Below are 71,236 nucleotides of genomic sequence, written 5' to 3'. Positions count from 1 at the left end.
ATGCCTACCTCAGGCCATGCCCATATTTAGTGGACCTCTGCACACAAACCCAGAGCCAGCAGTCACCCTGACCCATGGCCTTAACTCATCCGTCAGAACACTCCCAAAAGCACCTTTAGATCAGCCCTTCCATACCTCTAAGCCCTAATCCTAACCCTTGGTTGGGTTCTGAGTAGTCCATCCCCAGTGGCCGTGCCCCAAAGGGCAGGAGTTCAAGACACCTGGGCAATAGCAGAGGACTCAGCTTGCCTCTTTGAAGGAAATTTTGGCTCTTGGAACTCTGGAAAAGATTCAGTGCTGGAGAAATCTGCATGGCCATCTGAGGCCACCACCCCACGTTCAGCGGTCCTCTAGACACAAAGCTGGAGTCTGACACCCTGACATTCTGTGTCAGCTCACCCCCAAAGCAGAGAGAGAAACAACCTGGAAAGTTCATGCCCAACATGCCCCTAGGCCCTAATCTTAACTGTAGGCTGGGTTTTCAGGGATTTGTCCCCAGAGTCCTGGGATGTATGCCCCACATGTTGGGGAGACATGAACAATACCAGAGGACTGTGCCTGTCACCCAGAAGGAACCCGTGCCAATTGGAAATCTGCATGCCCACCCGAGGCCACGTCCACATTTAGTTCATGCCTGGACACAGATCCAGATCCTGACACTCATCCTGACCCACGCCCTCATCTCAGCCCCCAGAAGCTCCCTGATGCACCTTCAGTTTGGTCCTGCCGTGCCCTAGGCCCTAACACTTACACTAGGTTGTGTTCTGAGAGGTCCATCCCCAAGGGTCTGCCTCTAATGCCCCAGGGAGTGTGGGCAGCTGAGCAATACCTGAGGACTAAGGCTCTAACACAGAAGAAAATGCTGCCATTTGGAAAACTGGAAAGGTTTCAGGGCAGGAGAAATCTGAAGGCAAAGCTGGGCCCATCCCAGCAATCCCTCACTTTCATCAACCCCCTGAACACAAAGTCTGAACCTCACCTTATCCCTAAACTAACCCCAATCCTAAATCCTAAACAGTAACTATAACTCCTAATCTCTAATGCCTAACCCTCACCCTAACCAGAAGAAGAAGCCTGGAAAATGGTAAAAGACATTTCAGACAGGCAGGCAGGTGGACACAGTTGAAATGGGCCTGTGGTCTTTTTTAGAAGGTGGAATCTGTAACGATCTCCTCCTTTCAGGTTACATGGTGGTTCCTCGGGACAGTGTCCCTCTGTGGGGTAAATGCACTGAATTAGTCCATATGAAGTGGCAAACATGGTAAGAAATGACAGCTGGGGAGTTTGAGTGTGGAGAGGAAGTGTATTTGTGCAGCTGTGATAAGTTAATGCAAATTTGAAGTCACCGCAGAATAAATGAATCTTCCAAACATCCACGTTAGCACAATGTCACAGAAGCAGAGAGGACGTCTGACTTTGGGGTGGAGGCCAAGCCCTCCCAGATCCAGTTCACCCACCGTAGGTGAACTGCTCACCCTTGTAGGAGGCCACATGTTAGCAGGAGACTCGTGGGAGGATTAAATCAGGCCCCCCCATGTTTCCAGGAAAGTAGAAGCAGTGGGATTTGGAATTCCAGTTCTCCACAACGTTCCACCACAAGCTGGTTAGAGCTGTGCAAAAGCAGGAAGGGAAGCCTCACTAAGTGGACTTGGGACCCCAGACAGGAAGGCTGGAAGGGGGCCCCAGGCACTCAGTGCCCATTGCAGACCCCACATTACAGTCCCCCACAAGAGAGACTAATCCATTCCAGGCCCTGCAGGGGAAGCGGGAAGGTTCATCTCCTACAAGAAATCACCATCCCTACAGCTCAACCTGTGAGAATCCTCCATCACCTTGAACCCCTGCCTTTCTCCAGGGAACTTTCCTTCCAAGCAACCGTCCCAACTTCTTCCTCCTCCTCCATGAAATAATGGTCCTCTCCTTTGCTTCTTGCACTTGCCTGTGATGTGACCGTAGCTTGCTCAGCCCAGATTGCCATTCTCTGCTCTTCCCAAATAAACCCATTTTACTGGTCAAATAACTGGCCGTTTGAGTTTAAAGTGAACAGAACTAAAAAACTCAAGAAACTTGCAAGAAACAAAATCAATATACACAAATCAATTGCATTTGTGTGTGCTCGGAAGGAACCATCAGAGCGAGGCTATGGAGAACAATCTCATTTACAATTGCATCCGAAGGAACAAGACACCTAGGAGTCCCCTGAACCAAGGAGGGGACCGATCTGTCCACTGACAGCCGTGACACACCGATGACAGACATGGAGGGAGACCCATGGAAACAGGAAGACACTGTGCTCAGGGAAGAACCAACACTGGGAAAATACCTCCTCTCCCCAAAGTTGTCTACAGAGTCTGTGTTGTTGCTCTCGAACTTACAGACACCGGAACAACCTTGAAACAGGTGTGGATGTGGGAAGGACACTGCAGGGCCGAGGCGGGGGGAGGATGAGCACTGAGCCAGGTGGCCACTCCCTGACTGCAGACTGAGGAGCCCCAGGAACCAAATCTGTGTCCGCACAAACACAGACGTGGGACCCAGAGCACGCATCCAAGCCCGGAAAGAGGAAACCCCACAGCCCCACACACTGCATCATGGGTGGCCACGTCACCACACACAAAATGATGGAAACCGCAGTGTATACGCAGCGCGCCCTTCCTCCATGGGTTCCTGAGAACACACACCCCCTCGCCAGTTCCCATTCAGGCAACTTCTCCTCACCTCCAGAGGCCGGTCCTAAGGGGGCTGGAGGGCTGTCAGTGTGGATGCGGCCCCACGTTCTCCACAACAGGTCCTGTCAGTGTGGATGTGGACCCACATCCTCCCCAGCTTGACCTGTCAGGGTGGGAGTGGCCCCACATCCTCCAGAAGTCTCCACCGCAGATCCTGAGGAAGCTGGGCTCCTGTCCCAGCTGCAGCTGCACAGGCCAGGCTAAGGGTGGGAGCTGGGGTCCTGCGCCTTATGCAGGCAATGGAGGCAAGTGCAGGACAAGGGGAGCTCACCCTTCGGTGGAAGCACCTGCTCCCTCCCATGGTCCAGCTGAAGCCATTTCATTCTGGAAACTCAAGCTGCATGGAGCCCAATATTCCCCAACTTTTCCAAAATTACCTAAGGAACAGTGAATTGGAAACAAAATGGAATGAAAACAGTCCCTGCACCAAACAGTGGCAACAAACATGACCCTGGTCCTGACACTCACACTGACCTCACGTTGCTTTCAAGCTTGGCCCTGAACCTAACCCTAGCACCCAGCCCAAACAGTGTTCACAAGAATCAAAAGGTAGAAACTGCAGATATCCATCAGTGGTGAATGCATAAGCAAAGTGTGGTAAAGGGTTTGGATTTGGATTCAGGTTCAGGTTTCAATCAGGGTTCTGGATCAGGCTTTGGGTTTAGGGTAAGGGTAAGGATTTGCAGTGGAGGGACAAGGGAACAGATTTTAGGGCTTTAGGTTTATGATTTAGGGTTTAAGACTCGGGACTTCTGTGATAAAGTTCAAGGTCAAATTTGGGGTTTGGGTTCATGACTCAGAGTTCTGGTTTAGGGTTTGGATTCAGAGTTCAGGGCATGGATCCAGGGCTCATGTTCAGAGTCCAAGTTTCAGGTTCAATTTCAGGTTTGGGATTCAGGGTTCCAGTTTGGGCTTTAAGGTCAGTAGTTAGGTTGGAGCATTCAAGTTAGGGATTAAGGTTAGGTTTAGGGATGACACATTTTCTTCCGTTGTCATCATGGACACACAGTTTCATCTGAACTTTCTAAATCTGAAATGTATTTCATCTGGGCATCAGGAGCTTGTTTAGAATTTAAGATCTCGGGCGCCTGGGTGGCTCAGTGGGTTAAAGTCTCTGCCTTCGGCTCAGGTCATGATCTCAGGGTCCTGGAATCGAGCCCCACATCGGGCTCTCTGCTCAGCGGGGAGCCTGCTTCCCTTCCTCTCTCTCTGCCTGCCTCTCTGCCTACTTGTGATCTCTGTTAAATAAATAAAAATCTTAAAAAAAAAAAAAAAGAATTTAAGATCTCAGTAACTCCCTATCGATTCTGACCCTAGAGTCTCTCACTAACCCACAGTTCATTTTGTCTTGGCTCAAACAAACCCTTGGCATAGAAGGGGAAGCTGCTGTCAAAGTTGGGATGACTTGACAATGGTAGAGGTGTGAAACCAAATACTGCGGAACTCTTCATGGAAAATGAAACAGGAGACAAATAACTGGTCAACTCCTGATTCTTCCACAATAACAAAGACCAAGTTTCCAATAGAATCTGATAATGTTCCCTAGGAAGGTCTATGGTACTCTTTACCAGTACCAAAGGAGGGCCTTCTACCCTGGCTTAAACTAAGAATCCAAGCAGGATACTTTTTACTTTGTATCAAAAATAAAATTTTATTATTTGGTTATTCCAGCGTACAATTTGTGGAAGCACTGACAACATTTTCTTTTCTCAAATCCTCATCAACGCAGGGGTAAGATGCAAGCAATGTTGTAATGCACTGCTCATTGGAATACCAAGTACAAGGAGGGCTATTAGAGGTAACAAAAAAATATTTAATATGAAACTCAGAAAAAGCACCCTTTGTGGGCACTTAATGAGGATCCCTAACCATAAGATCTAACTCTCATCCTATGGAATTCACCCATAAAAATCATCAATAGCAATAGCCTGCTGACCACTGTAACCACCTCACCATTGATCTCTAGGCTTGTAATACACACTCCAAGCGCTAGCAACACACTTGTCAGCAGCAGAACAGGACTTGCCCACTCCTGGTGGACCAACTCTTACAGTGAAGCCAAAAATCCCACTCCTTGGAAATCCCAGCCATTAAGACACAATCACAGAAACCACACCCAGAACAATAAAGGACAGACATCTCACGAAGCGGTTGCTGCAGATCGCCCCCACTCCCATAACGTAGCTGTACAGCGGCCTCCGGAGCTGTCCTCTTCCCAGGATTGCACAGGGCACCACATTCTCACAATGGTCCATCCTCAGAAGAGAACCGTGACTGTCCCTGTCAGTACTGTGTGCAGGCTCACTGTGAGCCCTGCGAAAGCCAGACACCTTCTTGAGTGCACTCAGCCTCTCACGCCTATCCTAGCAGATGGAGGGTGCTGCTCTCCCCAACTTCCATATCAACTAGAGTACACTTGAAATGAGTCTTGCCATACTCCATGCAAAAGGCATATTCTTTATCTGCAAAATGATGGACGCTGTAATACCATGGATTCCCCATACCTTCTTGAAGCTAGGTAAGTTGGAGCTACAGCTGGCCAGAGCTATTATCCCCAATTCCCTACACACACACACACACACCCTTCCCTTGTGCACTGCAGACCAGTTTCCATCCACCTTGCTCATTCTCAGCCATTGTCTCTGCAGAGCAGTACAGTAGTACCGAGGTGCTGAGACTGAGGTGCTAGGTGCTAAGCAAGCACCTTGGACCCACTTACTACCAGAAATTAATATTTGTTTTATTAACAGATGCATCCCAGAAGATCTTGCCACCACAGACATTAGGAAAGTCATTACAACAGAGGGCCTAACAACCTGTGTCAGTCTCCATGACTTCACTCCCTAGCTCCAGGGATTGGCTCATCCATGGGCATGTGACCTGGTCCCAGCCAATGAGGTGGCAGGAACCTTGGGTCCCAGCCTGCAGAGCCAAGCATGGGGTGGACCACCCAGGCCAGGGGCTTTTCCATCATGACTGCAGAAGTGGCTTGGCCAGGACTGTGCCAGTGCCACAGAGGGCCCATGAAGCCAGGTGCTCCAGAACACTGCTGACGGCTGAACTGGACTCATCCTAAAGCCTGCACTTGGTAGATCCTCTGCTAACTCATGAGAACCCTACATGTGCTCATGGCCTTGGCCTGAACAAGATACACCCACCAGGCAATGGGGACATACTCAGCCAAACAATACCTACATGGAATTCAACCACAGACAACCTGTTGTGGGAAGCTCAAGGCCTACAGAGAAAGGCAGGGGAATTCCTGAGGCCTTAACTGTTGGCCAATCTCACTATCATCTTTTTTTTTTTTTTTTTTTTTTTCCCTTTCAGGTGGAGAGGCCAGGGTCAGGCAGGATAGATCCCAGTGTGCTCCCACTCTGCCACTGGAAAAGAAGAGCCCTCTCCCCCATCACCCCTCATGTTGCACATCTGGGGTGTGGGAAACTTGCACCCATGGGCCAAATGGGACCGCCCCCTGTCTTCTGTCAATCAAGTGTGGCTGGAACATTAGTTATGGACGGTTTGTGGCTGCTTTCAAGCCACAGTGCAAGAGTGGAGACCTGGTCAGAGAGACCACATGGACTGCAACACCTAACAGAAAATCTTTACAGAAAGCTTTACAGAAAAGTCTGTGCCGATCCTTGGTCTCAAAGATCCTAGGGTCATGTCATTTCTTTGAGTAGGACATAGTGTCTTCTGGATCAAATCTAATTTCTTCACCCCCAGAGGCAAGCACTTCCAAAGCCAGAACTCCCATCTCCATTCTCTTCTACTGACACTGTGAATGGCACGTCTACGTGTCTGCAGCCCAACGGGAATTCACTGTTGTTTACAGGGTAGTGAAGCTCAGAGACGGAGGTGTAAGTGTGAACTTGTGAGGGTGAGTGTGTGTTTCCTCTTTGTTAGCCACAGTGTGCAAGGAGAATACAGTACAGTACTATGCTTTCTGTCCCACAGGAACGTCCACACAGTGTGGTTCCATAATGATCTCAGAAGGAAGCCCCCTTCATAGAACAGACTTCATAGAACAACATCAGGGAGGACTCCCAAATCGCTTGTCCTGGGTACTAGGTTCCAGGGAGGCTAGGGGGACACAGAGGGACAGAGACTCCCCTGCCCATCAGACTTTTGAAGGATGCCTGCTTGTCCAGGACAAAAGATCCCCAAACCATTCATCCACCTGTCATCCAGCCAGGCATCTGTGAGAGAGATCTACTCCAAGCAGAAAGGAGGATTGAGAGGCAACAATTGAAAGCCTTGTGTGACAAGTGCCATGACAGGGGACACTCAGGAGGACTGGGGATATGTAGAGTTGGCCAGACCGGGAGGCAGGGGGACCAGGGGTGCTCCAGGAGGATGTCACAGTTCTGCCCTTCTGTGGCTACATGTGTACGTGTGACCGGGCATTGGCCAGAAATGACAGGACAGGCAAGGGGCAGTGTCCCTAAGCTCTCTTCCAAAAGGCAAAAGTTCAGTAACGAGATTTCTTTCAGTACAATTTCATTTCACATGTATCTATGAGTCCCTAAAGCTGATTGTTTAGAACATGAAGTACGTAGTTTGCCATTGCTTTCAAGCCTGAGGTGCTGGGGGCAGAGCACACTTGATATTTCTTTTTGTTGCTTTCAGAGTATGATGACTTTTCCCACCTTCATCTCCAATCCAACGACAGGGAACAAAGGCAACACGGATCTATGCTTTGAAATGTCAACAGAAATCTGCAAACCCAAGTTCTCACAGGAGCTAAAGTTTCAGGACCAGGATGACAGAAAAGGGAGGCAGATAGCAAGGAATCAAAAGAACACGTCAGGTGCATGTGAGCTGGCCCACTTCTCTACCTGTTGGAAGAAGCCATGCCTGACCGGAGGGAGTCCCACCTGCACCAGTCCATCTGTTTGCTGCCCTTGAGTAGAGCAGAGGATGTGCAGAGCTGGGTGTGGGTGTCGGGGGGAGATGGGCAGCTGGCCACAGATGCTACCTGCCAAGGAGGTAGCTCCAAGGACCAGCTCCTGGTCCTCAGCTACAATGAAACAATAATTATGTTTAGTTACCTATTTCCCAGGATAGGTAATGTGCTCAATGCTTTGGTGACTATATCCTCTCCCATTTTATTTTTTAAAAACACTTTAGGCAGGTAAGATGGACATACAAAAAGCTGTTCATAGTTAATGTATGCAGCTTGACCCTGACCCTAACCCCAATATCTAGTTAAGATATACTCGATTTAGAATCTCGCTCATAAAGTAGAGGATGGTTTTTAGGAGCTAAGGAATTCAGGGACCAACCTTTTGTCTTATTCTCCCTTGAATCTAAGTTTAAACACATTCGGCAATGTGCTATCTGGAGAGTGGCCACACGGGGGTAACAGTGAGTAAATGCTGGTGCAAACCCCACTATAAAGCCATTTTTTTGGGGGGGGTGTAGGAATTTCTTTTTTTTAATTTTTTTAATTTTTTTTATCTTTCAGCGTAACAGTATTCATTATTTTTGCACCACACCCAGTGCTCCATGTAATCCGTGCCCTCTCCAATACCCACCACCTGGATCCCCCAACCTCCCACCCCCCCCGCCCCTTCAAAACCCTCAGATTGTTTTTCAGAGTCCATAGTCTCTCATGGTTCACCTCCCCTTCCAATTTCCCCCAACTCCCTTCTCCTCTCCATCTCCCCTTGTCCTCCATGCTATTTGTTATACTCCACAAATAAGTGAAACCATATGATAATTGACTTTCTCTGCTTGACTTATTTCACTCAGCATAATCTCTTCCAGTCCTGTCCATGTTGCTACAAAAGTTGGGTATTCATCCTTTCTGATGGAGGCATAATACTCCATAGTGTATATGGACCACATCTTCCTTATCCATTCGTCCGTTGAAGGGCATCTTGGTTCTTTCCACAGTTTGGCGACCGTGGCCATTGCTCCTATAAACAGATGGCCCTTCTTTTCACTACATCTGTATCTTTGGGGTAAATACCCAGTAGTACAATTGCAGGGTCATAGGGAAGCTCTATTTTTAATTTCTTGAGGAATCTCCACACTGTTCTCCAAAGTGGCTGCACCAACTTGCATTCCCACCAACAGTGTAAGAGGGTTCCCCTTTCTCCACAACCTCTCCAACACACGTTGTTTCCTGTCTTGCTTTAAAAAAAAAAAAAGCCAATTCTTCCATCATCCTGTCAAATCTTGTTCTTTCACTGTTTACAAATCATTTTACAGATTATGAAAATTGTGAATTGGATGAACTTTTTATTTAAAAAAAAATTATTATTTATTTGGCATACAGAGATCGCAAGCAGGCAGAGAGGCAGGCAGGCAGAGAGGGGGAAGCAAGCTCCCTGCTGAGCAGAGAGCCCAACGTGGGGCTCTATCCCAGGACCCCAGGATCATGACCTGAGCTGAAGGCAGAGTCTTTAACCCAATGAGCCACCCAGGTGCCCCTTGTTGAACTTTTTAAAAGCCAAAGTCATTCTTTCAACCTGTTAAAATAGATGTTTTCAAAAATCTTGGAGTTGGTGAGCAGATGAAGGCCCAGGGGCCTGGGAAAAGGCTATTACTATTGACTCTATTCAGGTCTACTCAGGAAACAAGGGTGACTTCTATTCCACTTCTTTTCAGGAAGAATTTGTGTCAACTAACAGCCCTGGATCCACAAAAAATAGTGTAGCTCAGAGGAAACAAAAGGTGAAACAACAGCTTCCAGAAGGAGGGAAGGAGTCACACCCAGGAACCGAGAAGACAGACCATGGAGGCTCTGCTCAGGCCAATTTGTAGTCCATAGATCCTCTGGAGCTAGAATGCCCCGATGCCCCTGGGGGTCTTGGGTCAGGCAGAGAGCACACCCTGATGCTGCACTGTTGGAACCCATGACAAGCCTCCTGGTCTCTTCCTCCACGAAACACCCCCTTCCCCCAGACTACTCCAACCTGCTTCTCGGAACTCCCATTCCCTTTTCTGACCCCATTGTTCTCGTTTCCTGTCACTGCCATAGTACAAAGTACGTTTAACTATGTGCTATTCTGTCATTTAAATGGTTTTTGGTCATGTTTACTGTGAAACTACCTTGCACCATCTAGTGTGATGTAGAGTCACTTGAACCCACATGGCAACTTTCTGTTAGAGAAGGCCACCCCTGCATCCCTGCATCTCCTGCAAAATGTTTCTAACAAAGTACAAGTCCATCAGGACTACAGTGTGAATGGTGGTACACAGCCTACATGGTAGGAGTCAGTAATTCTAACAATGGTTGATCACCACCACCCCACCCCACCCCCCAGTCTCACAAAACCTTCTTCTGTCCCCATGGAAGTCATGGTCTGCCCTCAGAAAATACCCCAAGAAAAACTTTAAACTGAATGCTCCCTTCATACTCTGGTTCAAATCTTGTCCAACCACAATAGTATGAAAGTAGAAATCAGTCACAAGAAGACTATGGGACAGTCAAAAATATGTGGAAATTTAACAACATGCTAGTTAACAACCAATGGTCAGAGAAGAAATCAAAAGAAAATTTAAAAGTACCTGGAGAGAAATGAAAAAGATAACCTATTAAAAGTTATGCAGCAAAAGTAGCTCTAAGGAGGAAGTTCATCAGTCCACCTGAAAATTTTACAATAACCAACCTAATTTTAATGGGAAAGAAGTGGAAATTTTTAAAAAGCCACAAATCAGATATAAGGAAATAACAAAATGGAATGTGGAAATAAATGCAATGGAGACTACAAAGAGAAAAGATCAATGAAAATGCAAGCTGCCTTTTTTTGGAAAGATACACAAAACTGACAAACTTTTGGCTAGACTCACCAAGATAGAGAGAGGGCTCAAATACAATCAGGAAGGAAGGATAATTGATTCCTGTCTCACATCAGATTCCTAGAGGAGAACACAGGCAACAACCTCTTCATCCTTGGGCACTGCAACTTCTTGCAAGACATGTCTCTAAAGCAGAGAAACAAAAGCAAAAATGAACTATTGGGACTCCATCAAAGTAAAAATCTTCTGCACAGCAAAGGAATCAATTAACAAAACTAAAAGGCAACCTACAGAATGGGAGAAGATATTTGCCAATGGCATTACAGATAAAGGTCTGGTATCCAAGATCTACAAAGACCTTCTCAAACTCAACACCCAGGAAACAAAGAATCCACTCAGGAAATGGGCAGAAGACAGGAAGAGACACTTCTCCAAAGAAAACACACAAATGGCCAACAGACCATAAAAAAATGCTTCACATCACTTGTTATCAGTGAATTCAAAACCATAATTTGATACCACCTTCCAGCTGTTAGAATGGCTAAAATTAACAAGACAGGGGAAGGAGTCAAAATGGCAGAGGAATAGCAGGCTGAGATGATATCAGTTCGCGGGAGTTCAGTTAGATAGTTACCAAACCATTCTGAACACTTACAAATCCAACAGGAGATTGAAGAGAAGAGCAGCAATTCTAGAAACAGAAAATAACCGCTTTCTGAAAGATAGTATGTTCGGAGAACTGAATCCGAAGTGACAGGAAGATAGACCACGGGGGGAGGGCCTGGCTCCTGGCAAGCAGCAGAGCAACGGAGCACAGAATCAGAACTTTTAAAAGTCTGCTCTACTGAGGGACATCACTCCAGAGGCTAAGTGGGGGTGGAGTGTGCACGGGGACAGCGTGGTCTCAGGTCCCACGAGGTCACAGGGATCAGGGGTATCTGAGTGTAGCAGAGCTCACAGGTATTAGAGAGGTGAAGCTGTCTGCAGAGACAGAGTGGAGGAGTGAGCGCTCAACTCGGGGTTACCTTAAATTGTGATCCGTGACATAGGCATCTGCTTTTTGAGCAGGGACTCCCCACCCCGCCCCGGAAGGGCAGAGCAGCAGGAATCTGCTGAGTTTAGATACTCCAAATGGGGCTGTGCGCCAGAGATAGAAACGCTCGGTCACAGGCCAGGTGAGCTCGGAGCACGGCCAGAGACCAGGGAGACGGGAGTGATTGTTTTTCTCTGAGGGCGCACTGAGGAGTGGGGCCCCGAGCTCTCAGCTCCTCTGGGCCAGAGATTGGGAGGCCGCCATCTTCATTCCCGTCCTCCAGAGCTCTATGGAAAGCGCTCAGGGAACAAAAGCTCCTGAGAGCAAAACCAAGCAGATTACTTAGCCCGGCCCCTGGCAAGGGCAGTGCAATTCCACCTCAGGCAAAGACACTTGAGAATCACTACAACAGGCCCCTCCCCCAGAAGACCAGCAAGAACATCCAGCCAAGACCAAGCTCACTGGTCGAGGAGAACAGCGGAATTCCAGAGGAGGGGAAAGAAAAGCATGGAATTCATGGCTTTCTCCCCATGGTTCTTTAATCTTGCTAAGTTAATTAAATTTTTTAATTTTATTTTTTTCTTATTCTAATTTTTAAAACTTTTGCTATTTCCTCTTTTAACGTTTTTTAACTAGTTTATCTTAACAATACCTTTCCTGCCCTAAAAATCTTTATTATAGTCATATTTTATCCTTCATTGTACCTAACTATATTTTTTGTATACATATAGGGTTTTTTCTTCTAAAAAATTTTGGGATACAACTTCTTCTAATAGATCAAAATACACCCTAAGTCTAGCACAGGGCTTTTTTCTAGTCTCCATCCTGAACAAGTTTTCTCCACTTTCTTTTTCTTTCTTTTCCCAATCAACTTATCTTATCAACTCCTTTTTTAGAATTTTTTAAAAATTTTCATATTTCAGTCATATTCCATCCCTTCTTCGTGTTTACCCTTATTTTTGTATTTTTGTTTACCCTTATCTTGTATTTTAAATTTTTGGAAGGTAGTTTCTTCTAAGAGGCCAAAATACACCCAAAATCAAGTTGGTGGCTCTGTTCTATTCACCAGTCTAAAATATATATATATATATATATGTGTAATATATATATATATATATAAAAACACATGAATAGAACTGGTGAATAAAAAAAAATTTTAACTTCGTTATACCCTCTTTCTTCTCTCCACAATTTGGGGTCTCTTCTGATTAGATTAACACACGTTTTTTCTGGTATCTTTGCCACCCTTTTAGTATTTTATTCTCTTGTTCATATATTCTTATCTGGATAAAATGACAAGGTGGAGAAACTCACCACAAAAAGAACAAGAGGCAGTACCAAAGGCTAGGGACTAATCAATACAGACATGGGTAATATGTCAGATCTAGGGTTCAGAATGACGATGTTCAGGTGCTAGCTGGGCTTGAAAAGGCTTGGAACATATTAGAGAAACCCTGTCTGGAGAAATAAAAGCCCTTTCTGGAGAAATAAAAGAACTAAAATCTAACAAAGCTGAAATCAAAAAAGCTATTAATGAGGTGCAATAAAAAATGGAGGCTCTTACTGCTAGGATAAATGAAGCAGGAGAGAAAATTAGTGATATAGAAGACCAAATGACAGAGAATAAAGAAGCTGAGCAAGAGAGAGACAAACAACTACTGGACCATGAGGGGAGAATTCAAGAGATAAGTGATACCATAAGACAAAACAATATTAGAATAATTGGGATTCCAGAAGGAGGAGAGAGAGGGGACAGAAGGTATATTGGAGAGAAGTATTGTAGAGAATTTCCCTAATATGGCAAAGGGAACAAGCATCAAAACCCAGGAGGTGCAGAGAACCACCCTCAAAATCAGTAAGAATAGGTCCACAACCTGTCATCTAATGGTAAAACTTAAAGGTCTTAGTGACAAAGAGAAAATCATGAAAGCAGCCCAGGACAAAAAGTCTGTAATATACAGTGGTAAAAATATTAGATAGGCAGCAGACTTATCCACAGAGACCTGGCAGGCCAGAAAGAACTGGCATGATATAGTCAGAGGACTAAATGAGAAAGACATGCAGCCAAGAATGCTATATCCAGCTAGGCTATCCTTGAAAATAGAAGGAGAGATAAAAAGCTTCCAGGACAAACAAAAACTAAAAGAATTTGTAAACACCAAGCCAGCTCTACAGGAAATATTGAAAGGGGTCCTCTAAGCAAAGAGAGAGCCTAAAAGTAGTAGACCAGAAAGGAACAGAGACAATATACATTAACAGTCACCTTACAGGCAATACAATGGCACTAAATTCCTCTCTCTCAATAGTTACCCTGAATGTAAATGGACTAAATGCCCCAATCAAAAGACACAGGGTATCAGAATGGATTTTAAAAAAGCAAAACCCATCAATATGCTGTCTACAAGAAACTCATTTTAGACCCAAAGACACCTCCAGATATAAAGTGAGGGGGTGGAAAACAATTTACCATGCTAATCGACATCCAAAGAACGCTGGCGTGGCAATCCTTGTATCAGATCAATTAGATTTTAAGCCAAAGACTATAATAAGAGATGAGGAAGGACACTGTATCATATTCAAATGGTCTTGTTGGGGCCAAATCCACGTTAAAACCTGCTAAACCCCTAGGGCCTGCCTGGGCCTGCTTAGCCAGAGTGACTCCATGTTGCCTAGGTAGCCATTTTGTTGTTGCCATGTTGCCTAGGTAGCCATTTTGTTGTTTAATAAACACCTCAGTAGTTAGTGATATCAGTTCCAGGTAACCGTTGCTAAAACATACACCTAAAATAAGGCCAGACAGGTAAAATACATCCAAACAGCCAAAGCCACATATGTAGAGGTCTGCAGTTGTGCCCTATAAAAACTAGCCTGTAAGACCAAGGGGGGTCGCTCTCTTCAGAGGCGGCCCTGGCCAGTCACTCTGACTTCTAATGCTTGGCATAGAATAAAGCTTTACATAACTTTCACTTTGTCTCAGTCTCGTTCCCCTGGCCGGTCAGTCTAACTTCTAATGCTTGGCATAAAATAAGGCTTTGCATAACTTTCACTTTGTCTCGGTCTCGTTCCTTTGATAACAGACCCAACAGTCTGTGCAACAAAAAGACCTAACAATTTTATTTTTTAAAAAAGATTTTATTTATTTATTTATTTGTCAGACAGAGATCACAGGTAGGCAGAGAGGCAGGCAGAGAGGAGGAAGCAGGCTCCCCACTGAGCAGAGAGCCCAGTGTGGGACTTGATCCCAGGACCTAGGGATCACGACCCAAGCCGAAGGCAGAGGCTTTAACCCACTGAGCCACCCAGGTACCCCCTAACAATTTTAAGTATCTATGCCCCTAACATGGGAGCAGCCAACTATATAAACCAATTAATAACAAAATCAAAGAAACACATTGACAATAATACAATAATAGTAGGGGACTTTAACACCCCCCTCACTGAAATGGACAGATCATCCAAGCAAAAGATCAACAAGGAATAAAAGCCTTAAATGACACACTGGACAAGATGGCCATCACAGATATATTCAGAACATTCCATCCCAAAGCAACAGAATACACATTCTTCTCTAGTGCACATGGAACATTCTCCAGAATAGATCACATCCTGGGTCACAAATCAGGTCTCAGTCGGTATCAAAAGATTGGGATCATTCCCTGCCTATTTTCAGACCACAATTCTCTGAAGCTAGAACTCAATCACAAGAGTAAAGTTTGGAAAGAACCCAAATACATGGAGGCTAAAGAGCATCCTACTAAAGAATGAATGTATCAACCAGGAAATTAAAGAAGAATTGAAAAAATTCATGGAAACAAATGATAAAACACAATGGTTCAAAATCTGTGGGACACAGAAAAGGCAGTCCTGAGAGGAAAATATACAGTGATACAAGCCTTTCTCAAGAAACAAGAAAAGTCTCAAATACACAGCCTAACACTAAACCTAAAGGAGCTGGAGAACGAATAGCAAAGAAAGCCTAAACCCAGCAGGAGAAGAGAAATAATAAAGATCAGAGCATAAATCAATGAAATAGAAACCAAAAAAACCAATAGAACAAATCAATGAAACTAGGAGCTGGTTCTTTGAAAGAATTAATAAGATAGATAAACCCCTGGCCAGATTTATCAAAAAGAAAAGAGAAAGGACCCAAATAAATAAAATCATGAATGAAAGAGGAGAGATCACAACCAACACCAAAGAAATACAATTATAAGAACATATTATGAGCAACTATATACCAGCAAATTTGACAATCTGGAAGAAATGGATGCATTCCTAGAGACATAAACTACCAAAAGTGAACCAGGAAGAACTAGAAAACCTGAACAGACCCATAACCTATAAGGAGATTGAAGCAGTCAGCAAAAATCTCCAAACAAAAAGGAGCCCAGGGCCAGATGGCTTCCCAGGGGAATTCTACCAAACATTTAAAGTAGAATTAATTCCTATTCTCCTGAAAGTGTTCCAAAAAAAATAGAAATGGAAGGGAAACTTCCAAACCCATCTTATGAGGCCAGCATGACCTTGGTCCCCAAACCAGACAAAGACCTCATCAAAAGGAGAATTACAGACCAATATCCTAGCCAATAGGATCCAACAGTACATTAAAAGGATTATTCACCACAACCACATGGGATTTATTCCTGGGCTGCAAGTTTGGTTTAACATCCACAAATCAATCAATGTGATATAATACATTAATGAAAGAAAGAAAAAGAACCATATGATTCTCTCAGTAGATGATGAAAAAGCATTTGACAAAGTACAGCATCCTTTCTTGACCAAAACTCTTCACAGTGTAGGGATAGAGGGTACATACCTCAATATCATAAAAGCCATCTATGAAAAACCCACAGTGAATATCATTCTCAATGGGGAAATGGATAAAGAAGATGTGGTATGTACATACCATAGAATATTATTACTCAGCCATCAGAAGGGATGAATGCCCACCATTTGCATCAACATGGATGGAACAGTTTGTCTCATGGGAGACAAACTGGAGGAGAGGTACATTGGGGTGTGTGGGATAATTGGGTGATGGGTATTAAGGAGGGGACAAGTGATGATGAGCCCTGGGTGTTATATGCATTACATCAAAAACTATACCTTGGCTAACTGAATTTAAATAAAAATTGTGAAAAACTTAAAAGAAAGAAAGAAACATGAGCTATTACAATGAATACCACAAAAATACAAAAGCATTTAGAATACAAATGTAAACTAAGAAAAGGTAAACAAATAAATAATCTCATTGATAGAAAGAAAAAAAAAAAGAAAGAGAGAAAGAAGAAAGAAAAGTGACTAAGCAACCTGGAATCACCACACTCAAATTTCAAGCTAGATTTCAAAGCCATTGTCATCAAAACAGTATGGTACTGACCTAAGAACAGACACACAGGTCAATGGAACACAATAGAAAGCTCAGAAACTTATAGCACTTTTGCAAAGTTTATTCATTAGTATATTAAAGGTATATTTAAACTTAGCACTGATAGAATTATTACCTCTGAATACGAATTAAAAATATTTATTTCCTATTCCAACTATTGCTTCCAATAAATGCATTTCTTTAAACATGCTGTGTTATATAAATATATATTATAAAATAAGGATGACTTAGAATTCACACTTTTAAGAGAAATTAAATTCACTTTAATAAACCTACTACAGGAAAGGAAATATAGATATCCAACACCACAACTGAGAACATCACAAAAGAAGACAATCAGATACAATCTGGTATCTGATGGAAGATATAATACTACTTAAGTAGTTCTGCCCAAATGTTTAACCTGTTGAAAGCGATAGAGCAGCAACTCATTTATAAAAACACAGATGGCAGAAAAAAGTTCTAACAAAGAATATGAAGATGCCACCAATGAAGTCCACACTGCATATATTTTGCCAGGAAAAATATCTTCCAAACAAATCAAGTGTAAGATCAGAAAAAAAGAGAGAGAGAGAGAAAGAAATCTGAGAAACTCAGAAACTAACTGACACATGTATGTTCATAACTTATAGTACAGCAGCAGAAAAGATACAATGGGAAAAGGACTATCTCCTCAGTGAATGGTACTGGGAAAACTGGACACTAAATGCAGAAGAATGTGACTAGATCACTTTCTTACACTGCACATACAAATTATGAATGGATGAATGACTTTAACATAAGAACTGAATCCATAAACCTCCAAGAAGAAAACACACATAGTTTCTCAATACTGGTTTTGGGGAAGAGTCTTTTACATCAGACACTAAAAGCAAAGGCAACAAAAGCAAAAATAAGTGGAAGGACATCAAACTGAAATTTCTGCATGACAAAAGAAACCATCAAACCCTTAAAGGCACCCTACCCAATGAGAAAAAATAACTGCAAATCCTATGTATGAGAAGAGAACCAAAATACACAAAAGACTCCTTCAAATCCAAATAAAAACTGGGGAAAATGTGTGACTATTTTCCAAAGATGGCATCCAGGTGGCCAACAGGCACAGTAAAAGTTGTTCAACATTACTAATTGTCATCACGTAAACATTAGTCAAAACCACAATCAGCTATCACCTCACAACTGTTGGAACAGCAATCATCCCAGAGACAGACAGCAGGTGTGGTCAAGGGTGTGTATACAAAAGGACCCTGTGCACTGTTGGTGGGAATGGAAACTGGTGCAGCCACTGTGACAAACGCTATGGAGGTTCCAGAAAAAATGAACACAAGTACTACACGACCCAGTCAGTGCTCTACTGAGTATTTCTTTGGAGAACACTAAAACACTCCCTCCAAAAGAGAGATGCACTCCCATGTTCACTGCAGCATAATTCACAATAATCAGACCTGGAAACATCAACCTTGGGAGACTTATGGTAAGTCACTCAAAGACAGAAAAACAAACACCAGAGACTCTCATGGACTTTCCACATGGAATCCAAAAAGTACTGAATGCATACACACTGAGAACAGATTGGTAGTTGCCAGATTCAGGAAAGGAGGGAAAGGGGTCAAGGTGGTCCAAGGTGCCATGTTTACATCACAGAATGTTTTGCAAGTCACAGAATGTTTGCAAGTCACAAAATGTTCTGTGCAGCATGGAGACTAAGGCTAACCCTGCAGGATGCGGTACAGGCTCCCCTGCTATTTGAAAGTACAGTGGTCCTAGGAAACCTTTCACAGCAGAAATGGTGTAAAGTGAAAAAGGAATGACCATTCATTTCTACAGAAAAATGAGTGAGCATGCTCAGACACCAAACATTCCTTCTCTTTGGCCCTTCTTAGACCTCAGGACACAACATCCTAAGGGATGCCCAAAGTAAATGGAGAAGAAGCACAGCAGATGCTCACAGACGCAATTGAAAGTACTGGTGGCTGGACATGGAGAGCAGTGCCCAGAAAGGAGCTGGTTGAGGTGCACACCACCTCTGTTGTGGTTCCCACCAAAACAGATGCTGAATATGATGCACAGTTTTTGACATTTTTCACGAGAGGGAAATCCTCTTCAGGTTTCTTCCTGCTACTGGGGCTGGGTAATGTAGATCTTTCCAAAAAGCCAAGTGTCTTAACATTGAACTTTGAGAAAAGTGGGGGAGACTTGTGCTTGAAAGTTGCTGAGGGGATAGAATTTCAACGTTCTCCTGGACACAAACATCAGCAGATCCAGTGTGATAGGCACCTTCCTCAGCAGGTGGAACACGCACTACCTCCTACCCCCAGAAACCTCCTACTTCTCCTTGTTCAGGACAGCCAACCAGAGCTGGAAGTTACTTCAATTTCCTCCTTTCTCCCATTCCCAATATCAAACCCATTGGCAAATCCTGTGAGCTCCATCTTCAGTAGGTACCCAGACTAACCCCTCCTTCCAGTGCCACCTGTCTGGTCCACAGTAGAGGCCATCTCTTGCCTGAGTTCCTGGAAAAGCTTCATCATTGAACTCCCTTGCCCATCCTCAACCCTGTGTCATCTGTTCTCAATACTGTAGCCAGGATGGCCCAGTGAAACAGGGTCACATGGGGTCACGGCTCTGCAATGGCTTTCTGTCACCCTACTGTCACCCTACTGTCCCCTAAGGTCATCTCCTAAGCTGTCTCCTGTGGCCACTGGGTCTTCTTGCTGCTCCTGGACATACCTGGTATGCTCCTGCCCCAGGGCCTTTGCATATGCTTTCCCTTCCGTTTAAAAGGCTCTTGATGTGATATCACATTGGACCAGATGGACCTCATAGGTATATAAAGAACATTCCACCCTAAAACCACAGAATACTCATTCTTCTCAGGTACACATGGAACTTTCTCCAGAAGAAATCACATACAGGGTCACAAATCAGGGCTCAACCAATGCCAAAAGATTGGGGTTATTCCCTGAATATTCTCAGACCACAATGCTTTGAAACTGGAACTCAACACAAGAAAAAGTTTGGAAGGAATTCAAACACTTGGAAACTAAAGACCATCCTGCTCAAGAACGTTTGGATCAACCAGGAAATCAAAGGAGAACTTATATAATTCATGGAAACCAATGAAAATGAAGACATATCAGTCCAAAACCTATGCAATATGGCAAAGGCACTCCTAAGGGGGAAATACATAGCCATCCAAGGCTCACTCAAAAAAACTGAAAAGTCCTGAATACACCTATCTTTACACCTTAAAGAACTGGAAAACCAACAACAAATTAAGCCAACCCCACACACAAGAAGGGAAATAATCAAGATTAGAGCAGAGATTAATGAGTTAGAAACTAGAGATACAGTAGAACACATCAATGAAACTAGAAGCTGGTTCTTTGAAAGAATAAGATCAACAAAGCAGTGGCCAAACTAATCCAAAAGAGAGAGAGAGAGAGAGGACCCAAATTAATAAAATTATGAATGAAAGGGGAGAGATCACGATTAACACCAAGGAAATAGAAACAATCATCAGAAATTATTATTAACAGTTAGTAATATGCCAATAAGCTAAGCAACCTAGATGAAATGGATACAGTCCTGGAAACCTAAAAACTTCCAAGACTGAAACAGGAAGAAATTGACAACATGAATAGATGAATAATTGTAACAAGATTAAAGCAGTGATCATAAACCTCCCAAAAAACAAGAGCCCAGGACCTGATGGATTCCCTGGGGAATTCTACCAAATATTCAAAGAAGAAATAATACCTGTTCTTCTGAAGCTGTTTCAAAAAATATAAACAGAAGGAAAACTTCCAGACTCTTTCTATGAAGCCAGCATTACCCTGATCCCCAAACCAGGAAAAGACCCCATCAAAAAGGAGAATTTCAGACCAATTTCTCTGGTGAATATGCATGCCAAGATTCTCAACAAGATCCTAGCTAATAGGATCCAAGAGTACATTAAAAAGCTTATCCACCATGACCAGGTGGGATTTATCCCTGGGATGCAAGGGTAGTTCAACATTCCCAAATCAATCAATCTGATAGAACAAATCAATAAAAGAAGAACCACATGGTCCTCTCGATACAGAAAAAGCATGACAAAATACAGCATCTATTTCTGATCAAAACTTTTCAAAGTATAGGGATAGAGAGAACATTCTTCAACTTCATAAAATCTATCTATGAAAAACCCGCAGCAAATATCATTCTCAATGGGGACAAGCTGACAGCCTTCACTTTGAGATCAGGAACATGACAAGGATGCCCACTCTCGCCACTGTTGTTCAACATAGTACTAGAAATCCTAGGAACAGCAATCAGAAAACAAAAAGAAATAAAAGGTATTCAAATTGGCAAAGAAGAAGTCAAACTCTCTCTCTTTGCAGATGACATGATACTTCATATGGAAAACCCAGAATTCTCCACCCCCAAACTACTAGAACTTATACAGCAATTCGGTAATGTGGAAGGATAGAAAATCAATACACAGAAATCAGTTGCTTTCTTATACACTATCAATGAAAATTTAGAAAGGGAAATTAGAGAATCAATTCCATTTACTATAGCACCGAACCATAAGATACCTGGGAATAAACCTAACCAAAGAGGTAAAGGAGATGTACTTGAGGAACTACAGAACACTCATGAAAGAAATTGAAGAAGACACAAAAAGATGGAAAAACATTCCATGCTCATGGATCTGAAGAATAAACATTAAAATGTCTATGTTGCCCAGGGCAATCTATATTTTCAATGCCATCCCAATCAAAATTCGCTCAGCATTTTTCAAAGTGCTGCAACAAACAATCCTGAAATTTGTATGGAACCAGAAAAGACTCCAAATTGCTAAGGAAATGCTGAAAAAGAAAAACAAAACTGCGGGCATCACGTTGCCTGATTTCAAGCTTTAAAACAAAGCTGTGATCACTAAGATGGCATGGTACTAGCACAGAAACAGACACATAGACCAGTGGAACAGAGTGGAGAATCCAGATATGAACCCACAACTCTATGGTCAAATAATCTTCGACAAAGCAGGAAAAAATATCCAGTGGAAAAAAGACAATCTCTTCAATAAATGGTGCTGGGAAAATTGGACAGCTATGTATTGAAGAATGAAACTTGGACCATTCTCTTACACCAACACAAAGATAAACTTAAAATGGATAGAAAACCTCAATGTAAGGCAGGAATCTATCAAAATCCTAGAGGAAACATAAGCAGTCACCTCTTCGGTATCGGCCACAGCAACTTCCAAAGGCAAAGGAAACAAAAGCGAAAATGAACTTTTGGGACTTCATCAAGATCAAAAGCTTCTGTGCAGCAAAGGAAACAGTCAACAAAACAAAAGGCAACCCACAGAATGGGGGAAGATATTTGCAAATGACACTACAGACAAAGGGCTGATATCCAAGATCTATAAAGAACTCCTCAAACTCAACACTCCAAAAACAGATAATCACATCAAAAAATCGGCAGAAGACATGAACAGACACATCTCCAAAGAGGACATACAAATGGCTAACAGAGAAATGAAAAAATATTCATCATCGTGAGCCATCAGAGAGATTCAAATCAAAACCACATTGAGATATCATCTTATACCTGTTAGAATGGCCAAAATTAACAGGACAGGAAGCAACAAGTATTGGAGAGGATGTGGAGAAAGGGGAACCCTCTTACACTGTTTGTGGGAATGCAAGTTGGTGCAGCCACTGTGGAGAATAGTGTGGGGATTCCTTAAGAAATTAAAGATAGAACTACCCTATGATGCTGCAATTGTACTCCTGGGTATTTACCCCAAAGATACAGATGCAGTGAAAAGAAGGGCCATCTCTACCCCAATGTTCATAGCAGCAATGGCCACAATCACCACACTGTGGAAAGAGCCAAGATGCCCTTCAACAGACGAATGGATAAAGAAGATACGGTCCATATATACAATAGAATATTACACTTCCATCAGAAAGGATGAATACCCCACTTTTGCATCGGCATGGATGGGACTGGAGGAGATTATGCTGAGTGAAATAAGTCAAGCAGAGAGAATTAATTATCACATGGTTTCACTTACTTGTGGAACATAAGGAAGAGCAGGACATTACGAGGACATCAAGGAGGACATTAGGAGAAGGAAGGGAAAAACGGAGAGGGGGAAATTGGAAAGGGAGATGAACCATGAGAGACTGGACTCTTGAGAAAGAAACTGAGGATTATGGAGGGGAGGTGGTGGGGGAATAGGTGAGCCTGTTGGTGGTTATTGAGGAAGGCCCCTATTGCATGGAGCACTGGTTGTGGTGCATAAACAATGAATCTTGGAATGTCGAAAAAATAAAATTAAATTTAAAAAAGAGAACTTGACTCAAGCATCACCTTCCTAGTGAAGTCCCACCTGGCCCTTATGTGAATAGCAAGCAACACCGCCACATCCCCTTCAGCATCCAGCCCTGTCTCCTGCTTTATATTCCCGGAGCAGTTTTCACAGTCACCAGGCCATCTCGTCAAGGGAGAAATGGAGGCCTACTCGGATGGTTTCACCACTGATTCCCTCCGACTTCCAGACCAGAGCCCTGGGGGAAAGGTGACCAGAGCTCTTGCACAGCCATGATTCCTGCCCAGGACAATGGGTCCCCCTACAGCACCCTGAAGACCATCAGGAAAATGAGCCATAAGAGGAATCCATTTGCACATGAAACCTGAAACCAGACACCTTCCTCATTCCAGGTGAGCACACACACACACTTCCTCCCCTTGCCTGATGTGCTCATCTGAGAAAGCTGAGCAGAGAAGCATCCCAGGGTGCAAATCTCCCTCTGGCCAAGGTCCTGGGAAACAGACATCCCTCCTTCCTGCACCAGCCACCTGTGGTTGATGTCTGGCATCCTCCTGTGCTGGGCCAGAATGGTGCACCTGTCCTTCTTTCCTGGGACGTCGTCACAAACTAGGCTGTGCTGCAGAGTTTTCAGGAAGGAACTTGCAGCAGCAGGTGGCCCAGGTTGGGCCTCAGTCCTTCACATCAGGCCCCATGTGGAACTAGAGCTTCAAGGAGACTGGTGTACTGTTGGTCTTGGAACCTAATGCAGAAGCTGAGATTTCAGTTCCAAATGAAAACTGGCCTCTTGTACACAGCACAGGAAAGGGGAGGATTCCTCAGGGCTGTGGCTCTGGAAGAAGAGCTTCTGCCGGCTGAATTCACAGACACCAGGCAGAGGACACCTGAGGTGCCTGGTCCGAGGAAGCAAGGGGCACACTGGGCAAGAATCCAGAATGCTGCCTGTGGGCTGCTTCCCACCAAGCCCCCTGCTGAGATGAGGCCTTGAGAACCCAACAGGAAGCAAGTTTCCTGTCACATCTGCAGCAGGAGGGCTGGCTGGGGAGCAGAGCCCGGTCTCTGGAGCAAGCTGGCCTGTGCATCAAGAGTGATGGCCACCACCACGGCTCACAGTCTCCCAGCTATCTGATCTGACTGCCCTGCCAGGCTCACACCTGCTGACACGGTGACTCCAAGACCCAGAGACTGCTTTCCACCCCAGCTCAATGCTGCTCACAGAGAAGTCAACTCCAGCCTCAGAAACGTGTTCATGGTTAGCTCTGGAATTCCCTGGGTTTGTCTACGCTGGCCCACCCAGGTGTCCCTTCCAGATCATTCCTCCAGTGCCCTAAGGTTTCAAGCCACCTTCAAGCTACCCTTCAAAAGGCTGGAATGGGTCCGTTTAGGCAGACAAGCTGAGCGACTCTGTGTGCGGGAAATTCAGACCACATCCTCCCTGAACACCAGCGCTTCCAAGTCCAAGCTTCAAACCCTCACGCACTGGCCATGGAGCACCATGTCAGCATGAACACTGTTCTTTCAAATCTCTTGTCTCCCATTCCTTCAAGTCAGAAACCAAGCTTCAGTCACCACCCTATTTTCCCTTCAGAGAAGTAAGGAAAAGTTGGAATAAAGCACTCTGTGTGCCCAGCACACTTCTATCCAAATAGAATTCCTTGTTCTTTCTCATACGCGCAGCCCTACGTTGCCCATACTAATGAGAGGCACCACAAGTTCAGTCATCCTATATATATTTGACCTTGTGTTTTTCCTTTAGATATTTGTATCCCAAAGTCAATGTCTAGGTTGCTTTCTTAAAATAACAAGAATAATAATGACGTGTTCAAGTAAAGAGGTCTGGGTCTCCCTAACCAGACAACACGGCTCTGGTTCAGATAAGGATGAAGACACAACCTCCTCCCATGAAGCAAAGCCCACACCCTCAGGGATCCTGACAAACCTCATGGGTGATGACTTCCTCTGCTCCATGGAGTCCCAGTGCAAAGGATACAGGCACCTTCCGGAGTTCATTTGGTTTTCTTCCTAAATTCCCCAGTTCAAGTCACAAGTGATTCACTGGATCAAGTTTCAGAGCCCAGGATGGGCCTCCAGGTGAGCAGCACCCCACCTCTCCTCCACCCCACCATCAGGGAAGGCTAACAGGAGCTTGTGTTCCATTGGGAGCACAATGAGCCACTCCCTGGGCTCCTGAACAACCTACCCTCCTCCTCCATTTCTCCCCCTCACAAAGGGCTCCACACCCTGTTACAGCTCTGAGCCTGTGCTTTACTTTAAAAAATACTTTCTTTTGTTTTTTAAGATTTTATTTACTTATTTATTTATTTACTTGTTTGACAGAGAGAGACACAGCAAGAGAGGGAAGACATGCAGGGGGAAGTGGGAGAGGGAGAAGCGGGCTTCCCGCCGAGCAGGGGGTCCAATGCGGGGCTCCATCCCAGGACCCTGGGATCATGACCTGAAACAAAGGCAGATGCTAAATGACTGAGCCACCCAGGCGCCCCTCAGAAATAATTTTGAATATCAGAAAGTGGTTCACAGAAGAGAAAAACATGAACACCCACAAAGGATTCTTTACTAGTTCAGAAGACTGTTTTCCCATTGTTTAACTGAAACAGCAAAGAAAAACACACAGATCATCCCTTCCACTAGCAGGCCCAATCCATGTCAGTGATTGGAAGAAGAGCAGGAAATACAAGAAGAACAGATGTTCTGAGGACCCATCATTTCCACCATCTAACTTCTGAAACCTCACCTACACGCAAGGAATGAAGCACAAACCAGCGTCTCAGCCTTGCAAAGCGGAGAGGTCTGAACTGGAGGGACAGGGACCGATGATGAAGTCGTGTGTGTTGGGGGAGGCTGGTGGCACAGAAGCAGGCACTCTGCAGCTCTCCACCTGCGCCTCACCTGTCCTCAGCCAGGAACCTGCTCACTGCCCTGACCTGTCACAATTGTCACATGGGGGACACACAGCCACCCCTGGAGCCAGCCCTGCGCACACCCTCCTGCAGAATGCACTCCGCTCTCCTCCGGGACCCCTGCCAGCTCTCCCCAGCTGGAGTCCCCAGCCCTGGAGCTGCCCTGTCTGCAGCAAAGCTCCAGGAACCCCGACCCCTTCCAAAATTACACTAGCCCAAGGCTTTCGTGAGAAAGGCAGAAGGCTCCCTCCTGAATGGTTAACACCTCCTTCCCTCTTCTGTCGAGGTTCTCTGCACTTACCTTCCTATCTGGGCAAACTGTAAGTAACATATCAATGGAACATGAATGTGCTCTGAGATCTGAATCTTTCATTGCAGCTTTCCGAGGACTCCTTATGTAATAAGCATCTGACCACAGTGTGTTTGAAAACTATCATCTACAGAATAGGAGAGTGAAAATCACTCCATTTTTACCTCACTCTTCATGAAGCGGAACATGGTCTTCTTTTCCTTTTTGACTTCAATTCCAGTCAGTTTCCATGCAGGGTTCATTCCTGTGCTTCAGAGGTAGGATTTAGTGATTCCCCACCTGCATACAACAGCCCGAGCTCATCACAAGCGCCCTCCCTAATAGCCGTCACCCATCTACCCCTTCCCCCCACACACCTGCCTTCAGCAACCCTCGGTTTGTGCTCTGAGGTTGAGTCTGTTTCCTCGTTTGCCTAGCTTCCTCCCCCCACTATGTTCATCCGTGTTCTCTCTGAAATTCCACAGGAGTGAAGAAGTGGGTATTTGTCTTTCCTTACAGATTTTGCTTAGCTTAATCATGGTGCTTGTATCCACTGAATGTGCACTTTTGTGTTGTTTGGGTAATACCTAGGAGGGCAATTGCTGGATCCTAGGTTTGTTCAATTCTTAGCTTTTGGAGGAACCAAGCCACTCCAGAGTGGCTGCAGCAGCCCGCATGCCCACCGACAGTGCAGGAGGTTTCTGCTTTAAGCACAATATTACCTGCCAGCAATTTCCTAAGGAGGAAATGGAAAACCTGGGGATAACCTGACTCACCAAAGCATCAAGCAAGCAGTTCCAGAAATTCACCCCAGGGTTCCCTAGCCCCTTGAAGCCACCAGCATGCCTCTATCCAGGAGAATTCCTGAAGACACTCCTTCTGACTTCATCACAAATGAAACTACAGAGAAAATACGGCATGTCCAAATATCTAGATGATCCATTTAGTGAAACCAGAAAGTCAAGCTTCACTTTTAAATCATCAAAGGCTCCTTGGAATCATTTTGAATTTTCCCTCTGCCCTCATTGTAACTCTTTGGATGAAAAGACTAATTAATTATGAGATACCACCTTTGACAAATGACAAGACATTATCCAAGTCTCTATCTGACCACAGCCACCTAACTCTAGATGCTGGCCACTCTGCCACAGCCTAGGCCCAATGGAATAAACACTGTTAGATGAAGGAACAAATTCTATGTTAAAAACACACACAGAGTAAATCTCGTCTTTCCTTTCTAATCAAAGTGATTGCCTAGGAAACAGATGTTCCAAATACCTTCGAAAGCCAGAAATGAACAGAGAAAATGGGATTCCCTGCCACGTTCTACCTGCAGGGAAAGTAAGGAACTCTTGCCCCCATTCTAGATTGCCAACAGCTGCTTCATTTGACTTTGTGGCTCCACTAGAGACAAGAGAAAAGCCCAGGAGGTTTGCGGTTAAAGAAGCTTTACCTCCAATCCTGACACGTAGGTGATACTGCGCCCAATGTACCTGCTGCTTTCTCTGAATGCTGATGTCCTGTGACAAGTTGCATGACTGACTCAGATGCTGATTTCAAAACTTTGGGTCTCATGGAGCCAGAGTGGAAAAGTGTTGTCGGGTAGGGATAAGAAGGCACCTCCTGGGGCGCCTGGGTGGCTCAGTTGGTTAAAGCCTCTGCCTTCGGCTCAGGTCATGATCCCAGAGTCCTGGGATCGAGCCCCACATCAGGCTCTCGAGCCCCGCATCAGGCTCTCTGCTTGGCAGGGAGCCTGCTTCCCCCTCTCTCTCTCTGCCTGCCTCTCTGCCTATTTGTGATCTCTGTCTGATAAATAAATAAAATCTTTAAAAAAAAAAAAAGAAGGCACCTCCCACCTAAGGCTGGCACACCTGCTCCAGTTCCGGGGAGAAGGGAGACACATGCTTTTTTTTTAAAGTAGTAATTAGCTTCATTCTAAAGTTGACCAATGCCATTGCCCTTTTTGGAGGAGTGAAGTTACTCTTCCTTCCTTTATTTATTTATTTAACAGAGAGAGACAGAAAGCTAGAGAGGGAACACAGGCAGGGTGAGTGGGAGAGGGAGAAACAGGCTTCCTGCCAAGCAGGGAGCCTGGTGCGGGTCTCCATCCCAGGACCTTGGGATCATGACCCAAGTGGAGGGCAGAGGCTTAACTGACTGAGCCACCCAGGTGCCCCAAAATTACTCTTCCAAATGAACACCTCAACTCATCTGTTCCTCATGCAACTTGAGTGGAGTCTGGTTTACTCCAGATTCCAGGCCCCACCTGGAGGGCCCTCCTGCTGGATCTTTACAGCCCATTACCACCATCCCTGGAACTGGGGGTGGAGACATGTGGCACAATAATGCTGAAGCTAGGGGACAGCTCTGGGGCTTCTTACTGTCACATCTGTGCCCAGGGGAGCAGAAAGCTGGAGTACCATCCCACATGATTGTGACAGCCCAGCACCACCATCCCCGGGGGCATGGGGCAGGATGCTGAATGAAGTTGGGACACTGTTCTAGGGCTAGTTAGCACTACACCTGGGCCTGAGGGAACAGGGAACACCCTGCTGAACTCGGCGTTCTGCTCAAGGTCCATTACCTGCACTGCCTGTGCCAGGGGACAAAGGGGTACCCCAATGAATTAGGGACTGTATGCAGTCCTTACATGCACTCTTCCCAAGGAACATGGGAAACCCTGAAATGTCTGCAACCCAACCCACAAAAGCTCAAGTGAGCAGGCGCCCTGAAGCTCAAGGGTCTAGGGGATATGGCCAGTTGACGGACATCGGGCAAAAGAGACTTTTTCAAGGGAAAAAGAGAACTCGTCTGAGTTCCCAGGATTAGCATGTTCCATGCACCCTTCCAGGACCCCAGCCTCTCACCTGGGCCTGCACCCTACCCCGAGGACCCCCCACCTCGGTGCGCAGAGCACACTCACCTACCCAGGACCTCCACCCAGGGTTTCTCAGAGTGCCCCTACGTCTGTCCCACCTCTGTATCCTGAGACAGCTCCCAGTCTGCCCACAGAGGACGTAGCTCCACCCCCAAGCACTGATAGGTCAGAGAGGGTGGTGCCCTGAGCCCACTGGTTGCCATGCCTGCCTGTAACTGGTGACTTGCCCTTACACCCACACCTCCCTGCTTTTGCAGGTACTGCAGGAGGCCCCTCCTCGCCCTAGCACCTGGCTTGGTGGGGCAGACTTGGGCCGGTGGTGGGCAGGGCCCCCCTCACCACACATCCAGCCCCATTCAGGGACCCCTCTGGCTGCAGACCACCCTCAGAGCCCTGCCCCTTCCCTTCCTGCATCAGTCCTGCCTGCAGAGTGGTTCCTGGTTCCCAGCAAAGTCAGCTGCTCTCAGACCTTCCCAGGCTTGGACTTTAGGAAATGCAATGGTTTCCCACATTTCCAAGGCAATTTTAAGACCCAAAAAGTAATGCTCTAAGCAGTAGGGGCTTCACCTTCTGGTCTCACCCATGGAATGGATAGTGTTTCTCAGACCTTCTGAGCATCCTTCTAGGATGAGGCCATTTGTGCTGGAATATATATCCATATGCTTGGTTCTGCAGGGAAACTCCAGGATGAACAAGAACAACCGCCCTTCTGTGCTGTTGGAGTGGTGAACCAGGAACATGGATTTTTCACTTAAAAAAAAAAAAAAAAAAAAAAAGATTCTTTCTATTCTAAATAAAAAAACAAACCCTTTTAAACATTTTAGGGAAAAAGGAAGAGAGTTTTATTCAAATCCAAGTCGAGACAGCTGTCTGGGAGACACAATCTTCACAAGGAAGGGCGTGCTCCGGAGAAGGAACATCTGGGGCAGGTTTCTATATTCGTTCTCTTTTGTTTTACATACAGAGTGACACATCATCATGAGGAAGAACATTCCAGAAAGTTACAGACATTTTCTTATGTTTTCAGTATGTGCAAGTCAGTATGACTTTAATCTTACGGGAGCAGGAGAGGTTCTTTTGTTTTTCTTATCTTGTTTGCAATGGCATTTTATTTTATTTATTTATTTATTTATTTATTTATTTATTTTCTAATCTTTTTCTTGAAGCAGATGTACAACATGGGCTTGGGGCAGAAATAGGGCTCATGCTCTGAGGTTTTGCCTAGTCATTTTGAGCTTGGTAAAATGTTAAAGGATAGCTTCCCTGGGACCCCAGGATCTGGGCCCAGGGATGGTAAAAGATAAAAATTTCCATTATTATTCTAATTACTACTAAAGAGAGGAAGTTGAGACAAAAGCACCTTTAACAATACTACCAAGAAATCAAAATGATGCCTACAGTAGATTACCTGTTCCATGGTCAACACAGGTAACAGAGGTGTTCACAGAAGCTGGGCTTCTCCCTTTCTCCTGCCCAAATCTCTGAAGCACAAAGATAATTTAAAGTCAGAATTTTAGAACCTCCCAACATCTTTGAGATGTCTGGCACTAATCCTCTGGACTACAGAATAAAACAGAGTAGCTCATTGTCACAACATTAATTTAAACATGAAGCTTGGATACACTGTCTTAGTTCTTTCCCTGCAGATTTTGACTAATGTAAGTCAGAGTCATACCATATAAACACTACGATGTTGGGAAGTAAGTAAGCATGGGTAAGGGAATAGTTTAGCAATGTTTACAAGCATTGTCTTACTTTGTAGAAGAGGCTGAGCTGAGTATTTTTAAATGCTGTTTCAGACCTGTCTTACAGCACACTCTGAATATACCAGAACCTGAATCAATTTTTAAAAGATAGCTCTTTCAGTAGCTTTAATATCAGAAAAATATAATATCTCTATTCCTAGGGATCTTTGAGTATCTTATGCAGAGGTCCTCCACATTTAATGATCATGATAGGCAGAGGTAAAAAGGCCAGCTGAATTCATTCCAATTGACCACACAACAAGAAAATTCTGGGACTTGAGATGTTTCCAGATCGAGAAGACCAGAGATAAGAGGGAAATAGTACCATGTATGGAATAACAAGGAATTTGGAGTCAGTTTGGGGATCCCACTTAGCTTTCTGACACTAAAATCCTCTGTGACTCCAATCATCTCTGAGCCCCTGTCTAACCATCTAGAAAAAGTGACTAATAACAGCTACATCGTAGTTTGGAAGTTTAAGAGGGAGAATTCCACAAAGAGCCAGTGTGATGTCTCTCAAGAGCAGGTGCTCAGGAAGCCATGATTACTAGTGGGGTCTATTTCTTTTCCAGAAGAAAGAATACATGTTGAATCCATATTTCTAGTAGATGACTCTCAAGATGATTTTCAAACCTTAAGGAAGGTCGAGAACCTGCTATTGTGTTATATTTTACTCAGAAAACATGTTGTCGGACTGGTGAGGACAATACAATAGCATGTGCAGCTTCCCATTTCCATATGACCATGTTTTCCCCTTAGCTCGAGGCCACCAGAAAGGGCAGCTTGGGGGGAGGGAACCATCATCACTAAGAGTGGGAGCTTCCCATTTCCATATGGCCATGTTGTCCCTCTTAGCTCAGAGCTACCAAAAAGGGCAGCTGTGGGGGAACCACAGGCTAAGGCTGCCAGGTGTGGCTGGGGCAGGCAGAACTCTGACTTAAGGCCCAACTCCTGTCTAGCTAATTATAGTGCTCTTCACAGATAGAGTGCCATCGTCTGCAAGCTCTGATGTAGGAAAGGTTGAGAATTTCCCTTGTGATTCCCTCTCTGACCCTTAGGATATGTAGCAAAGTTACATTTAATTTTTAAACATTGAGGGACTTCCTAGTTTTCATTATGACTATGGCTCAATTCCCCTGTGGTCTAAAAATATGATCTAGTTAATTTCAGGCTTTTAAAATGTGTAGACTTGATTCATGGCCCAACATTTTGTCTACTTGGGTAAATATCCTAGGACCACTTGAAAATAATGTACTCTGTAGTTAATATGTAATGTTCCATATATGTCAATTAGGTCACATTTGTTACTAATGTTTCACCTGCTTTTTCTATCAGATATTGAAAAAGGTATATTAAAATCTTCAAACAATGCTGCTCTAGTCAACATTGCATTGCAGAATCTACCAAGTGTTATAAGACAAAAGAAACAAAAAGAATAAGAATCGAGGGGATAATTGTGTCTATTTACAGATAATATGAGGGTGTACATATAAAATAGTCTATAAATACACTATTAGAATTCAAAATGGAAAACTTGCAAATCTTAGATCCAAGAAAGCAATCCAGAAAGCAGCCTGGGGGAAGAGATTTCTTATGTTTGGAGGGAGGAACATCAGAATAATGTCCGACCTGTCCACAGAGACCTGGCAAGCCAGAAAGGGCTGGCAAGACACATTCAGGACACTCAATGGGAAGAACATGCAGCCAAGGATACTTTATCCAGCAAGGCTGTCATTCAAAAAAGAAACAATACCTATTCTTCTGAAGCTGTTTCAAAAAATAGAAACAGAAGGAAAACTTCCAAACTTGTTCTATGAGGCCAGCATTACCTTGTTCCCCAAACCAGGCAAAGACCCCATCAAAAAGGAGAATTATAGACCAATAACCCTGTTGAACGTGGATGCCAAAATACTCAGCAAGATCCTAGCCAATAAGATCCAACAGTACATTAAAAGGATTATCCATCATGACCAGCTGGAATTTATTCCTGGGATGGAAGGGTGGTTCAACATTCGTGAATCAGCAGCATGATTGAGCACATTAATAAAAGAAAAGACAAGAACCATAGGATCCTGATGATGCAGAAAAAGCATTTGACAAAATACAGCACTCTTTCTTGATTAAAACTTTTCAGAGTGTAGGGAAAGGGGATATTCCTGAGTTTCATAAAAGTTTTCATAACTTTTATGAAATCTATGAAAATCCCAAAGCAAATACCATTCTCAATGGGGAAAAGCTGAGAGCTTTTTCCTTAAGATCAGGAGCACAACAGGGATGTCCACTTTCACACAACTGTTCAACGTAGTACTAGAAGTCCTTGCCTCAGCAATCGGACTACAAAAAGAAATAAAAGGCATTCAAATTGGGAAAGAAGTCAAACTCACTCTATTCACAGATGACATGATACTTTATGTGGAAAACCCAAAAGACTCCACCCCCAAATTACTAGAACTCATACAGCAATTCAGTAATGTGGCAGGATACAAAATCAATGCACAGAAATCTGTTGCTTCCTTGTTCTCATGCCCTCAGAGGGAGGAGCTGGACCCATGTCCTGGGGTCCCCACCTGTCCCACTGCTGAGGAAAAGCCACACACAGGGACCTGGTGTCAGGAGTGTGGTCTCCCAAGGGGCTGGCAGCTGCATGGAAGGACTAGATTGCTTTTGGCAGACGGGGTGCTCACTGGTGACACCGCTCACCATCCCCCACTGCACTGTGCAGTCCAGGCTCTGTGCCCAGCCTAAGTCAGTCACCAGCACCCCACACGCTCTCACCATGGGAGTGATCATTTGGCATCACTGCATTGCACAGAGGCAGAGAGCGAGGCCCAGAGAGGGGAGGCAAATGGATCCAGTCACAGGGCTGGTCAGCAGAGGGGCTGGGAGGCCAGCCCTCCCGAGCCCCGCGAGCCCAGCCAGGGACTCCCTGACCCAGAGCAAGCCCTCCCCTGCCTGCCCAGCCACACGCTGGCCCCTGAGCTGGATGATGGACTGTTCGTCTTGGCGCTGAAGGTGTTGCTGGCTGACTAGGAGGGGGGCTGCTGCTGGTGGGACAGGCTGTAGCTACAGGACAGAGTGACACATCTGAGCTAGCAGGAGCCACACTCTGGTCTCCCTCCCGGAGCCTGCCTGGGAGCTGGAGTCTGGGTGCCCTAGGGGCCAGCACACAACAGGGTCTGCGCTGACCAGGGAGCCATGGCTCCCAGGGAGAGTCCGCTCTGCCCTCTCTCAGCTCCTGCCCCGCATCACCCCTCCTCACAGTGGGGCTCCAGGACCCAAAACCAGGCTCCATAGGCGGACTGCTCAGCTCCGGCTTGTAATGAGTTTGCAGTCTCTCAGAGAAGCTGGATTTCCTGGGACTGGAGGGAGGACTGAATGCAGAAAAGGACTGGGCTGGGGGAGATGCGGGGCCTCGTGAAGGGTGAAGGATGGGGCAGGGGCTGAGGCCTGGGGCCACCGCTCATGTCTAAAAAGGGCTGAAATCCCTGAATGCTCATGGGTCCCTCATTACAGTAAAAAAAAAAAAAAAAAAAAATCCCTCACACTCGGGCATCCTGGTGGTGGGCCCCTCCTCCCCAGCCTCCTTCTCACATCTTGACTCCAGCCAGGGCTGCAGCCAGGGACAGGCTGGACCTCTGTCTCAGGGTACTACCAGGAAGACAAAACAGAAGGAGGAGAGGAGAAGGGGAAGGGGTGGACTGCTCCTCCCTGCCCTGAGTCAGTGTCCACTGCTGCCTCCAGGTCCGCTGGCCCAGCCCTGCTCTTAGCTGGACACAGGGAGGCAGCCTGCATTCCCGGCCAGCTAGATGGGGGGTATTCAGTGACATTGGCATCCCCAGATGTCCAGCCCATCTGGCCTTGTACCCTGAGCCTTGCTGCCCAGGATGGGCATGGTTCCAGGGCTAAGTGGACTTTGAAGCCACAGAGCCCTTGGTGGTGGTGAGGAAACATGGGGGACTGGTCAGCTGCGGAGCCATGGGTCTCATGCATGTCCGCTGTGCACACCTGGCCGTCTTGAGAGGGAGGCCTATGTGCCTGGTGCACCTTTCCTCCACCTACCCCTGGAGGAGTGGCCAAGTTCAAACATTTCCATGTCCAACCCTCAGGGACAGTTGGGAACCTGGGGTCAAGAGAGGCAGGGACTGGCCCAGGACAAATGAGGGGTACAGAGTCCAAGGAGCAGGGATGCTTTCCAGTCCTAGGCCGGCCCCAATCCTCCCATGAGGTTTGCTTTGGGGGTGAGAGCCAAGAGATCCTCGGGGATAGCTACCCACCCTGTCCCATGTGGGGACATGACCTTGGGCATCCCCAGACAGGTAGAGGCATGTGTGCCTGTGCGCACACACACACATAGACACACATCACTCTTACTGCCTGGCTGGGAGTCAGAAGGGGTAGACACCCTGGGATCGAGGTGGGTAACAAGGGGGAAAGAAGAAAGAGGTTGGAGACAGCTGGGTAATGGGGCTGGGGCACCAGGACCCTCGGCAAGAACCCAGATCCATAGCATGGGGAGGGGAGACACGCCAGACTGATGGTCAGAGGATCCCCAAAAGGCCCAGGGGGTTTCCAGGGTGCTGCTAGAGGACAGAGAATGGGGTCTGGTGTCCATCATCATCCTGGGCTACTGGAAGTAGGAAGAGATAACCCCCCAAGTCCAGATGGGGCTACAGCACAAAAGCCCTCAGTTTACTCTTCTGTAAGTTGGGCTATAGAGATGTAGAGGTGTAGAGGTGTCCCTAGGGTCCCATGGGTTTGTAGAAAAGTCTGTTGGCCTTAGATCTCCATCCCTGACCCATTAGGCTCCCAGTCCTAGGAAAATGCTTTGTACTCTCTTGAGGTCCTTCTGAGCAGAGGATAGCCTAGGGCTTGGGGTCCTGGTGACCTGGTTTGCAGAATGTGGCAGAGCACTGGGCCACTTGTCTGGGGACCAAGGTGAGGACCCTTGTTGCAGCTTCAGGGTCCCCATTTGGAAGAGGTTCCAGAGTCAGTGCTCAGGTGAGGGGGAGGAAGCCTTAGGAAGAAATCAAGCACCAGGACAGGAGAGAGAAACAGGGACAAGGGAGGCTTCTGAGGTTTCTCACATCGCCCCCAGAGCCCCCAGGTCCTGTTCCTGGGAGAGACACAGAGACACACAGAGAAGGCAGAGAATGAACACAACAGAGGGAACCAGGAGAAGTCACAGACTTTCTTCAATCAGGTTGAAAACAACATCCCATCGTTTTGCTCCATTCTACTTCTTAGAGCGCAGTCACACAGGCCATCCACTGTGGAGGAGAGAGAATTCCACAGGGATGTGTGGCTAGGATTTGGAAATGCCAGGAACCACTGTGGGGACTGCCCAGCACATGGGCACAGACGAGGCCCTGGGTCCTGGGCCTAAACCTAATGGGAGCACTTGGAATTTTGTGTCACGGGAGGACAAGGTCAGAATCAGTTCACTGCAACCTTCCCACGGGGGCTGGGAGACAGGCAGGAGGAGGGTGGCTTTGCCTGGACCCCAGAGCAGATCCAGGCCCCTTTGAGCTGTGTTCTGTGCCCCCCCAACCCCCCACTCATCTTTGCATTGCCATGTGCGTGTAGCAGCCTCCTGTGATAGCAGGTACGGAATATAGGTAGAGGTCCTATCCCTGATGGTGTCCTTAGAAGCCAAAAGACCCCACTGTGCAGATGGGGAGCCTGGGGGAGGCCATGAGAGGCACAGGGTCTGTCCCAGGTCACAGCCCTGCACACAAGAAGGAACCCGGTCTGAACCCAGGTTTGTGTCCTCACACCAGGGACACTGGCTGCATCCAGGCCTCACGGGGACTGTGGGTGGGCTGTGTGGGTGTCACTGTATGGACGGTGCATGGGGTGGAGGGTGGGCATTGAGCACCTGAGAGGGGGGGCCCTTGGAGGGCTCTGGTGTGAGGAGGAAGTCTGGTAAACAGACCCCAGGCTGTGGTGACCTCAGTTTCCTGACAACAGAGCCCAACAGAATTTGGAACCCAGGTAACTAGGCACCCACATTCCAGAGACAGCCCCCTGCCCAGCTCGTTTCATTGGAGATCCTTGAACAAAGAACATGTTTGCGTGTTGCATCCCAAAGTCCAGAGGCTGCAGGTAGAGGAAAGCACACACTGCAAACATTTTTCCTTGCTGGTGATATCATGTCAGGGCTCCCCGACATCTCTGGCTATTTGGCCGAAAGTACAGAAAGGTGACACCATAAGGCCCAGAGCCAGCCCCCAGTACCATACGTTCTGATCCAAACTGTGCAGCCCCTCCGTGTGTGTGTGTGTGTGTGTGTGTGTGTGTGTTTATACAGAAGGCTCATGTGGGATGCGCCCACCCAATTCAAGAGCAGGTTGATGTGTCAGATGCCCAGTGGGCAGGTCACGTTCACACCCCAGATCAAGGCTGGCTGAGTGGGACAGGTTGTGGGGGGCTGTGAGCTTCTCCCCAGGGTTTATCCTGTGTCCTGCAGGTATGGGTCCCTGTCTCAGGTGTGGGGCTGTGCATGCACAGCTCTGTGTCTGATCTGGGAGCAGCAGGGGGACTGGGCAGGAGGACAGTGAGGTTGGCCGGGCAGGGCTGTGATGCATCCAGGCCAGCTACTGGTCCGTCTTTGCAGAACACCAGGGATGATGAAACAGGAGGCTGGCAGACACCTGCTCCATCTCCCTGACACAGGGAGTGACCGTGACCATAGGGGGCTCTCCAGGAGCAGGGACTGTCGATTGCCTGGGAAGACCTTTGACACTACCCAGGCCACTGTCCCTGGTGATACCACACTGGACTGTGGTCCAGGACTCAGAGCCCATGGAGGCCAAGTCCAAGGGTGAGAAGGCCGGGGTTGGGCGTACATGGGTGTCTGGGGATGGGTCGGTGCTAGACCCCACAGGCAGGAGACCCCAGAAGCTGGTGTGGGGCCAGGAGCAAGGACTGGGCTCAGAGCACCCAGCGGGTGGACCGCAGTTGGGGAGACGTCCCAGTGAGAGTTCCTTCCTGGCTGTAGCTTCTCTGGGAGGCCCTGGGCTGAGCTCTTTCTCTGCAAAAGCACGCAAACATGTTCTTCATTCAAGGATCTCCAATGAAATGAGCCTGGCAGGGGGCTGTCTCTGGAATATGGGGGCCTGGATACTTGGGTCTAGTTCTGAAGAACCAGAGCCGGCCCCAGCTTCATCTGCAGCTCCAGATGGGGGTGGTGCCTGGAGACACTTCAGCAGGGGACCAGGAGCCAGCAGAGGACCAGCACCTGCCTGCGGAGAGCCTGACGCTGTCCCTGAAGAGCTGGCGCCTGCCCCTGCCCCAGCCCCTGCTCCTGCTACATACAGTGCCTGCTCCTGTCCCTGCCCCTGCCCCAGTGCCTGCCCCTGTCCCTGCCCCTGTCCCTGCCAGAACCACTCCCCCTTCCCCTGCCCCAGCCTGTGCTCTTGCTCTTGTATCTGTCCAAGTCCAGTCCCTGCCTCTATCCCAAGCCCCACCTCTACTCTTGCTCCTCCGGGGCTCCCAGAGCCACATCCAGAGCCCGCAGCCCTGCTCCTTACACAATTATCCCTTGTTCTATCCCCCGACCCTGACGGCCCGTAGGAATGTTTCATCCCCTACCTGTATATTCATTCTCTCTGGTACATATTAACTGCTATTTTATCTTTCCGTGTTCTGTGTACTGTTTATCATTGGTTTTAAATAAAATTACTTGTTTTCACTTGAAACGTTACGAGCGTTAAGCACATTCCCAAGGCTGTGCTACCACACCACAGAACCTCGCTGCAGGGTACCTCCTTCCCCAAAGGAGACCCTGAGCCCAAAGCCCTCCCCGTGCATTTCTCCTCCAGCCTGGCCTCTTGCAACCGCTAAGCTGCTTTCTCTCTCTGTTCCTTTACCTGTTCTGGATGTTTCCGTATGTGGAATCGCACAATTGTTGCCTTTGTGTCTGCCCGCCTATCTCAAAGGGGACTCATTTTTTCTGTTTGACAGAGAATTTCCCTTATTTGATATTGAAATACCCAATGGATTACAGATGAGATGTAATCATAGAGGCCCCTTAAGGAATTACGAGCAGAGTCTCAGGGTCGAGACCCCTGTTCCTGCTGGGACACCACAGCCCGACCCCAGACAGGACATAGCTGGTTCCTCCTGTGGCCCCTACAGAAACCAGGGAGATGCAGAAAAGCTGGAAGACACACCACAGAGGGCAAGCGCATCACTTGCAACCCAAGGCCAGAGAAAAGTTTCACCTGACTCCGCTCCAAACCAGGCTCCAAGTCACGGGGTCCCACAGGGACAGAGACCAAACACATGCAAGTCCATGGAGGAGGATAGGCACGTGGGGAGTATGTGTTAGAGATGTGGGAGCTCCCAGGGAAGGGCTCTGGCAAAGGAAACCCTATGGAGGCAGCACTGGTCACCCTCACACCGGCAGGAGTCTGGTCTGGGGACCGGCAGCCCTAGGGAGAATGTGAGGAAGCAGAGGTCCAATGCAGGTCCCCTGGAGAGAAGGGTGATGGGCACCCCGGTCTGGGAGAACAGTGAGCAGCACCCCCCTTAGGGGCACCCCTCACCTAGCAGTGCTGTCTTGGACTCAGCCCCAGAAACTCTGGCACGATTTTTCACAGATGTATTGTCAGGAGTGTTTAGCACAGCAGTGGTGGAGAGAGCAGGGAATGGAACAACGCTAATGCTCAAGGAGATGGATGGGATCCACCGTCCCAGTCCTCATGACAGAATGTCCTGTAGCTACTGTCACAGTGTCGTCCGAGAAACAGGATCCAGGAAGCCCCTCCTGAGACCCACCTCCTGCCACCCTGCTCCTGGGAACATTCAGAATTGTTTGAGGAGGTGGAGAGGATCCAGGGTGACAGCAGGGCCAAGGAGAAAGAAGGTTGGCCCTGGGAGGACAGATGGATGTGCCCTGAGCCACCATCCAGGGCCCAGGCTGTGATGCCCTTGGACTTCACCCCAAATAATGGCTCCTGATGGCTTCGTGGTTTCCCTCCCTCCCTACCTCATTTATTCACTCTCTCATTCATTACCCCCTCTCTCCTTCCCCTCCACCCCTCCTTTCCCTCCCCCATTCCATCACCCTCCCTGCCTCCCTCCCATCCCTGTTCCCTCCTTCCCCTCTGTCCTTCTCATCCTCCCTCCCATCCCTCCTCCCTTCTTCCCTTCCTTCCCTCTCATCATCCCTCCTCCTCCTCCCTCCCTCTCATCTTCCCTCCATCCTGCCCTGCCATCCTCTTTCTCCCCCCTCCCTTTCTCCCTCACTCTCTCCCTGCCTCCTTCCCATCCATCCCTCCCTCCTTCCCCTCCCTTTCTCCTTTCCTTTCCTCCCTCCTTACCCTCTCTCCCCTTCCTCCTTCTCTCATGCCCTCCTTCATGCAGCAGATTTGGGGCCCCTGCTCCATACTGAGCACTGGAACTTCATCAGTGAGCACCCCCCAACCCACGTGGTCATGTCCACCGTGGGAGGTGACGGGGGCAGTCCTCGGGGCTAGCGGTGGTGATGAACACCAGGAATCTTCTCCTGAAAACAGAGGCCGGTTGCACAAAGAAAAGAATGGAGAGACCCATGCTTAGCACTTCCTCTAGAAAAATCTAGTCCTGAAAAGTGATGAAAAGTAAATATATCCTCGACTTCATGCAACATGAGTGCTAATGGCCCATACGCCCTGATGCCTAGAAGCAGCAAAGAGTAAATCATCCAGCATTAACTGGGGGTTTGTGACAATTTTCTGACCAAATGACAGTGTTTCAGTCAACATCTATCTCCAGGACCTCCGAGTTTTCCCAAGGATGTCTGTGAGTCTCTGATCCTTCCATCGACCCTCTTGGGAAACTCTGTCCTGTCCTCTTTCTTATCTTCTGCCTTTTCTGCGACCCTTCTGTGGTCTCCCATCCCCCTACCAGGGCTGCCCTGGCCAGGATTCCCCGTGCCCCTTGGCTGGGGCGCACATTCCACACTGGACTCCATGAACCCTGTTTTGTGCAAGGCCTGTGTGCTCCCTCTGGGGTCACCTGGCTTCTCCGTTGAAGTGGCCTGCGTCTTCCTGCACTGGGTCTCCTCTGACGAGTCTATGAAGCCAGACTGTGCCCATGTCAGGGGAATGGAAGTGCGAGTCCAGAAGGTCCAGGCAACCCGCTCCCAGTTCCAGTGTGTGGAGCTTGGGCCAAGAGTGGTGCCTGAGCAGAGGAGGAGTGAGGCCCAGGGAGCTTGAGGGAGGTCATGGCAGAGTGAGCCCCCAGGAGGAGAGAGAGCACTGTGGGGGTCTGGTGCTCAGGCCTGCTGGGAGACCATGTCCCACCCATGCTGGTTGTGTCCCCGGGGCTGGAGGTCATCCAGTATCTACCCTCCCAGACAGCAGGCTGGAAGTGACTGGCAGGGGAGGGGCACGGCTGTGCAGGAGAGCCCTCGGGCAGAGAGGAGGGGGCAGGCACTCCCCCAGCAGCAGGTACAATGGGGCGGACTGAGGGGGCATCAGCAGACAGCAGTGTCTGCAGCTGGGGTCTCCACACAGGTCCCCCTCCTCAGGCTCAGCACAAGCTTGCCTGGAAGGCCTGTATCCCCAAACACAAAGTCTGGTCCAGGACCTCCCCTCAAGCCCTGACTCCCACTCCTTTGTACTCAGCTCAAGTGCAAGAAATGGCCAATAGTTGAGGTGGTGTTGGGCGCACAGAGACATGTGATTTTTTTGGCCCACACTGTAACATTGCTGACATTTAAAAGATCTTAGGGCTTTGATTCAAAAACGGTAGGATGCCTAGGACCCAAGACAGATTTCTGGAAACCTGCCTCTGTGCCTTGGAGCCCTCCCATCCCACCAGCTCTGCTCAGAAGCCCTCCAGACCACAGACCCACAGTCTTGGGTCCTCAGATGTCCCAGACCATGTGCCTTCAAGCAGCGATCCAGGTGGGGCAGCAGGACACTGCGGATTTCAACTAATCCCCCTCCTAGAAACTGAGGGTGCTGCTAGATCAGCTGACCGAAAACAGCCAGGTCAGGGTTCCAGGAAGACACCAGAGGCACAGGAGTAAGTGAGGAGCATCTAAAGGTCAGGTAGGGACAGTGGGAATCTCCAGTGGTTTTGCCTAGGGGAAGCTCCCATCCCCCTAAACCCGCAGTGTGATGGCTCCACTGGGGGGTGGGGGAGGGACCATGCCTGGAGGACCCGTGGCTCCACTGTCAGAGGTCGCCAAATTGATCTGTGCACGGGTGGGGAGACCCGGCCACACCCCCAAAGAATTTCTGAAAATAGCCACCATCTCGGTGGCAGCTGATCTGGGAGGTCAACCTTCCAGCTGCCTGAGGTGGGATCAAGCCACAGACCAGCACACTGGCCAGAAGTGGAAGAAGGACAAGCAGTTCTTCATTTCAATAGTTTCTGAGTCACCGCTTTGTTCCTATGGTTAGTACACTGTGCAAGGCCTTGAAAATGATCTCCTCATGTTCTCTGCTGGAGAGGATCTTGAAAAATCTCTGGTTCATAGGTAAAATAATCCAGAATTGACCTTGGTTGGCATAGCCATGCTGGGAAAAGTATGGAGTTTCCCCCAAATACTAAAAATAGAGCTCCTGTATGATCCCACTACCAGGTAGACATTTGCAGGAAATGAATTCAGTTTCTCGAAGTAAGATCTGCACACTCTCACCCAATATCCCTAAGGAGGGGCGGCCACCCTTAGCAATAGGGCACCCTGTGGGAAGTCGTAGGCAGCCCTCCCCTGGACAAGGGGCTGCCCCAGGGCTGGGAGGTCTCCACAGCAGCACATTCAATGTCCTGGATGCTAGGAAGAGATAGAGTACAGCACCAGGCCAGTGAGGGTCAGGGTACACTACCCCAAACTTGGCACCTTGGCAAATTAAATCTAGAAACTGAAAGAATTTTGCATACAGCAGAAGCAGGAGGGTCTGATCCCCAGCTGTCAGAGCTCCTTCCCTGAAGCAGGTCAGAATGCTCCCATGTGGCACTGTCTCTCCCCAGACCACAGGGAGGACCTGCTTATCACCCGAGTCAAGGAATTTAGGGCCACAAAGGCTGTAGGAACAAACCTGGTTAAACTAATCTTTATCTTCCCAGTTACTTTTTTACCGTTTACCAGCCCTAGCTCAAAACCCTGTGTCTCTCAATGCTTCACACATTGACTGCTTCTTCGCCTAAAACATAGATCTGTCTGCTCCAATCGCCTCTGCTGGTCTCCATGTTCTCGTGAGGCTCCCACCAAAAAAATCAATGCACTTTGCCAGCTTTTCTCCTGTTTGTCTGTCTTTGTCAATTTCCAGACCCAGCCAGAGACCTTAAGAGGAGCTGAAGAAAACTTTCCTCTCTTGCAGCTCTGGGTTGGGGGTGGGGGTTGGTGGCAGGTGGAGTCAGGAAAATCCATCCTGTCTTCCTGACTTTGGTTAAAACTGTCCCCTGCTGGGAAGCAGCACAGGGCTGTGCACAGCTGGGGGAGCCAGGGAGAGGCAGGTGGAACATGTAGGAAGCTACCTGACCCCCAGCCGGGGGACATGGCCCCACTGACAAGTCCAGGGTATGATGATGAATATTATAATGGAAGCATCCTGAATATCAGACCCTCCCCCTCCCCCCCAGGCTTCATTATAGCTGCTCTTGTCGTTGCTACTGTTGGCTTAGTGACTTTTCTGAACTTTGTCCAGTCTGTGTTCTTTGCTGTGTGCGATCCCTGGATCCCTGTGCTGTTAACTTAGTGGCCAGCCAGTGGCTGGGCCAAGAGGTCACCCATGTTTCTGAGCTATGGGCTACAGATGTTGGGCCTCACAACCTCTTCCTTAGGTTCGAATAGTCTGCTTGAGTGGCTCATGGAACACAGAGAAACATGTTACTTACTAGATGACCAGTTCATTAAAAGGACAGAGCTCAGGACCAGACAGCTGGAAGCAATGAGCAGGGCAAGGTGTATAGCAGAGGCTCAGAGTTCCCCTGCTCTCAGAGTGAAAGATGGCTTCACCCACCTCCACTCTGACCTTCGTCTGTACTTCCTAACTGATAACGTCCCTCCTTTGGCTCATCTGTTAACTCAAGTCCAAGACCTGGTGGGCACCAAAACGACCCCTCAAGCAATAACCACTGCCTGACACCAGCAAGACCCTGCGTGATGGACCCCAAGACAATGATTGACCAGAACTTCACTGACCTCCCGCACCTGCCCCTGGCTTTTGTCCTAGATCTTCCTTATATAAAAGCCCAGGAGTGTTTTCAGCACCTCGAGACCATGCCAGTCCTCAGCCTTCAGGTGTCAGCTGTGCTGAAATACTTTCTTTTCCTGTGTCACCACCACTCGTCTCTCTGCCTTTGGATCTGGGACACAGTGAATGGTGCAGTGCAGCAAGTCCAATACCAGTCCTTCCCCTCCCCAGGGTTCACTGCCGCTGCTCCTCTCCCTACAGTTCTGCTGTTGGCTTAGTGACACTTAGTGACACTTCTGAACTGATTTTGCCAAACCTGTATCCCTCATCGTGTGTGGTCACAGAAGGGTCTGGTCTGTGAATGTAGTGTTCAGCTGTCAACTGGGTGAGATTTCCTTAAACATCTGGAAACTGCCCTCTTTCTGAAAAACAAAACACAACACAACAACAAAAAACCTTCCAGTCTTTGCATGGGGAGGAGGGCTCCAGGTGCGTGGGTGTCGGGATACACCTTCAGCACCAGCCAGGCCTCTTAGCACTCTGCCTCAGCCTTCACTTCCTACTTGCCGAGTCTTATAATCACCGGAGGGCCGAGCTTAGGGCCTTCTCAGGTCGGCCCTGAGCAGGCATCCAGCCCACACATGCAGTGTCCCAGGGGGCTCGGGAATAGGTCAGAGTTTCTAGACTCTTCTTCCCTAAAGCTCCTCATCACTCAGCCTTTCTTCCAGTGATTCTGCTTGGTTTCTATTTGCCCCAACTCTTATCCATTGCCCTAGGCAGCAGAGACTCACATATGCCTTTAAATGGTTTGAACATCAAATGTCCTCCAGTAGCCACCTCACTACTGGGAGAGTTGGTGGAAAGCAAAAAGTCACAGAGGAATCCAAGGGTCTGGACTTGGTGTTTCCCTCTACTGAGATAGGGACATCTGTGAGAGGAGAAGGTGGCCAGATGGTGGGAGTGGGGGTGCAGGCACCTGACATGGACAGGACAGATGGGATAGGTGAGGCCGAGACCCTTGGGGTATGTTCCTGGCATCTGGACAGAACTGGTCTTCAAAGCTGCAGATTGGTTGGAATCCTCTTCAGGCTAAGGAGGAAGATGAGGGGAGCAGAGGGGATTGAGAGGGCTTGACTTAGACAGGAGAAGGCTGAGCCATTCCTTTGGGGGGAAGTGGGTCAGGTCCAGGCTCATGGGGACAGAACTTGAGCCCATTGTGCTACATGAAATAAGCTAGTCCCTAAACAACTGACCCTGGAGGACCCCACTTGTGAGGGACGGAGAGCACTCCAGCTCATAGAGGTGGAAGCAGATGCTGGGTGCCAGGGCTGGGGAGGGAGAATGAGGAGTTTGGGCCTCATGGGTAGAGGTTCAGCTTGAGAAGATGAAGAAGTGGCGGTGATGGATGGTGGTGGTGGGTGCAGAAAAGTGAGTGTATTTTTTGCCACTGAATTAGACCCTGAAACATGCTTAATAGTATCCATTGTATGTCAATTACACCACAATAGGAAAGAAGTGATTCAGGGGGACAGGGTGAGTCAGGAGGATGGGCCATCGCAAGTCTCAGGAGGGCAGGGACCTTGTATCTTCATTCTCACTCTCATGCTCTGCACCTTGTTGGTGACTGAGCTCACAGTTGGCACTCAGTGAATGCTTGCTAAGACACAGTGCAGGCAGATGAGGGCACAAGTGCAGACCTACAAGTAGGCACTGGGGAATCCCAATGGGATATGCATCCAGACTGAGTGAGTGTCCACATTTCACAAACACCAGCACAGAAATAGCCATTTAAAACCAAGGCAGGTGACCATAAGCTGTATTACAAAGCAGTGCTCATCAAGATAGTATGGTACCAGCACAAAAACAGACACATAGATCAGTGGAACAGAATAGAGAGCCCAGAAATAGATCCTCAACTCTATGGTCAACTAATCTTTGACAAAGCAGGAAAGAACATCCAGTGGAAAAAAGATAGTCTCTTCAATAAATGGTGCCAGGAACACAGGACAGTCACAGGCAGAAGAATGAAGCTGGACCATTTCCTTATATGATACACAAAAATAGACGCCAAATGGATGAAAGACCTCAAGGTGAGAAAGAAATTAATCCAAATCCTTGAGGAGAACACAGGTAGCAACCTCTTTGACCTCAGCCACAGCAATTTCTTGCTAGACACATCTCCAAAGGCAAGGGGAGCAAGGGCAAAAATGAACTGGGACTTGATCAAGATAGAAATCTTTTGCAGAGCAAAGGAAACAGTCAACAAAACCAAAAGACAACTGACAGAATGAGAGAAGATATTTGTAAATAACATGTCAGATAAAGGGCTAGTATCCAAAATCTAGAAATAACTAATCAAACTCAACACCCACAGAACAAATAATCCAATCAAGAAATAAGCAGAAGTCATGAACAACATTTCTCCAATGAAGACATCCAAATGGCCAAAAGACCCATAAAAAAGTGCTCAACATCCCTCAGCATGAGGGAAATGCAAATCAAAACTATAATAAATACCACCTTCCAGCAGTTAGAATGGCTAAAATTAATAAGACAGGAAACAACAAGTGTTGGCGAGTTTGTGGAGAAAAAAGGAACCTTCTTACCCTGTTGGTGGGAATGCAAGCTGGTGCAACCACTCTGGAAAACAGCATGAGGTTCCTCAAAAAGTTAAAAATGGAGCTGCCCTATGACCCAGCAATCGCACTACTGGGTATTTACCCCAATGATACAGATGTAGTGGAAAGAAGGGCCACCTGCACCCCAATGTTCATAGCAGCAATGTCCACAAGAGCCAAATTGTGGAAAGAGCCTAGATGTCCTTCAACAGATGAATGGATAAAAAAAGATGTGGTTCATATATACGATGGAGCATTACTCAGCCATTAGAAAGGATGAATAACCATCATTTGCATCGACGTGGATGGAACTGGAGGAGATTATGTTGAGTGAAGTAAGTCAAGCGGCGAAAGTCAATTATCCTATGGTTTCACTTGTATGTGGAACATAAGGTATAGAGCAGAGGACCCCAAGGGAAGGGAGGGAAAACTGAATGGGAAGAAATCAGAGAGGGATACAAACCATGAGAGACTCTGGACTCTGGGAACCAAACTGACGGTTACAGAAGGGAGGGTTGGGGTGATGGGGTAGCTGGGTGACAGATATTAAGGAGGGCACATGTTATGATGAGCACTGGGTGTTATATGCAACTAATGAATCACTGATCACTACATTAAAATCTACTGGTGTACTATATGTTGACTAGTGAATTTAAATTATAAAAATTAAATTAATTTAAAAAATAAAAAATAAAACCAAGGCAGAAACCATACATAACCCAGAGAGCTCTGTGCTCCTGGAGGCTGGGCTAGTGGTCATGGCCAAGGCCTCTGGCGGTCAGGAGACTAGAGGTCTGAGAAGTGGCTCGGAGCATCCCTGACTCTGAAGCCCCATGGCCATGGGAAGATGCAGGAACTGGGAGAGAAGACCTGGCCAGAGGCCATCATGGCTCCACAGCTGCTGCAGGACCACACCCAGCCCCACCAGGCAGTGTCTGTCTAGAACTAGGAAGAAAACCTTTTCCCTCAATTGTTCTTTCTAAAGATGGTTGCTCAGCATTGTCACAGAAAAATGCCTGACATACAACTGGAGCCGTTCACAGCTGTAATTGACCCAGAAGTTATCAGAATGTAGTGACCACAAAGAGAAGACCTTGTGTCCCCAGGCAAGCCTCCTGTGTGTGGGTGCAGTTGGGAGCCCTGGATAAGCCTGTGTGGGCAGTGCTGGGCTCCATGGTCTCCCTGGAGGGGACAGAAGTAGGAACTTGCTCTGACAGCTCTGCACAGGACAGCACCCTCTGATGGAGACAGGACAGCCCCTCATGCATCCCGGATGTCCTGGTGATTCTTGGGCATCGTCACAAATCTCAGCTTCTTCATGAAGGGTGGGGGGAGGACAGCCCAACCGCCACAGGTCCCACAGGTCCTCCAGGGATAGCACCTTGGTGGGCTTGTGGTCCAGCAGGTACCTGTTTAAGTGGCTCTCATCACACCACACAACCTTGATCCCATTGGCCATGTTGGCCCCCATCACCTGGTGATAAGCCAAGGTCAGTCAGTGAACCTCCACCACTAACCCCCTAGAAAAGGCCCCCATGTAGTAAATGTCACCCTGGTCCCTGGGATGTGGGCCTGGGACTGTAGCTGAAGTCTTCATGGGCCACCCAGTAGAAACTGGGGTGCAGCGTGCCAAAGAGGGAGGACAGGATCTCCATACCCACATGATCCAGAATCTGATGTCCACATCTGCACACACCAGGTCGTCCACCTCACGGAGGAAGCGCTGCTCACAGAAGCGGCTGACCATTGCCATAAGCTGCATGGACACATCCTGCCAGTGCTGGGGTGCTGGGGACCTCGAGGACCACCACCATCCTGCCCTTCCAGGACGGGGGTGGGGGCACACAGGCCCAGCAGCCCACTGGTCAGTGATGACCTAGTAGGTGACCTTTTGTCCCACCATGATGGGCTCCTATGCCCTCTGCAGGAACAGCTCCAGGAAGACCACCTATCTACAGGGATGAGGGACAAGGTAGGAGGAAGGTCACTGTCAGAGGCTGGTAGCAGGACCCCAGAGCTGGGGGCCATGGATGTGTGAACCTTCTTCAAGGGGGCAGGCCTTCTTTAAGCAACAGCCACTCTCCTAGCTTGTCCATCAGCACCCCATCATGCAAAGGGGAGTCTGAGGCTTCAGAGGTGGGAAACCAACCCCACAGTCAGCATGCCGGAGCCAGGAACGCTCCCCTGTGCCGAGCTCCCAGGCAAACCCTGCAGGTGCCCTCCCCTGGTTGACCCTCTGCAGGTCCTGTCCCCACCTGCCAGGAGTGGAGCACTTCGGGGCATAGCCCTCCTCTCTGTGGCCCGCAGACTGGCTAGAATAAGCAGCGCTGGCCTCCTCCCCACTTTGCCTTGGGTGGGCTCTCACTGGCCCCCACAGAGCTGTCTGCACCCCCATAGGGTCCTCTCGTCAAGGCTACTAGGGTCCATCAGTCAACCACTCTATTCCTAGGAATGGTCACCCTCGAACTCCCCTAGATCAGGAATCAGGTCCAGCCTGTGGGCAGGGAAGATGAAAGAGGACCGCTGGAAGTAGAGGGGGCTTGCTTAGGTCCCAGATGTGAATCCAAGAGTGTAAGCTTCTGGGTCCCTGGCCCCCCAGAAGCTGGAAGTCTTGTCTCTCTGAGGGGACTGTCAGCAAGGGTGGTAAGCCCCTCTGAGCCTGATTTTTTTTAAGGTTTTATTTATTGATTTGTCAGAGAGAGAGAAAGCTAGAGAGGGAACACAAGCAGGGCGAATGGGAGAGGGAGAAGCATGCGCCCTGTTGAGCAGGGAGCCCAACATGGTGGGGTTTGATCCCAGGACCCCAGGATCACAACCTGAGCTGAAGGCAGATGCTTAATGCCTGAGCCACCCAGGCGCCCTGAGACTGATTTTTTCACACAGGCACTAAGGTTACTTCCCTGTGCATGCCCCATACCTGGCAGCTTAGTAAATCGCTCACACAGGGAAAGGAGGCACTACATTTAAATAGGCAACAAGGTCACAAGCATCCAGCAGACATGAGTCAGGTCACCAAGGGGCAAGTCGGGAGCGAACGGGAGAACAAGCCAGACATGAAGCAGGGGGAGAGAAGAGTGCTCCTGGGAGAGGGCAGAGAGAATGTGAAGGCCTGGAATCAGGCCCGAGGCACATGTGGGATGACCACACACCTGGTAGGCCCACAGGGGTGGGGGGATATGGTGGGAGAGGTGAGGCTGGAGGGGATGGGCAGCTGCGGAGTGGATCACAGAGAGGCTCAAAGGTTGTGTTCTGAAAAGATCACTCTGCTGGTTACTGGAGAAGAATGGGCTCTGTACAGTGGGGGACAGGGAGACCCTAACCCTAATCAAACATCATGCTCAGTTTTGAGGACTGACAGCTCTACTCTGAAATCACAAACAAGTCCATCATTCTGGCTTTCACTCCTAAGTTCTACCCAGAACAAGAAGGCAAGACATAAGCAATACAGACGTGAAAGGAAACAGTAGAATAAGGGCTATTCAGAGACCGGCGATGGCATCATCTTCTATAGAGAACTTCCTGCAGAATCAACAAAACATGATTACAGCCAGTTCCCTGATTCTGCAAAGTTACAGGACAAAATCTCTATACACAAAAATATCTCTTATTTGTATACACTAGCAATGAATCATCCAAAAAGGAATTTAGGAAAACACTTCCGTTTTAGGGAACATCAACATAGACAAACTACTTAGGAATAGATGTAATCAAGGTGTACATCTTGTACACTGAAAATCACAAAACATTGCTGAAAGAAAGGGAAACCTAAATAAATCTGAGGACACCCCATGGTGATGAAAAGACATACTATTGATAAGATGGCAACAGTACTCAATGCAATGTGGAAATTCAATGTGTTCCCAAGAAATTTCACAAAGGCATTTGGGAGGAAATGTACAAGCTAATCGTAACAATCATATGGAATTTTAAGGGACCACAAGATAACCCAAAACCATCCTGAAAAAGGAAAATCAAAGGTGAAAGGTCATACTTCCAAAGTTCAAATCTTAATACAAAGCACCAGTAAATAAATAAATTTATTTAATAAATAAATAAAACATTGTGATACTGTCATAAAGGTCTGCATACATACCCTGAAAACAAATACAATATATGTTAATTAATTGAATTTAAATTTTAAAAAGTTTAAATAAATAATATAAAATAAAATTTTAAAGTATGCATACAGATCAGTGGGATTTAACTGACAGCCCAGAAATAAACCCCTTCATCTATGGTCCACTGAATTTTGACAGGGTGGACAACATTACACTCAGGGGACAGAATGGTCTTTTCAACAAAGGGTGCTAGACAATTGGCTATCCATGTACAAAGGAATGGAACTGGACCTTTACCTCACACCACATATCAACATTAATTCAAAATAAGTTAAAGTCTTACATGTATGAGGTAAAGTTATAAACTCAAGAAGAAACAAATGGGGATAAATCTTCAGAACCTTGGATTCAGCAATGCTTTCAGATCTGACACCACAGCATAAGAAGGGAAAGGAAAAAAAATAGACAAAATAATACCCTCAAAATTAAAAATCTGTGGGCACCTGGGTGGCTCAGTTGGTTAAGCAACTGCCTTTAGCTCAGGTCATGGTCCCAGAGTCCCGGGATCAAGTCCCACATCAGGCTCCCACCTCCAGGAGTCTGCTTCTTCCTCTGACCTCCCCTCTCACACTCTCTCTCACTGTCTCTTTCTCAAAAATAAGTAAATAAAATATTTTTTAAAAAATTAAAAATCTGTCCTGGGCATCTGGGTGGCTCAGTTGGTTAACCATCTCACTCTTAATTTTGGCTCAGATCATGATCTCAGGGTTGTGAGATCAAGCCCCAAGTCAGGCTCCACACTGAATGTGGGCCCTGCTTAAGATTCTCTTTCCTTCTCCCTCTGCCCCTGTCCACTTGCACACTCTCTCTCTCACTTTTTAAAAAGAAATGTAAAAAAAAAAAAAAATCTATGTGCATCAGAAGATACTATCCAGGGGCACCTGGTTGGCTCAGTGGGTTAAAGCTTCTGCCTTCGGCTCGGGTCATGATCCCAGGGTCCTGAGATCGGTGGTCCTGGGATCGAGCCCCGCATCGGGCTCTCTGCTCAGCAGGGAGCCTGCTTCCTTCTCTCTCTCTCTGCCTGCCTCTCCGCCTACTTGTCTGTCAAATAAATAAATTAAAAAAAAATCTTTAAAAAAAAAAAAAAGAAGATACTATCCAGAAAGTGAAAAGACAGCCCCCAGAATGGAAGGAAATATTTGTACATTATTTATCTAATTAAGAGGCTGTTGCCCAGAATATGTAAAGAGCTTTTACAACTCCTCAACAAAAAGACAACCCCATTTTTAAAATGGACAAAGGACTTGTCTAGGTCCTTCTCCAGAGAAATCATACAAATGATGAATAGCACGTGAATAGATGTTAAACATCATTAGTCTTTATGGAAATGAAGTTTTAAATGAGTTAGATGTCCTTTTACACAAGTAGAATCACTATGATCAAGAAAATTAAAAATAACAAAAGGATCTTGAGAAACTGAAACCCTTAAACCTCACTTGTGAAAAATGGTGCAGTCTACTTAAAAATTGTTCGGCATTTACTCAAATAGATCAAAGCAGAATTACCATATGGTTCAACAATTGTGCTCCTAGATATATATCCCCAAAATTGAAAACACTGGTTCAAACAAACAAACAGAAATGTACAGGAACATTCATAGCGGCCGTGTTCACAATAGGAAAAACCAGAAACTATGCAAATGTCCATCCACGGGGAAAAGGATAAACAAAATGAGGTAGACCCATAAATGGCCATCTCGTTCTGCCTGATGAAGGAATGAAGTAAAATGGTTCATTTGTGGGAAAAAATATGGTGGTTCCTTAAAATACTAAACACAGAATTCCACTGCAGCCTATATGCCCCCCAAAATTGAAAGTAGAAGGACCCTTATTCAGAGCAGCATTTCTCACAACAGCCAAAAGGTGGAAAGAACCCAAATGTCTACTGACAGATGAATGGATACACAAAATGTGGTTTATACACCATGGAACATGATTCAGCCTTAAAAACGAAGGGAGTTCCGACACAGGCTACAACTCAGATTGAACCTGGAAGTCATTATGCGGAGTGAAATCAGCCAGTCACGGAAGGACAGATACTGTATGATTCCACTTGAGTGACGCGTCTGGGACACAAAGTTGGATGTGGCTGCAGGGGGCCGCGGGGAAAGGACAATGGGGAATTGGTGTTTCATGCGTACAGGCTCCCTTGGGGAGAATGAAAAAGTTCTGGAGGATGATGTACAACCATGGAAACTCAGCGAAGGCCAGAGAACTGTGAACCTGAGGTGTTTTAAGGGGTCAATGTTCTTATGTTCAGTCACTGTGAAAAAGTGAATGAAGGACTGATGCATGTCACAACGTGGACGGAGACTGAAAACAGCCCCAGTAACATAAGCCATATAGAATCCCACTCAGACTGGAGCTGTCTATGCTCCTTAAGTCTATCAAGGTTACCCAAATAAGGGAAAGTCCTGGCAGAAGTTCCAGCATGAATGGATGAATGGAGAAGACATCTCAGACCATCTGGCCGGTGGTGACAGCTGAAGTGGGCCTGTGGTCTGGGTTCAAATGTGGGAACCATCATGATTCCCTCACTTGGGGTTACCTGGAGGTTCCATGGGAGAGTGTCCCTGTTTGGGGTAAAATGCACTGAAGTAGCCCATGGGACGTGGAAAATGTGGTAAAGAAATGACAGCTGGTTGGGGCTCCTGGGTGGCTCAGTGGATTAAGCCGCTGCCTTCAGCTCAGGTCATGATCTCAGGGTCCTGAGATCGAGCCCCGCATCGGGCTCTCTACTCAGCAGGGAGCCTGCTTCCCCCTCATTCTCTGCCTGCCTCTCTGTTTACTTGTGATCTCTCTCTCTGTCAAATAAATAAATAAAATCTTAAAAAAAAAAAAAAGAAATGACAGCTGGGGAGTCTGAGTGTGGAGATACAGTGTATTTGTGTGGCTGTGAGAAGTTACAGCAGATTTGAAATCACCGCAAAGTAAATAACTCTTCCAAACATCCATGTTAGCACAATGTCACAGAAGCAGAGAGGACGTCTGACTTTGGGGTGGAGGCCAAGCCCTCCCAGATCCAGTTCACCCACCGTAGGTGAACTGCTCACCCTTGTAGGAGGCCACATGTTAGCAGGAGACTCGTGGGAGGATTAAATCAGGACCCCCATGTTTCCAGGAAAGTAGAAGCAGTGGGATTTGGAATTCCAGTTCTCCACAACGTTCCACCACAAGCTGGTTAGAGCTGTGCAAAAGCAGGAAGGGAAGCCTCACTAAGTGGACTTGGGACCCCAGACAGGAAGGCTGGAAGGGGGCCCCAGGCACTCAGTGCCCATTGCAGACCCCACATTACAGTCCCCCACAAGAGAGACTAATCCATTCCAGGCCCTGCAGGGGAAGCGGGAAGGTTCATCTCCTACAAGAAATCACCATCCCTACAGCTCAACCTGTGAGAATCCTCCATCACCTTGAACCCCTGCCTTTCTCCAGGGAACTTTCCTTCCAAGCAACCGTCCCAACTTCTTCCTCCTCCTCCATGAAATAATGGTCCTCTCCTTTGCTTCTTGCACTTGCCTGTGATGTGACCGTAGCTTGCTCAGCCCAGATTGCCATTCTCTGCTCTTCCCAAATAAACCCATTTTACTGGTCAAATAACTGGCCGTTTGAGTTTAAAGTGAACAGAACTAAAAAACTCAAGAAACTTGCAAGAAACAAAATCAATATACACAAATCAATTGCATTTCTATGTGCTCGGAAGGAACCATCAGAGCGAGGCTATGGAGAACAATCTCATTTACAATTGCATCCGAAGGAACAAGACACCTAGGAGTCCCCTGAACCAAGGAGGGGACCGATCTGTCCACTGACAGCCGTGACACACCGATGACAGACATGGAGGGAGACCCATGGAAACAGGAAGACACTGTGCTCAGGGAAGAACCAACACTGGGAAAATACCTCCTCTCCCCAAAGTTGTCTACAGAGTCTGTGTTGTTGCTCTCGAACTTACAGACACCGGAACAACCTTGAAACAGGTGTGGATGTGGGAAGGACACTGCAGGGCTGAGGCGGGGGGAGGATGAGCACTGAGCCAGGTGGCCACTCCCTGACTGCAGACTGAGGAGCCCCAGGAACCAAATCTGTGTCCGCACAAACACAGACGTGGGACCCGGAGCGCGCATCCAAGCCCAGAAAGGGGAGACCCCGCACACAGCACCACGGGAGGCCACGTCACCACACACAAAACCACGGAAGCCCCAGTGTCTACACAGCGCGCCCTTCCTCCATGGGGTCCTGAGAACACGCTCCCCTCACCAGTCTCTGCTCAGGCGACTTCTCTTCACCTTCTCCTTCAGAGGCCAGTCCTGAAGGGGCTAAACTCCTGTCAGTGTGGATGTGGACTCACATCCTCCCCAGCTTGTTCTGTTAGCGTGGGAGCGGCCCCACGTCCTCCAGAAGTCTCCACCGCAGGTCCTGAGGAGGCCGGGCTCATGTCCCAGCTGCAGCTGAAGGGGCCAGTCTCAGGGTGGGAGCTGGGGTCCTGTGCACTCTGCAGTCAGGGGAGACAAGTGCAGGACGAGGGGAGCTCACCCTTCAGTGGAAGCACCTGCTCCCTCCCATGGTCCAGCTGAAGCCATTTCATTCTGGAAATTCAAGCTGCATGGAGCCCAATATTCCCCAGCTTCTCCAAAATTAGCTAAGGATCAATGAATTTGAAACAATATGGAATGACAACAGTCCCTGACCCAAAATGTGGCACCAAATATGACCCTGGCCCTGACACGGACTCACAGTCTGACCTCAGCTTGCTCTCAAGCTTGGCCCTAGCCCCCAACCCAAACAGTGTTCACAAGAATCAAAAGGTAGAAACTGCAGATATCCACCAGTGGTGAATGCATAAGCAAAGTGTGGTAAAGGGTTTGAATTTGGATTCAGGTTCAGGTTTCAATTAGAGTTCTGGATCAGGCTTTGGGTTTAGGGTCGGGGTGATGATTTACAGTGAGGGGCAAGGGAACAGTTAGAGTTAAGGGCTTTAGGTTTATGATTTAGGGTTTAAGACTCAGGGCTTCTGGGATAAAGTTCAAGGTCAAATTTGGGGTTTGGGTTCAGGGTTCATAACTCAGAGTTCTGGTTTAGGGTTTGGCTTCGTGGTTCAGGGCATGGATCCAGGGCTCAGGTTCAGAGTCCAAGCTTCAGGTTCAATTTCAGGCTTGGGATTCAGGGTTCCAGTTTGGGCTTTAAGGTCAGGTTAGGTTGGAGCATTCAAGTTAGGAGTTAAGTTTAGGTTTAGGGATGACATATTTTCTTCAGTTGTCATCATGGACACAAAATTTCTATCTGAAGTTTCTAAATCTGAAATGTGTTTCGTCTGGGTGTCAGGAGCTAGTTTAGAATTTAAGATCTCAGTAACTCCCTATCGACAGCATTCTGATCCTAGGGTCTCCCAGTTACCCACAATTCACTTTTGTCTTGGCTCAAACAAACCCTTGGCATAGAAGGAGAAGCTGCTGTTGAAATTGGGATGGCTTCACAATAGTAGAGGTGTGAAACCAAATATTGCAGAACTCTTCATGGAAAATGAAACAGGAGACAAATAACTGGTCAACTCCTGGTTCTTCCACAATAACAAAGACCAAGTTCCCAATAGAATCTGGAATAGTGTTCCCTAGTAAGGCTTATGGTACTCTTTACCAGTACCAAAAAAAGGCCCCTTCCCCTGGTTCAAACTAAGAATCCCAGCAGGATACTTCTTACTTTGTGTCAAAAATAAAATTTTACTATTGGTTCTTCCAGTGTACAGTTTGTGGAAGCACTGACAACATTTTCTTTTCTCAAATCCTCATCAACACGGGGTAAAATGCAGGCAGTATTGTAATGCACTGCTCATTGGAATACCAAGTAAAAAAAGGGCTATTAGAGGTAATAAAAAAATATCTAATATGAAACTCAGAAAAAGCACCTTTTATGGGCACAAAATGAGGATCCCTATCCATAAGATCTAACCTCTCATTCTATGGAATTCACCCATAAAAATCATCAATAGCAATAGCCTGCTGACCACTGTAACCACCTCACCATTGATCTCTAAGCTTGTAATACACACTCCAAGCGCTAGAGACACACTTGTCAGCAGCAGAACAGGACTTGCCCACTCCTGGTGGACCAACTCTTACAGTGAAGCCAAAAATCCCACTCCTTGGAAATCCCAGCCATTAGGACACAGTCACAGAAACCACACCCAGAACAATAAAGGACAGACATCTCACGAAGCGGTTGCTGCAGATCACCCCCATTCCCACGAAGTAGCTGTACAGCAGTCTCCGGAGCTGTCCTCTTCCCGGGATTGCACAGGGCACCGCATTCTCACAATGTTCCATCCTCAGAAGAGAACCGTGACTGTCCCTGTCAGTACTGTGTGCAGGCTCACTGTGAGCCCTGCGAAAGCCAGACACCTTCTTGAGTGCACTCAGCCTCTCACGCCTATCCTAGCAGATGGAGGGTGCTGCTCTCCCCAACTTCCATATCAACTAGAGTACACTTGAAATGAGTCTTGCCATACTCCATGCAAAAGGCATATTCTTTATCTGCAAAATGATGGACGCTGTAATACCATGGATTCCCCATACCTTCTTGAAGCTAGGTAAGTTGGAGCTACAGCTGGCCAGAGCTATTATCCCCAATTCCCTACACACACACACACACACCCTTCCCTTGTGCACTGCAGACCAGTTTCCATCCACCTTGCTCATTCTCAGCCATTGTCTCTGCAGAGCAGTACAGTAGTACCGAGGTGCTGAGACTGAGGTGCTAGGTGCTAAGCAAGCACCTTGGACCCACTTACTACCAGAAATTAATATTTGTTTTATTAACAGATGCATCCCAGAAGATCTTGCCACCACAGACATTAGGAAAGTCATTACAACAGAGGGCCTAACAACCTGTGTCAGTCTCCATGACTTCACTCCCTAGCTCCAGGGATTGGCTCATCCATGGGCATGTGACCTGGTCCCAGCCAATGAGGTGGCAGGAACCTTGGGTCCCAGCCTGCAGAGCCAAGCATGGGGTGGACCACCCAGGCCAGGGGCTTTTCCATCATGACTGCAGAAGTGGCTTGGCCAGGACTGTGCCAGTGCCACAGAGGGCCCATGAAGCCAGGTGCTCCAGAACACTGCTGACGGCTGAACTGGACTCATCCTAAAGCCTGCACTTGGTAGATCCTCTGCTAACTCATGAGAACCCTACATGTGCTCATGGCCTTGGCCTGAACAAGATACACCCACCAGGCAATGGGGACATACTCAGCCAAACAATACCTACATGGAATTCAACCACAGACAACCTGTTGTGGGAAGCTCAAGGCCTACAGAGAAAGGCAGGGGAATTCCTGAGGCCTTAACTGTTGGCCAATCTCACTATCATCTTTTTTTTCCCTTTCAGGTGGAGAGGCCAGGGTCAGGCCAGAGCACACTGGATAGACCCCAGTGTGCTCCCACTCTGCCACTGGAAAAGAAGAGCCCTCTCCCCCATCACCCCTCATGTTGCACATCTAGGGTGTGGGAAACTAGCACCCATGGGCCAAATGGGACCGCCCCCTGTCTTCTGTCAATCAAGTGTGGCTGGAACATTAGTTATGGATGGTCTGTGGCTGTTTTCAAGCCACAGTGCAAGAGTGGAGACCTGGTCAGAGAGACCACATGGACTGCAACACCTAACAGAAAATCTTTACAGAAAGCTTTACAGAAAAGTCTGTGCCGATCCCTGGTCTCAAAGATCTAGGATCATGTCACTTCTTTGAGTAGAACATAGTGCCTTCTGGGTCAAACCTAATTTCTTCACCCCCAGAGGCAAGGACTTACAAAGCCAGAACTCCATCTCCATCCTCCTCTATTGACACCTTAAATGGCATGTCTACGTGTCTGCAGCCCAACAGGAATTCACTGTTGTTTACAGGGTAGTGAAGCTCAGAGACAGAGGTGTAAGTGTGAACTTGTGAGTGTGAGTGTGTGTTTCCTCTTTGTTAGCCACAGTGTGCAAGGAGAATACAGTAGAGTAGTATGCTTTCTGTCCCACAGGAACGTCCACACAGTGTGGTTCCATAATGATCTCAGAAGGAAGCCACCTCCATAAAACAAACTTCATCAGGGAGGACTCCCAAATCGCTTGTCCTGGGCACTAGATTCCAGTGAGGCTGGAGCACACGGAGGAACAGAGACTCCCCTGCCCATCAGAGTTTTGAAGGATGCCTGCTTGTCCAGGACAAAAGATCCCCAAACCATTCATCCACCTGTCATCCAGCCAGGCATCTGTGAGAGAGATCTACTCCAAGCAGAAAGGAGGATTGAGAGACAACAAATGAAAGCCTTTTGTGACAAGTGCCATGACAGGGGACACTCAGGAGGACTGGGGATATGTAGAGTTGGCCAGACCGGGAGGCAGGGGGACCAGGGGTGCTCCAGGAGGATGTCACAGTTCTGCCCTTCTGTGGCTACATGTGTACGTGTGACTGGGCATTGGCCAGAAATGACAGGACAGGCAAGGGGCAGTGTCCCTAAACTCTCTTCCGAAAGGCAGAAGTTCAGTATCGAGATTTCTTTCAGTACAATTTCATTTCACATGTATCTCTGAGTCCCTAAAGCTGATGGTTTAGAACACGAAGTACGTAGTTTGCTATTGCTTTCAAGCCTGAGGTGCTGGGGGCAGAGCACACTTGATATTTCTTTTTGTTGCTTTCAGAGTATGATGACTTTTCCCACCTTCATCTCCAATCCAACAACAGGGAACAAAGGCAACACAGATCTATGCTTTGAAATGTCAACAGAAATCTGCAAACCCAAGTTCTCACAGGAGCTAAAGTTTCAGGACCAGGATGACAGAAAGGGGAGGCAGATAGCAAGGAACCAAAAGAACACGTCAGGTGCATGTGAGCTGGCCCACTTCTCTACCTGTTGGAAGAAGCCATGCCTGACCGGAGGGAGTCCCACCTGCACCAGTCCATCTGTTTGCTGCCCTTGAGCAGAGCAGAGGATGTGCAGAGCTGGGTGTGGGTGTCGGGGGGAGATGGGCAGCTGGCCACAGATGCTACCTGCCAAGTACCTGCAGGACCAGCTCCTGGTCCTCAGCTACGATGAAACAATAATTATGTTTAGTTACCTATTTCCCAGGATAGGTAATGTGCTCAATGCTTTGGTGACTATATCCTCTCCCATTTTATTTTTTAAAAACACTTTAGGCAGGTAAGATGAACTAAGCTGTTCATAGTTAATGTATGCAACTTGACCCTGACCCTAACCCTAATATCTAGTTAAGATGTACTCAATTTAGAATATCACTCATAAAGTAGAGGATGGTTTTTAGGAGCTATGGAATTCAGGGACGAAGCTTCTGTCTTATTCTCCCTTGAATCTGCTAAGTTCTAACACATTTGGCCACGTGCTATCTGGAGAGTAGCCACGTGGGGGCAACAGGGAGTAAACACTGGGTCAAACCCCACTATAAAGCCAATTCTTCGTTCATCCTGTCAAACCTTGTTCATTCAATGTTTACAGATCATTTTACAGATTATGAAAAACCAAAGTCATTCTTTCAACTTGTTAAAATAGATGTTATAAAAATCTCGGAGCTGGTGAGCAGATGAAGGCCCAGGGGCCTGGAAAAGGCTATTTCTATAGACTCTATTCAGGTCTACTTAGGAAATAAGGGTGACTTCTATTCCACTTCTTTTCAGGAAGAATTTGTGTCAACTAACAGCCCTGAATCCACACAAAATAGTGTAACTCAGAGGAAACAAAAGGTGAATCAACAGCTTCCAGAAGGAGGGAAGGAGTCACACCCAGGAACCGAGAAGACAGACCATTGAGGCTCTGCTCAGGCCCATTTGCAGTAGATCCTCTGGAGCTAGAATGTCTCCAGTGCCCCTGGGGGTCGTGGGTCAGGCAGAGAGCACACCCTGATGCTGCACTGTTGGAACCCATGACAAGCTTCCTGGTCTCTTCCTCCATGAGACACCCTCTACCCCCCTGACGACTCCAGCCTGCTTCCTGGAACTCCCATTCCCCTTTCTGACCCCATCACTCACTTTTTTCATCACTGCCATTGTATAGAGTACCTTTAACTACTTACTTTTCTGTCATTTAAATGGTTTTTTGTCATGTTTGCTGTGAAATGATACTTTGTATCATCTATCCTGATATAGAATCACCTGTCGCATGGCATGACTTCACTGTGGACTCCGAGTGCCTTCACAGTGTCACGGAGCTAGTGTCCTGGGCAAGATCCTCACTAAGCCAGCTCAGTGGTTGCAGTGAAGGCCTGAGCCAGGCACTGCTATTTGTGTGCAAGTAAGGCAGCACAGCCAAAACTTTGGTTTGGGTTCAGAATTGCTCATGGCCCCTCAGCCACATCAAATGGCCGGGGGCACACCCTGAAGACACTTGCTAGTCCAGTGTTGCCCTGGAGAATTTCCATGGAACAGCCATTGTGTCCAATGGGGGAACTCCATAGGAACAAGGAGGATGGGAGTCAGAACTCCTGAGATAGAATCCATCTTGGAGACTGCCCAGAATTTCCTAGGAGTTCATTCCATAGTCTTGAATGAATCAATTAATCTAAAAACATTTTCTAATTTTAGAAATGATGAGCCTGAAGCTCCGAGGAAGTGACTCTTCTAAGTCATGCTGGAAATCAGCGAAAGAGCCAGACTCAGATGAGGGATGGCCTCCAGCAGGATCCCCCAGAGTGACTTTAGCTAGAGCTGCAGTCACCCATTTATCTTTCCTAAACTCCTGGACTCTCATGGGACTCTTCATGAGACATATTCTGGGAACAAAGGTCATGTCAGTGCCACAGAAACCTCTGACACTGGTTATAATGAGAGTGTGATGTCAATGGAGTCAGTCCTAAGCCATAGGCCATCTCAGAGTTTGTCTGCAAAGACATGGTTGGTGGGAAACCCACATGCTGACAGAGGGTGGAGGAAGACGGGAAGAGCTAAGGAAAGAGGTGGTGCTCACATCACATCTGGCCCCAGATGACACAGTGGTGTCCAACAGGACCAGCCCCCCAGATGTCCCCCAGCACCTTCACAGAACTTATCCCTAAGGTTTGAAGCTGAGCTTCATCCATGGGTCCAGAGCACTCCAGCTAGCTCAGAGAAGCATGACACAGGACATAATAAAGCCACAGCCTTGATAGATTTATATTCATGGAGCAGTAGATTTCTCCAAATATATTCTGAAATGGTAAAAAAATTCACTGATAAAACATGGATATTTTTGATTAAACAGAAAGTCATACTTATTCAATTAATAAATATTATGGAGTATCTACTTAGTTCAAATGTATAGCTCTAGCCCCACCTGGGAGCTTGCAAAGAGCATGGGATGGAATTACTAGATCAACAATAGGAAGGAATGCAGGTGAAAGGCTAAGAGAACCATCCTATTCAGAGAGGCCCATTAAGGAAGCCCACTGAGAAGATGCTTTTCGGTCAAGACCAGAAAGACAGAGCAAGAGAATCCATCTGGGAGAAGAGTGACAAAGCAACTCGATTTTTAATTATTTTGACCATAAAACATAAATGCCAAGAATGTCTTTAAGTGTTGCTTTGGAACATTTGGTTCTTCTCTGTAACTATTTGGGTTACATACTAACTTTTGCTCACTGTAAAATACTCTAAGAAAATGTCTTGTTTAAGTATGGACAACTTGTATTAAAAGGCAAGCAAATTAGCCCTAGCAAACCCCTAAACCTATCCCTACCTCTACCCCCTAACCCTAACCCGTGACCCTAAACTCTGACCCTAAACCTGACTCCAACCCTGACCCTAGGTTGGGCTCAGAGGGGTCTGTCCCCAGAGGCCTGGTGCCAAAGTCTGAGGGACTGGGGAAACCTGAGAAATTCCAGAGGACTCCACCTGCCACCCAGAAGGAAACCATGCCATTTGGAACTCCAGAAACGGTACAGAGCAGGAGAAATTTGCATGCCCAATGAGGCCACCCCCACATTCAGTGGCCCACTGGACACAGTCCTGGAGCCTGACACTCACCCTGACCCTCAACCCAGACCTCTGGGAGTTTTGCACACAGCTGGCAGATTAAATCTGCCATGATCCTAGACCCTAACCCTAACCCTAGGTTGGCTTTTTAAAGGACCACACCCAGAGACCTGGCTCCAAATCCCTAGGGAATGGGGACACCTGAGTGAAGCAGAGGGCTCATCCTACAACAAAGTCAGAAATCATGACTTTTGGAACTCCAGAAGGGATTTAGAGCAGGAGAAATCTGAACAAAATCTTGAACCAATCCCTGCTTATTTATACTTTCATACCAGACTGAATGCAAAGCCTGAGCCTGATACTCTCCTTAACTCTAGCCGTCAATTCAGATGTCCTAGAGGTCCCCATACCTAAGCAGATCACACCTTCCATGCTCCTTGGACTACCCCTATCCTAGCTTAAGACATAGGTGAAAACATGAATACACCTTTCTACCAAAAGGACATACAAGCAACCAAGACACATGAAAAAGTGCTCCACACCACTAGGCATCAGGGAAATACAAATAAAACCACAATGAAATACCACCTTACAACAGCTGGCATGGCTAAAATTATCAAGGCAGGGAACAACAAATGTTGGCGAGGATGTGGTCAAAGGGAACACTCTTTCACTGCTGGTGGGAATGCAGGCTCGTACAGCCACTCTGCCAAATGTTATCCAGTTTCTTCAAGAACTTAAAAATAGAGCTACCCTATGACCCAGGAATTGCACTAGTAGGTACTTACCCCAAAGGTACAGAGTGAGTGAAAAGTAGTGGCATCTTCCCCCCACCTCCAATGTTCACTGCAGCGATATCCACTCTAGCTAAACTATGGAAAGAGCGCAGATGTCCATGGACAGAAGAATGGATAAAGAAGATGTGGTTCATATTTACAACGGAATATTATTCAGCCATCAGAGGGGATGAAGACTAATCATCACATCCACCTGAATGGAACTGGAGGGTATTATGCTGAGTGAAATAAGTCAGTCAGAGAGAGACAATTGACACATGGGTTCACTCATATGTGAAATGGAAGAAACACCACAGAGGATCACAGGGGAAGAGAGGGAAAACTGAATGGAAAGTCATCAGAGAGGGAGAAAAAACACGAAAGACTCTTCATTACAGAAACAAACTGAGGGTTGCTGGAGGAGAGGTGAATAGGGGATGGGGTAACTGGGTGGTGGGCATTAAGGAGGGCACGTGATGTAATGAGCATTGGGTATTATACACACCTGATCTATTATTGAATACTATGTGTGAAACTAATGATGTACTATAAGTTGGCTCATTGAATTTAAGTTAAACAAAAAGAACTCAAGCAAACACTCCTAAAAATTTCTATGGAACCACCAAAGATACTGAACAGCCAACACAATGTTGAGAAGAAAAACAAAGCTGAAGGAGTTACAATTCCAGATTTCAAATTATACTGCAAAGATGTAGTCATCCTGGGGCACCTGGGTGGCTCAGTGGGTTAAGCCTCTGCCTTCAGCTCGGGTCATGATCTCAGGGTCCTGGGATTGATCCCCAAATCAGGCTCTCTGCTCAGCAGGGAGCCTGCTTCCCCCACTCTCTCTGCCTGCCTCTCTGCCTGCTTGTGATCTCTCTGTCAAATAAATAAATAAAATCTTTAAAAGGTAATAATAATTTAAGAAATTCTCTATTTAAAAAAAGAGAGAGAGAGAGAGAGAGAGAGAGAGAGATGTAGTCATCTCTTTTTGTGCCAGTATGGTCCTGGCACAAAAATACACACAGCAACCAAGGGAACAGGATAGAAGGTCAGATATAAACCCACAATAGTGTGGCCAATTAATCTTTCACAAAGCAGGCAAGAATATCGAAAAGGAAAAGGACAGTCTCTACAACAAAGGGTGCTGGGAAAAACGGACATCTATGCACAGAAGAATGCAACTACTCTGCTTCCTTACACCATACAGACACATAAACGCAAAACAGTTTCAAGACCTCAATGGAAGACTTGAAACCATAAAAATCCTACAAGAGGTCACAGATAGTACCTTCTTGACATGGACCAAAGCAACATTTTTCTAGACTGTCTCCTGAGGCAAAGGAAATAAAAGCAAAAATAAACTACTGGGACTACATCAAAATAAAAAGTTTCCACACAGCAGAAAACTATGAAGAAATAATAATAATAAGACAACCACTGAAAAGGAGAAGATATTTGCAAATATCCCATGCAGTAAAGGGATAGTGTCCGAAATATATGGATGGATACAAATCAACACCCAAAAAATAAATAATCAAGTTAAAAAATACTCAGAAGACATGAACAGATATTTCTCCAGAGAAGAAATACAGATGGCCAATGGTCCCATGAAAAGATGTTCACCATCACCCAATCTCAGAAAAATGCAAATCAGAAGTATAATGAGATATTACCACATACTGTCAGAATGGCTCCCATCAACAGCACAAGGAACAACAGGTGCTGGGAGGATGTAGAAAAGGGGGACCCTCGTGCACCACTGGTGGAAAAGCAACCTGCTGCGGCCACTCTGGAAAACAGTATGGAGAGTTCTCCAGACGTTACAATTAGAGCTACCCTAGGATCCAGCAACCACACTACTGGGTGTTTCCCCAAAACATATGAAAACAATACCTCAAAAGGGTACGGGCACCCCTGTGTTTCTTGCAGCGTTATTTACAAGATCACAATATGGAAGCAACCCAAGTGTCTGTTGATAAAGTGATAAATGAGATCAGAGATGTGTACACACACACACACACACACACACACAGTGGAATATTACTCAGCCATAAAAAGAATGAAATCTTGCCATTTGCAGCCACACAGATGGATCTAGAGAGGATTATCCTAAGTGAAATCAGTCAGTCGGAGAAGGACAATACCATATGATGTCATTCTTGTGCAGAATTGAAGAAGCAAACATACGTAAATAAAGGAGAAAAAAGAGACAAACCATAATACAGATTCTTAACAATAGAGTACAAACTGATGGTTACCAAAGGGGAGATGGCTGGAGGGATGAGTGAAACAGATGAAGGGGACTGAGAGTACACTTTCCTTGATGAGCACTGAATGATACAGAGAATTACTGACTCACGCTGAAACTAATATAACACTGCATGTTAACTCGACTGGAATTAAAATAAACAACAAAAAAAATTTTTCTTTGAAAATTTTTCTTTGAAAATTGAAAAATCTATTTGAAAAAGTTTTGGCACACAACGTTCATATGCCCTGCTTGGGAGTATTTCTTCCACAATATTTATTCACTCTATGCCTCGACTTCAAATTTCACTGAATTCTTCTATTTTTCCTGTTAATCCTAGCCCACAGGAGCCATGGTCCCTTTCCTTCCAGGATCAGCACCTGTGCATTCAAGAGAGTGTAAGTAGAGATAGAAGCCACGTCGTAATCCAGAAAGCTATTATTGTTTCTGTTTTAGTATGAGATGCTCACAGAGTGTGGGACAGGTTTCAGAAAAGGTTTGTTCTCTACCCTGGATCGTTAGTTCAGTGGTTATTACTTGGATCCTTCTGGCTACTAGATTTCCTGTAGACGAGCTTGCTTCCAAGCACATCTGTAGAAGACACAAAGGTGGGTGGGTTCAGTGTGGGATAGGAAGAAGGTCAAGTACAGACAAGGGTACTATCCCTCCCCTGATCCAGGAACTGCCATGGGTCCAGGTACAAGAGACAGAAGCAATGGGAAACCACAGAAACTCCAACTGAATGCAGGAGGCACAGGTCAAGGGATCTCGAGATGTGGGGGCATGGAGGCTGCTCTGAGCTTCCTCTGGGAGGGAAGGGGGAAGGAATAAGAAAGAGAAACTGCCTGCACTTGGCCCATGCCAGCTGCCCACCGCTCCCGGCACACACCAGACTACACAGCTGACACGGCCTGGGCTCAGGATGGGCTGGCTCAGGTCCCTCAGCACTAAGTGGGGCAGCTGGCCCCAGGCTCAGGGACATGCTGAGGGAGGTGGCAAGGAAGGCTGCCCCTCTGAAGTCATCCCCTCTCTGAGCAGACAGCCCTGCAGGACCACTGAAAACCCACTGAGAGGTTCGAAAGCCATGCCATGGATGAACTAAAGCATGGAGAAAGAGAAAACAATATTGTTTTTTAAAGTCAGAGCTGTCATCTCAGGAAGTGGGGACAGCTTCCCTGAGGAGGACTGAGGAGAGGGCAGGCCAGGCTGAAAAGGAAGACGTGGCTGTCCTAACTGGGGACCTGCAGCTTCCTTCCAGGGCAGCACATCAGTCTCCCCTCACAGGGGATCCATAGAAGTGTTCCATCAAGGGACTGACAGTGCTGCCTCTCGAGAAGGCTACCCTGGCATCGGGTTGCACAAGGCAGAGGATGAGGGCCAGATGAGGGAAGACAATACCCCGGGGGGCCACGGGGCAAGAGGCCCACCCATGAAGATGATGAAAAGTAGAAGGCGGCAGCGTGGGAGTCCCTGGCATGAAAGTGCCATGGGCACAGTGCCCACAGCTACAATGACTGGGCACGTTCTGTGCCAGGGACGGTTCACTTCAGTGGGCTCCAGACAAGGCCTGAACACAACCCTAGGAAGTATGCACCACCACCGCCCTCCTCTCCCCATGCTGTTGCTAGGAAACATAGTCACCAGATCCACTTCAGTTTTCATGGAAACCCAGCAGTGGCTCCCACCACATACTGCCGCTCTGGTGGCGGTCCAGTGTGATGCTTGTGCCTGGCCAGAGACAACTGTCTACCTGTCTCCACACAACTCAACAGACAGGAGGGTTTCCCTGAGTTCCACAGGTTCTGGGGACAGATCCACAGCCCCCCCACCCCCGCAACCCACCACCAACGCCCAGTAGGTCACTTGAGACCTCGGCTATTGTCATGAGACTCGCCATGCCCCGTTTCTGTCACTTCCTACAGAAAGTTGGGTTCTGATACTCCAAGTTACCGTACATCCTGGTTGCTGACCATGAACCCACATGGCACCCTTCTGTTAGAGAAGACCACCCTGCACCTCCTACAAAATGTTTCTAAGGAAGTACAAGTGCATCAGGACTACAGTGTGAATGGTGGTACACAGCCTGCATGGTAGGAGTCAGTAATTCTAACAAGGGTTGATCACCACCCCCTCCAGTCTCACAAAACCTTCCTCTGTCCGCATGGAAGTCATGGTCTGCCCTCAGAAAATACCCCAAGAAACTAAACTTTAAACTGAATGCTCCCTTCATGCTCTGGTTCAAATCTTGTCCAACCACAATAGTATGAAAGTAGAAATCAGTCACAAGAAGAATATGGGATAGTCAAAAATACGTGGAAATTTAACAACATGCTAGCAAACCACCAACGGTCAAAGAAGAAATAAAAAAGAAAATTTTAAAGTACCTTGAGACAAATGAAAAGAGAACCTATTAAAAGTTATGGGATGTAGCAAAAGTAGCTCTAAGGGGTAAGTTCATAGCAATTCAGGTCCTCATCAATCCACCTGAAAGCTCTCCAACAACCAACCTAATTTTACATGGGAAAGAAGTGGGGGGAAAAAAGCCACAAATCAGTAGATTTAAGGAAATAACAAAATGGAACGTGGAAATAAATCCAATGGTGACTAAAAAGACAAAAGATCAGTGAAAATACAACCTGACTTTTTTGGAAAGATACACAAAACTGACAAACTTTTAGCTAGACTCACCAAGAAAGAGAGAGGGCTCAAATACAATCGGGAAAGAAGGATAATTGATTCCTGTCTCACATCAGAATCCTAGAGGAGAACACAGGCAACAACCTCTTTGACCTTGGGCACTGCAATTTCTTGCAAGACATGTCTCTAAAAGCCAGGGAAACAAAAGCAAAAGTGAACTTTTGGGACTCCATCAAGGTAAAAAAAACTTCTGCACAGCAAAGGAATCAATTAACGAAACTAAAAGGCGACCCACAGAATGGGAGAAGATATTTGCAAATGGCATTACAGATAAAGGTCTGATATCCAAGATCTACAAAGAACTTCTCAAACTCAACACCCAAGAAATAAAGAATCCACTCAAGAAATAGGCAGAAGATAGGAAGAGACACTTCACCAAAGAAGACACACAAATGGCCAACAGACCATGAAAAAATGCTCCACATCACTTGTCATCAGTGAATTCAAAACCATAATGAGATACCACCTTCCAGCAGTCAAAATGGCTAAAATTACCAAGACAGGAAACAAGTGTTGACGAGGATGCAGAGAAAGGGGAACCCTCTTACACTGTTGGTGGGAATGCAAGCTAGTGTAGTCAGTCTGGAAAACAGCATGGAGGTTCCTCAAAAAGCTAAAAATGGAGGTGCCCTATGACCCAGCAATTGCACTCCTGGGTATTTATCCCAAAGATACAGATGCAGTGAAAAGAAGGTGCATTTGCTGCCCAATGTTCTCAGCAGCAATGTCCACAAAAGCCAAACTGTGGAAGGAGCTGAGATGTCCTTCAACAGAGGAATGGATAAAGGAGATGTGGTACATACATACCATAGAATATTACTCAGCCATCAGAAGGGATGAATGCCCACCATTTGCATCAACATGGATGGAACTGGAGGGGTTATGCTAAATGAAATAAGTCAAGCAGAGAACGACAATAATCGTATGGTTTTGTGCATATGTAGAATGTAAGGAATAATTCGGAGGACCACAGGGGAAGGGAGGGAAAACTGAATGGAAAGAAGTCAGAGAGGGAGACAAACCATGAGAGACTCTTAATCATAGGAAACAAACTGGAGCAGAGGTAGGTTTGGTGGCAGGGTAGTTGGGTGATGGGTATTAAGGAGGGGACATGTGGTGATGAGCCCTGGGTGTTATATGCAATGAATGAATCACTGACCATTACATCAAAAGCTATACCTTGGCCAACTGAATTTAAATTTAAAATTGTGAAAAGCTTAAAAGAAAGAAAGAAACATGAGCTTTTACAATGAATATCACAAAAACACAAAGGATCACAAGAGACTACTATGAGCAAGTAGAGGCCAACACCTTGGACAACTAGAGGAAATAGGTAAGTTCCTAACAACGACCTAGAATTTCCCCCATGAAGGGGGAAAAAAACCTGAATGGACGATCACTGGTAAAAAGATTGATTTGATATCAAATCCTCCCAGCAAACAAATGCCCAAGACCAGACAGTTTCAGTGAGGAGTTCAACTAGACAGTAAAAGAAGAATTAATACCAACCCTTGTCAAACTTCTTTTTTTTACAAGGAGAGAAGGGCATATGTCCAAACTCATTTTATAAATGCAGCATTACCCTGCTACCAAAACAAGACAAGGATGCTATGGGAAAAGGAAAGGCCAATATCCCTCATGAACAGAAATGCAAAATTCCTCAACAAACTATCGGCAACATGAATTCAACAATCCATCAGGAGAATCACACAACATGATCCAGTGGGATGCTGAAAACTTTTCCACTACCAGCAAGAACAAGATAAAGATGCCCACTCTTTTTTTTTTTTTTAAGATTTTATTTATTTTTTTGACAGAGAGAAATCACAAGTAGGCAGAGAGGCAAGCAGAGAGAGAGAGAGGAGGAAGCAGGCTCCCTGCAGAGCAGAGAGCCGGACGCGGGGCTTGATCCCAGGACCCTGAGATCATGACCTGAGCTGAAGGCAGAGGCTTAACCCACTGAACCACCCAGGCGCCCCTAAAGATGCCCACTCTTACCACTTTGGTGTGATTATATGTTTTTTGGAAGTTGAGTTTGAGGAGTTCTTTATAGATCTTGGATATCAGCCTTTTCTCTGTAGTGTCATTTGCAAATATCTTCCCCCATTCTCCCATGGGTTGCCTTTTTATTTTGTTGACTGTTTCTTCTGAGTGCAGAAGCTTTTGATCTTGATGAAGTCCCAAAAGTTCATTTTCACTTTTGTTTCCTTTGCCTTTGGAGACGTGTCTTAAAAGAAGTTGCTGTGGCCAATGTCGAAGAGATTACTGCCTATGCTCTTCTCTAGGATTTTGATAGATTCCTGCCCCATGTTAAGGTCTTCTATCCATTTCGAGTTTATCTTTGTGTTGGTGTAAGAGAATGGTCGAGCTTCATTCATCTACACATAGCTGTCCAATTTTCCCAGCACCATTTATTGAGGAGACTGTCTTTTTTCCACTGGATATTTTTTCCTGCTTTGTTGGAGATTATTTGACCATAGAGTTGCAGGTTCATATCTGGACTCTCCACTCTGTTCCACTGGTCTATGTGTCTATTTCTGTGCCAGTACCATACTGTCTCAGTGATCACAGTTTTGTCGTAAAGCTTGAGATCAGGCAATGTGATGCCTCCAGTCTTGTTTTTCTTTTTCAGCATTTCCTTAGCAATTTGG

At 46.9% G+C, this 71,236-nt stretch overlaps 1 pseudogene; it reads right to left on the bottom strand.

Annotated features, from left to right (window-relative positions):
• Positions 1–48,069: 48,069 nt before the first annotated feature.
• On the bottom strand, positions 48,070–57,246 carry LOC116855799 (annotated as a pseudogene).
• Between the last annotated feature and the right edge of the window lie 13,990 nt (positions 57,247–71,236).

This window comes from Lontra canadensis, unplaced genomic scaffold, assembly GCF_010015895.1.
Source record: "Lontra canadensis isolate GAN:19392208 unplaced genomic scaffold, GSC_riverotter_1.0 scaffold106, whole genome shotgun sequence".
Classification (NCBI taxonomy): Eukaryota; Metazoa; Chordata; class Mammalia; order Carnivora; family Mustelidae; genus Lontra; species Lontra canadensis.
Note: the sequence above shows the minus strand (reverse complement) of the source record. Positions and strands in the feature narration are given on the sequence as shown.